This window comes from Erythrolamprus reginae, chromosome 1 (assembly GCF_031021105.1).
Source record: "Erythrolamprus reginae isolate rEryReg1 chromosome 1, rEryReg1.hap1, whole genome shotgun sequence".
Taxonomy (NCBI): domain Eukaryota; kingdom Metazoa; phylum Chordata; class Lepidosauria; order Squamata; family Dipsadidae; genus Erythrolamprus; species Erythrolamprus reginae.
Window position 1 is genome coordinate 402,076,410 of NC_091950.1, and position 72,089 is coordinate 402,148,498.

A 72,089-nucleotide genomic window follows, 5' to 3' on the forward strand; every position below is an offset into this window, starting at 1 on the left:
GCTTGGCAACTGGCAAGAATTTAAAATGTTTGCAGTCTCCCAAAGTCATATGACCTTCTGACAAAGTTCATGGGGAAGCCAGATCCACATAACGTAACTGCAGTGCTTCGCTTAACAACTGTGGCAAGAATGGTCATAAAAACGGGGCAAAATGTTATTCATTGTTTTGCTTAGTGACATAAATTTGGGGTCCCATTGTGGTTATAAGTGCTTCGCTCAGAATTTAGGAAAAGTAAGACTCAGAGTGCATTTTGAACTTCAAAACTGAACTTTACTCAATCAGAAGAGAAGGAAATGAAAGAAGAACAAAGTCTGAAGAAAAAGGCGCAATAGTTGCCCATGTCAAAGTAACCCCAAATGCCCCCCTTGGCAATTTGCCCAATCCCCATTGTCCATCCTCGTCAGATGGACACATCTTCACCGGCATGTCATGCTTTTGGAATGCAAGCCACCAACCCACCCTTTTATCACCCCTTCTCGGGAGAAACGAAACTCTCTTGGCCTTGTCCAGAAGAAACAAAAATTTCTTGGGCTCCTCCAGCAGACTTCCCCACTCCCAAATCCAGGGGTGGGCAGCAGGCAGGATGGTGTGGAACACAGTTCCACCGGCGGAAATGAAGATGAGTTTGCAGCTCCAGCTAATCACTTCCTGGATTGCCGGTCTCGGCTCAGTTCTCCTTTTCCCCTCCGGCTGCTGCTGTGTCTGCGCTCCTTGCTTTTTTCCTCTCTCCTCCTTCCTGGCCTCAGTCGAGCTTCCTTCTCTTCTACCCGGCTCCCCTCCAGCCTCACGCAGCCACCTCCTGCCTGAGGTCCAAGCAGAAGATGTGGGTGAAAACAGCACTGGCAGCATTTATGCTTCTGGCAGCACCCGTTTGCCTAGCTACCCAGCCTGAGGCGGGGGGGGGGGGGAACCCAGGAAGGAGAGTGCGGGAAACCCGAAGCAAATTGTCACCCCAGCGAGCAAAACTGGTAAGGTTGTAAGTCGAGGACTTAACAGTTCACTTGAACGATGATGATTGTTCAAGCCACTCCCACCTGGTCACAGGGCGGGCAAGCCACTCCTACCCAGTGACATGACCATTAAGCCACACCCACAAAATAAGCCACACCCACAGTTTGACAGTAAAAATTTTGACTGCCCATTACTGACTAAATCCCAACACCTATCCCCCACCCACCCCCGTTTCTCATGACAACTGAAGCGCAGTTATTTTTTTTTATTATTATTATTATTATTATTATTATTATTATTATTATTATTATTATTAATTAGATTTGTATGCCGCCCCTCTCCGGAGACTCAGAGTGGCTTACAACAACAATATAATACAAATCTAATGGTTAAAAAAGGACAGTTTAAAACCCTTATTATAAAAAACAGTCAAGCTTCTCAAACAAACCATACATAAAATGAAACGGCCTGGGGGAATCAATTTCCCCATGCCTGATGACAGAGGTGGGTTTTTAGGAGTTTGCGAAAGGCAAGGAGGATGGGGGCAGTTCTTATCTCTGGAGGAAGCTGGTTCCAGAGGGTCGGGGCCACCACAGAGAAGGCTCTTCCCCTGGGCCCCACCAGATGGCATTGTTTCGTCGACGGGACCCGGAGAAGGCGAACTCTGTGGGACCTAATCGGTCGCTGGGATTCGTGCGAAGGATGAAACCCAGCGAAGCTGACAAGCGCCTTCTACTCTGCTCTACCAGAAAAAGAACTGCAGTCTGGATGTAGCACGGATCAGATTTCAGCTTCCACTTTTGCATCAAAATTACCCGAACCATCATAAAAATGAACAATGCCCTAATCATTCAATTCCTGCCTGCGTGGCGGCAAACACGTAATGCTGAATCACACCACCTTTTTCAGGGGCCTTTATTTATTCAAAACAAAAAAACCGGTAAGAAAAAAAAATGACAATATGGAGTATGAACACTGTAGTATATAAAAGCACCTTTTTAACATCCCCCTTCTGCAAAATGACATATACAGCATTACATGGTTGGATGTTGAAACTTTTTCTTTTTACACTAAACACCTGCATTGAAACACTCCATATAATATCCTCTCTCCTCCTTCGCCTCATTTCTACCACCCATCTTGGTAGGTCCGACTGCAGATCTGTCTTCCTCAAGAGTAGTCAAATTCTCTTCGGCGATGACTTTGTTTAGGTCATTGAGTAGTAATTTTAAGTCCTATGTACAATGGAAACGCCGTTTATACGCAAGCTGGCACCTCGGTGGAATTGAATGACTCAGTCCTCTACCCCAGTGTTTCCCAACCTTGGCAACTTGAAGATATTTGGACTTCAACTCCCAGAATTCCCCAGCCAGCATTCGCTGGCTGGGGAATTCTGGGAGTTGAAGTCCAAATATCTTCAAGTTGCCAAGGTTGGGAAACATTGCTCTACCCACATTTAATTGTAAATAAGCCTCAGCACCTCAGGAAGTTCATTTTGGAGGGAAAATAAAACAAAAATGGTTCCAACAGAAGAGGCTGCAGCTCAGGATTGAACTGTGGGGTGTTTGGAGCCCCCTGAATTTGGTTGTTTGCTTGCAGACCTTTCGTTACTTAACTGTCTACCCAGAGATGGGTTCTGCTTTTCTTTGTGGTTTGTTCAGTGGCACACTTTGTATATGCACAGCTTCTGCATCAGTGAAGGGCTGCAATTTTTTTTACTATCATTGTGGGCATGGCTTATTTTGTGGGTGTGGCTTGGTGACCATATGAGTGGGGGAGTGGCTTAAAGGTCATGTGATTGGCTTAAAGGTGGCCAACTTGATCATAGGTCTTCACAGTCTTTCGTAAGGCCAGTAGGGTGGGAGCAGTACAGACATCAAGGGGAGTTGGTTCCATAATAATACCCCAATCAAATTCAGGCTTGACACCCTGTTATTAACAACCGCAGAGATTCACTTAATAAAAGTGCCAAGAAAGGTTGTAAAAGGGACCCAAGCCCATTTAACAAATGTCTCACTTAGCGACAGAACTTTTGGGCTAAATTTTGGTCCCAAGTCAAAGACTTCCTATACGTATGATTGAACGGGTCCAAAGACAGGCTACAAGAATGGTGGAAGGTCTTAAGCATAAAACATATCAGGAAAGACTTAATGAACTCAACCTGTATAGTCTGGAGGACAGAAGGAAAAGGGGGGACATGATTGAAACATTTAAATATGTTAAAGGATTAAATAAGGTTCAGGAAGGAAGTGTTTTTAATAGGAAAGTGAACACAAGAACAAGGGGACACAATCTGAAGTTAGTTGGGGGAAAGATCAAAAGCAACATGAGAAAATATTATTTTACTGAAAGAGTAGTAGATCCTTGGAACAAACTTCCAGCAGACGTGGTTGGTAAATCCACAGTAACTGAATTTAAACATGCCTGGGATAAACATATATCCATTGTAAGATAAAATACAGGAAATAGTATAAGGGCAGACTAGATGGACCATGAGGTCTTTTTCTGCCATCAGTCTTCTATGTTTCTATGTTTCTATGTATGTTGACATTGTTATTTATTATTATTATTTATTAGATTTGTATACCGCCCCTCTCCGTAGACTCGGACATGTTCTCCAGTCCTGATAAAAACCTTATCTTTTGGTGGGTGGGATGTTAAGATTTCATGTATTTAGAGGTATAGGCGATTAAATCTGCAGCTACTTATTTACCAGTACGTCACATGTACAAAGGCCTAAATTATTGCTTTAATATAAATAGAAAAATACCTAAGCAACAAGTAGCCAAGCAACCCGTGTCTCTGCTAGCTCACTTGTTCATTCAGAACTTCTCAGGTTTATCCCTTCTTATTTCCTTCTCTTGAAACCCAGTTAGACTGGACATCCTTTAAAAATGCAAGATGCTAAAAGCCAAATTCTATTCACCTCGGCTTGGCCACTTTTGGCAAGCCAGAAATTTCTTACCCTTGCAAGGGTTTCAAGAGTGTCATGAATAGCCACTTTCACTCCAAAATTTACATTCTTTCCACCTTTTATACAAATTGTTGGGTGGGGTTGGTGTTTATAAAGAAGAAATACAGAGAAAATAACCCCAGTCATCATGCTAACCTGCCTTGTTTCTGCTGATTGTACATCTTGGCTGAAAAAAAAATCTATGCACTGAAACACTGATGGCAAACCTAGTTTTACTTGAGTACCAAAAGGGCACAACCATAATACAATGCCCTCCCCCCTCGCTCATGTGTACACAGGGGTGGCCAGCAGGCAGGACGGGGTGGAACACAGTTCCACCAGCGGAAATGAAGATGCATGCGCAGCTCCAGCTGATCGGTGGCTGTCACTTCCTGGATTTCTGGTCTCGGCTCAGCTCTTTTCCCCCCCCCTGCTCCTGCTGCTGCTGCATCTGCGCTCCTTGCTTTTCCCCTCTTTCCTGCTTCCTGGCCTCGGACGAGATTCCCTCTCTCCTGCCCGGCTCCCCTCCAGCCTCACGTGGCCACCTCCCGCCTGAGGTGCAAGCAGAAGGAATGGGTGGAAGTGATGCTGGCAGCATTTATGCTTCTGGCAGCACCCGTTCGCCTAGCTACCCAGCCTGAGATGGGGGGGGCTACCCAGGAAGGAGAGCGCAGGAAACACGAAGCAAATTGTCACCCCAGCGAGCGACACTGGTAAGGATATAAGTCAAGGACTTAATAGTTCAGTTGAACGATGATGATCGTTCAAGCCACTCCCACCTGGTCACATGGCCAGCAAGCCACTCCTACCCAGTCACATGACCATTAAGCCACACCCAGAAAATAAGCCACACCCAGAGTGTGGCAGTAAAAAGTTTGGCTGCCCATTACTGTGTGTACACAACCCCCTTGCTGCATGTGTGCAGGCCTCACTGAAGCCTCCGGACTTCCAGTAGGTCCATGTGCCATTTTTCACCATCCACAGGCTCCAAAGCAGTATTGGGCTGCAGCTAGAACAGTCAGAGGCGCAGTCCCGATTGGAACAGGCAGGCATGTGCGTCAGTGCAAGCTTAGGCTTCTGCGCATGCACAAAAAGCAAATCTTGCATCAGAATGCTCACGCATGTGAGATTTCGCTGATTTTCTGTGGTTTTTTTGCTTTCACGCATGTGTGGAAACAACAAAATCTCTGATAATCATTGAAATCTCACATGCACGAGCATCCTTGTGTGAGATTAAACTTCTGTGCAGGAAGCCGGATCTCATGCGGATGCGCACATACAACCGCTGCCAGGAGCGCACTGGGAGTGACGGCGACGGGCAGCCCTTCCTTGCTCCAAAGGCTTTCCTGAAGACTGGAGAGGGAGAAGAAACAGCCCAATGGGTCTGCCAGAAGTTTATTTCTGAACTTCCAGTAGGCCCATTGAGTCCATTTTTTGCCATCCACAGGTTCCGGAGGTTTTCTGAAGCCTGAGGAGGCAGAAACAGCCTCCTGCTGCCCTCCAGAAAGCCGAAAATCATCTAGACAGCATGCATGCTGGAGCTGATATAAGGCAATGCCTCATGTGCCGTCAGATATGGCTCCACGTGCCACCTGTGGCCTACGTGTCATAGGTTCACCATCATGGTGCTAGAATATTCCCTCGCAATCTGATTTTGCCTCTTTTGATCGATCAGTTGCATGATTGATTCGATTCTGCAGCATTAAGTCAGACAGACCTTGAGCAGGATGCCTAGCCCTTCCGGTCTCCCAATGACGCATCCACTCATGGTTGTAATCAAGTCCATCCGCCTTATACTGGTTTTCCTCTTCGTCTCTTTCCTCCCCACCTTTCCCACCATTATGGACTTCTCAAGGGAGCTGGGTCTTTGCATAATGGCGCACAAATTTCATTAGGCAGCTGGTGACAAAGGGGAGGGTGCCCTGGAGAGCCTTTTGTTTGTAAGGCATCACATTTTTATCTGGAGCCGAATCACTGCTCAGTAGCACTATGAGAAAAGATAAAGCTACAATATTTGCGCTCTTCAAATGTGAGTACAGTGGTACCTCTACTTACGATTTTACATAGATACCCTGGTCCGGTGCCATGAAGGGCTTTATAAGTGATGACCAACACTATGAATTGTGACCGGAAACTGATCGGCAACCAATGTAGACTGTGGAGTGTTGGTATTACATGGGCATTTTTGGGAAAGCCCATGATTGCTCTCGCAGCTGCATTCTGCACGATCTGAAGTTTCCGAACACTTTTCAAAGGTAGCCCCATGTAGAGAGCATTACAGTAGTTGAGCCTCGAGGTGATGAGGGCATGAGTGACTGTGAGCAGTGACTCCCGGTCCAAATAGGGCCACAACTGGTGCACCAGGCGAACCTGGGCAAACGCCCCCCTCGCCACAGCTGAAAGATGTTTCTCTAATGTGAGCTGTGGATCGAGGAGGATGCCCAAGTTGTGGACCCTCCCCGAGGGGTCAATAATTCCCACCCCCAGGGTGATGGACGGACAGATGGAATTGACCTTGGGAGGCAAAACCCACAGCCACTCCGTCTTATCAGGGTTGAGTTTGAATCTGTTGACACCCATCCAGGCCCCAACAGCCTCCAGACACCGGCACATCACTTCCACTGCTTTGTTGAGAAGAGGCAAAAAAAATTCTTGAACACCTGGTTCTTATCTAGAAAAGTTTGTAAGTAGAGGTGTTATTGGGTAGAGGTACTACTGTATAATGCACACACTCACTGTGGTTCTGATTTTGGCTTCTGGGTATATTGGGCTGCAGCTGCGCACTGTGACCAAGTTTTTAAAAACTGTTTAACATTTTTATACACATTTGATCCTTTGTTCCTGCAAATCCAAAATGTATGTTTAATAAGCTCAACCTCTTACGGCCATTTTTTTCCTCCTCCACCCAGAAAGGTAGACATTGAATATTTCTACATGTCTGGTTCCATTCTTCCAGCTTCACCCAGTATTCTGTTCTGGGAATATGCTCTTTTCCTAACTCTAGCTACCAGTTTACTCTGACCTTTCCACCTATCCGTGGAGCACAAACCAGCCTTACTAAAACTCTGCACACCTGAAACTTATTTTTATCCAGAAGAATGAACAAGACACATTTGTCCTGAGGTGCCACCATAAAAACCAGTACACACCAAAAGAAGAAACCCAACATCCAGGGGGCATAAAAACAATATCAAAACGAGATAATAGAAAATACATCGTATGCTGGGATAAAAGATTTCTGGAGATCTGTCCTGGATCTGCCCAAAGTGTCTTGTGGATGGAATCGCTCTGAAAAACGTACCATTTCTGGTTCATAAACTAACTGTACACTGAGATGGTCCAGCTTTGGATTTAACTTGAAAATGATGCTTGTAGGAATGAGAACACAGCACTTACTGTGTTTCCCCGAAAATAAGACACTGTCTTATATTAATTTTTGCTCCAAAAGTTGTGCGACGTCTTATTTTCAGGGGGTGCCTTATATTTCTCAAATAAGACAAATTCACAGGCACCCCCAAAGAAAGTGTACCGTACAGTACACTGATTACGGTACGGTACCTGTCAGTATGGCACCCACACACACAAATGACGGCACTTATATGGTACAACAGTATAGTCCCGCTATTGCAGCTTCCGGCCACCAGAGGAACTACAGTCTACGCACTGTAGTGGAGACTGTAATGGCGGTGAGACACAGCAGACTGTGTCTGCTGTACTGGACGGTACAAAGCGATGGAAGGGGCCAGCAGAGGACACCACATTATTATGGTACCGCTACGAACAGCTTTGAATGGTACTGTGTTTTTCCACCGTACCGTATGTAAACTTGACTACGCCTTATTTTCGGGGGGTCCCTTATATTTGCAAATTCTGCAAAACCTCTGACATGCCTTACTTTGGGGATACGTCTTATTTTCAGGGAAACGGGGTATCTGTGATCTTTTTAAAGCAGCGATATCTTTTTCCAAGGTCACATGGTAGGCACAAGGAGTAGCCATGATATTCCAGGAAGACACATGAGTGCTTTAAACGGCTGCAGCAGGCAAACGCTATTATCTGTACTCCTGTGTCCTCCGAAACAACTTTTTGGAATTGCATTTAAAGTTCTGCGGAGCCCAGGTAGAAAGAGACGGTATTTGCAGGAGATCACAAGGATGAAAGTCACTGAGAAGACAACATTCCGTAGGAAGATTTTGGACATGCACCGAGGAAGTTCTGTTCCTTACAACTGGTGTAGACCCGGAATTTCAATCTGGAAAACAAAGCAAAATACAGCTCTAAACAGCTTTGGTTGTGATGTATCTAACACTGGTACAACTGAAGAATTTTTTTAAAAAAATATGGGTGCATTACTCATCCCATTAAGCCAGTGGTTCTCAACCTGGGGGTCGGGACCCCTTTGGGGGTTGAACGACCATTTCACAGGGGGTCACCTCAGACCATGGGAAAAGACAAATTTCCCCTGGTGTTAGGAACTAAAGCTTCTATTCTGGCAAGAAGAGATATTCCTATATCTCTTCTTCTATTCTTTCATTGATACGTTCTATTACTATATCTTCTTTTCTATTCTTTCTTAGATATATTTTACTGTGAGTATCTCCTCTATAACCTTCTTCATGTATTTTACTATGTGTATATGGATATACAGTGATCTCTCGGTTAGCGCGGGGGTTACGTTCCAAGACCTCCCGCGCTAACCGATTTCCGCGTTATATTGGATGCGGAAGTAAAACCACCATCTGCGCATGTGCGCCATTTTTTTCATGGCCGCACATGCGCAGATGGTGGAGTTTGCGTGTGGGCGGTGGGGAAGACCAAGGGAAGATTCCTTCAGCCGCCCAACAGCTGATCTGCTCCGCAGCGCGGAAGCAGCGAGGAGCCGAAGATGGGGTAAAGGCAAAGGGGAAACCCCATCTTCGGCTCCTCGCTGCTGCCGCGCTGCGGAGCGGATCAGATGTTGGGCGGCTGAAGGAACCTTCCCTTGGTCTTCCCGCTTGCCGCTTGCCAGTCCACACACGCCCCCCTGGATGAGCCGGCCACAGGGGCGAGGGGTGGGGATGAAGGGGCAGGACTTCCCGGGCGGAAGGCATGCTCGGCTCTGCCGCTCCAGCCCCTTTCGGCCGAGCAGCCAGGGAAGTCGAGCCAGGCGTGGCGGCGGCAGCGCTGCTTCTCCGGTCGCCCGGTCCTCTCCTGCCTCCTGCGCCGATGTTCCCCGCTGCGACGGAAGGCAGTCGCTTGGCTAGGGAGGCTCGGCCGAAAGCGGCTGGAGCGGCAGAGCCGAGCACGCCTTCCGCCCGGGAAGTCCTGCCCCTTCATCCCCACCCCTCGCCCCTGTGGTCGGCGGGGATGAAAGGGCAGGACTCCCTGGGTGGAAGGCGTGCTCGGCTCTGCCGCTCCAGCCGCTTTCGGCCGAGCCTCCCTAGCCAAGCGACTGCCTTCCGTCGCAGCGGGGAACATCGGCGCAGGAGGCAGGAGAGGACCGGGCGAACGGAGAAGCAGCGCTGCCGCCGCCACACCTGGCTCGACTTCTCTGGCTGCTTGGCCGGGGAGGCTCGGCCGAAAGCGGCTGGAGCGGCAGAGCCGAGCACGCCTTCCACCCAGCGATTGTTCCGCTGCCGCCAGCATGGCCTGGCTGGCAGCGGAAAATGTAACGGAGCCCACGGGGGATTCGCCTTCCTCCCACCCGCAGCCGAGACTGATTGTGGGCTCCTTCGCAACCTCGGAGAGCTTCCGGGGCATGAAAGCTCACGAAAACCAGGAAGCTCTCCGAGGTTGCGAAGGAGCCCACGATCAGTCGGCTGCCGGCGGGAGGAAAGCGAATGCCACGGGGCTGGGCTCGGCTCCCCCCTCGGCTCCCCCCCTTACCAGCCCCGCCGCGGAAGGCTCCATTCTGTTCCCTGCCGGCCCGATTGAGTGGCCGGCGGTCTCCATTCAGGGAACAGAATAAAAAAAAAAATTAAAAAAAAAAATTTTTTTTTTTAAATAATATTTTAATATTTTATTTTTTAAATAATATTTTTTGAAAAACCGCGTTGCAGCGTTTCGCGCTAATCGAGAACGCGCAAGTCGAGGGACCACTGTATACCCACTAAACCCCTCATTGTGTATTGGACAAAATAAAAAATAAATAAATAAAATAATAAATACAATAAATAAATAAAACTTGGGACATAGTTTTACAATTTGACCAATCAGGCGTTTACAGTACCCACCCACACCCAGCAACTGGACAGAGAACCCCTTGCTAAAAATTTTGAAGCCCACCCCTGCTTACTTCCTGTATTACACAATGGCAGTGATGGCAAATCTTTTTTCCCTCGGGTACCGAAAGCACATGCACAGGAAGCGAATACACACTCCCACAATTCAATGCCTGGGGAGGGTGAAAATTGCCCCCTCTCCCCCCCTGGAGGCCCTCTAGAGGCCAGAAACAGCCCATTTCCCAACTTCTGGTGAGCCTCGTGTTCTGCCGGCGTGTCCCAACCACCCGTAATTACAGGGTAATTAGTCCAAAAAGACACACACCACATGATAGAAGGAAAACCAAAAGTCTTTATCAACAGAAAAGCAGAAACAGCTCCCTTTTTAAATGTCAAAGGGATTTTCTTGTACACACAAGGCACAGGTTAAATGCAATCCAATTTCTCACCCAGTAACTGGGAAATTGAGTCCAATTCTAAAGTCCATAAAGTCCACACACAGTCTTGAACAGGGAAACAGCAAAAACCATCTTGACGAAACTATGAATCAGATAAACTGCCACGAGGCTAAACCAGCATGCTGCCCTTTTTATTTGTAGCACTAATTACAGCAGCCCCACCCAACCACAGGTGGCCTCACTTATCTCCTGTAATAATCCTTCAGTTGTTCTCTCCTATGCATCACTCGATGCATGCATGGGTCCATCATAAGTTCTTGTTCAGAATCCAGGGATGATAAGGATGATTGATCTACTCCTGGGCTGGCTGCCAAACTCCCCTCTTCCCTGCTACTCACACTTCCTTCGTCAGAGGAGCCTTCATCGGGAGATTCTATCAGGAGCAAAACAGGCCTGTGGCATGTGGATGTTTCCCCCACCTCCACCTCCACATTCCTTGGGGCAGGATCTGGGCCAGAGTCAACCACAACACCCCGTAGGCCGATTTTTCACCCTCCCGGGCTCTAGAGGCTTCCCTGGAGCCTGGAGAGGGCAAAAACATCCTCCTCCATCCTTCCCGGAGGCCCTCTGGAAGCCAAAAATGTCCTCTCATAGTCTCCGTGTGAGCCAAAAATCAGCTGGCCATAGTGCACATGCATGCTGGAGCTGAGCTAGCACAACACTTTGTGTGCCAGCAGATGTGGCTCCGTGTGCCACCGGTGGCACCTGTGCCATAGGATCGCCATCACTGCACTAAGGCATAATGTGCTTTGCTTATGTTAGTGTGTGATGCACTAGCCTCCACAGGAGAAGGAGAGGGGGGGGATTTGCAAGCAGATGGACCTCCATATTTTGATCCCCTTGTAGACCCTCCTGGTGAAATTGAAACCTCCTCATTATAGCTCGACAATAGGTCTGTACCTGTCACAATGGTTCATTCAACGAATTGTGGCTGAAAAGTTTGCTTTGGCTTGGAAATACTGTCTGAATCCAGCCACCCTGGTTAATCAAACTGTCGTTTCAGGTTTTGTGTGACATGGGAAGCCAATCAGTTGAAGCTTAGAGAACAAAGCATGGCTTAATTTATTATGAGAACCCAGCCATTGACTCTGGTGGCTCACAATGTAAGGAAAGCATTGGAAATTCTCCATACTACTTTTGCATCCGCAGTAACTCAGTCATGGGTCATCTGAGCATTGTAATCATTTATTCTGTACATGGAAATATCATTGCTAATTATCATGGTTCCAGTTACCACATGCCAAGAACAGGGCCTGCTGGACTCCTTAAATTTGATGCTCCTCAAAATTATTTATTGATTTATTTATAGATTTTTATGTTGCCCATCTCCCTTGTAATTTTTAAAGGTTTTATCCCCACCCAGCCTCTCAAACGGAGTTTTTGGAGGCTGAAAAAGACTCTGCCCCCCAAAATTTTACCCTTAGATTATCCACGGTTGACCTCTCCAGATTCCTAAGAAGTCAGTAAGGGGCGTGCATAAGTGCACTAGTGTGCCTGTCCTAATGTTTGTTTTGTTTTATTTTATTTTATTTTATTTTATTTTATTTTATTTTATTTTATTTTATTTTATTTTATTTTATTTTATTTTATTTTATTTTATTTTATTTTATTTATTTTATTTATTTTATTATTTTATTTATTTTATTTTATTTTATTTTTTTTGTTTGTTTGTTTGTTTGTTTGTTTGTTTAGTTAGTTAGTTAGTTAGTTAGTTAGTTAGTTAGTTAGTTAGTTAGTTAGTTAGTTAGTTAGTTAGTTAGTTAGTTAGTCCAATACACAATGAGGGTTTTAGTGGGTATATATCTATATACACATAGTAAAATACATGATGAAGGTTATAGAGGAGATACTCATAGTAAAATATATCTAAGAAAGAATAGAAAAGAAGGTATAGTAATAGAACATATCAATGAAAGAATAGAGAAGAGATATAGGAATAGAAGAAAGGTATAGGAGATATAGGAGAGCAATAGGACAGGGGCCGGAAGGGACTCTAGTGCACTTGTACTCGCCCCTTACTGACCTCTTAGGAATCTTATAGTTCTACTAGCTCCATGTATGTGACTCTATTGTTCCCAATGAGTATTTATTCTCGATTATTCCTAATGCCTTTCCTTCTATTCCTCTATTGATGTATTTTACTATGATTATATCCTCTGAAACCTACATTATGTGTTAGACAAAATAAATAAATAAAAGGCTGAAAACAACCTCTAAAATGAAGCTTTGCAATGCTGAAAAAACAGTCTCTTAAATGGAGCTTTGCAAGATTAATATACCTGTTCAAGCTAAGGATGCCAGCCAGGTGGATGCTGGCAGGCAGAATTTTTTTTTTTCTTATTTTCCTCCCCAAAAACTAAGGTGCGTCTTATACTCCAGTGCATCCTATAGTCCAAAAAATGTGGTAGCCACTTTCTGTGAGGTTCATAAACCTCCGGGACCACCTTCTGCCGCACGAATCCCAACGACCAGTTAGGTTCCATAGAGTTGGCCTTCTCCGGGTCCCGTCGACTAAACAATGTTGTATGGTGGGACACAGGGGAAGAGCCTTCTCTGTGGTGGCCCCGACCCTCTGGAACCAACTCCCCCCAGAGATTAGAATTGCCCCCACCCTCCTTGCCTTTTGCAAACTCCTCAAAACCACCTCTGTCGTCAGGCCTGGGGGAATTGAGACATCTCCCCCAGGCCTATATAGTTGATGCATGGTATGTTTGTGCGTATGTTTTGCTTTTTAAATAAGGAGTTTTTTAAAGAGTTTTTAAATATTAGATTTGTTATACATTGTTATCATTGCTGTAAGCCACCCCGAATCTAGGGAGAGGGGTGGCATACAAATCTAATTAATAATAATAATAATAATAATAATAATAATAATAATAATAATAATAAAGAAACAGATGAAACAATCGATCACATACTCAGCTGCTGCAAAAAGATAGCACAGACTGACTACAAGCATAGACATGATGCTGTGGCACAGATGATCCACTGGAACTTGTGCCCGAACTACCATTTCCCAGTGGCAAAGAACTGGTGGGATCATAAGCCCGAAAAAGTGGTCGAAAATGAGCAAGCAAAACTACTGTGGGACTTCCGACTTCAGACTGACCGAATTCTGAAGCATAACACACCAGACATTGTGATCGTGGAGAAAAAGAAAGTATGGATCATCGACATCGCAATCCCAGGAGACAGCAGAATTGAGGAGAAGCAGCTAGAGAAATTAGTGAAATACGAAGATCTAAAAATCGAGCTGCAACGACTTTGGCATAAGCCAGTGAAAGTGGTCCCAGTGGTACTTGGCACGCTGGGCGCAGTGCCAAAGGATCTCAGCGGACATTTGAAAACCATCGGAATTGACAAAATCTCCATCTGTCAATTGCAAAAGGCCGCAAACATAATTCGCCGCTACATCACGCAGTCCTAGGTGCTTGGGAAGCGCCCGACTAGTGATGAAATACGAAATCCAGCATAGTGATCTCGTTTGCTGTGTTGTACTGACATAATAATAATAATAATAATAATAATAATAATAATAATAATAGACAGACTTCTCATCCCTACCTCCAGCACAGCATCAGAGCAGATGGCAGAGGGCCCCAGCGTCTTCCGAGTGGTCGCAGTTGTGCACATTCCAGCGGATATGAGAGCAACGCAGGAGGGACGTTTCGTCTCCTTTGCACTTGAGGTTGTCGAGGAAAATGTATCCTTTGCCCTGGCCGTACTGGGCTTCTCCAAAGGCTGCTAAGGCGCCTCCACAGCCCAGCTGCCGACATACCACTTTCACATCCTTCAGATCCCAGGCGTCGTCACACACCGTCCCCCACTGGGACAGGTAAAACATCTCCACCCGGCCTTCACAGCGATGGCTCCCATTGACCAGTCGCAGAAAACCTAAACATTGAAAGAGGAGGGGGAGAGGGGGGGAGGGGGAGGAGGAGGAGGAAGAGGAAGAGGAGGGGGAGGAGGAGGAAGAGGAGGAGGAGGGGGGAGGAGGAGGGGAGGAGGAGGAAGAGGAGGGGGAGGAGGAGGAAGAGAAAGAGTAGGAGGGGGAGGGGGGGAGGAAGAGGAGGGGGAGGAAGAGGAGGAGGAGGGGGGGAGGAGGAGGGGGAGGAGGAGGAGGAGGAAGAGGAGGGGGAGGAGGAGGAAGAGGAGGAGGGGGAGGGGGAGAGGAAGAGGAGGGGGAGGAAGAGGAGGAGGAGGGGGAGGAGGAGGAGGAGGGGGGGGAGGAGGGGGAGGGGAGGAGGAAGAGGAGGGGGAGGAGGAGGAAGAGGAGGGGGGAGGAGGAGGAGGAGGAGGAAGAGGAGGAGAGTATAGTAGAATAGTGAAGGGCTACAAAAAAGTTTACTACCACACTGTGGGCGTGGCTTATGTAGGATGCTCTGTTCTTTCAACATCTTTCAGTGCAAATTGGGTGTTCTGGGGTGGAGCTCTATTTTCGCTACCCCACTGCATCTCCCCACCCCTCTGGTCCAGACAGTAGTCTACCCCTGAGTAGAATGCAATGCGATGCAATAGCAGACTTGGAAGAGACCTTGCAGGTCATCTAGTCCAGTGATGGCAAACCTTTTTTTCCATCGGGTGCCAAAAGTGTATGCACACACACTATTGCGCCTAGGTGAGGCAAGAACAAAAGCAACATGAGAAAAAATTATTTTACTGAAAGAGTAGTAGATCCTTGGAACAAACTTCCAGCAGGCGTGGTTGGTAAATCCACAGTAACTGAATTTAAACACGCCTGGGATAAACATATATCCATCCTAAGATAAAATACAGAAAATAGTATAAGGGCAGACTAGATGGACCATGAGGTCTTTTTCTGCCGTCAGTCTTCTATGTTTCTATATCATGCTAAGAGCAGATGGGGGGTTACATACCATCTTTGGGAGGAGTGGTGGTTGCAATTGTGGTAGCAAAAGTATCTTCTTGTAAGGAAGTCCCCAATTCTTCTGCACCTGCACTCCAGGGGGGAAAAGGCACAGGCTAGCTAAGTGGAACACAACAAAGCCACATTCAATTAAAACATATTTTTCAGAGTATAAGACGCACCACTCCCCCCCCCCTCCAAAAGAGGGTGAAAATCTGGGTGCATCCCATACTCTGTATGTAGCCCTTCCCAGGCTCTCAAATGGAGGTTTCAGAGGCTGCAAAAAGCCTCTGAAATGGAGCTTCAGAATAAAAGTATCTAAAATGGAGCTTCAGAATAAAAGCTTCTAAAATGGAGCTTCAGAATAAAAGCCTCTGAAATGGAGCTTCAGAATAAAAGTCTCTAAAATGGAGCTTTGAAATAAAGAAACCTTTGAAATGGGGGTTTCAGAGGCAGAAAAAAAAAGCAAGGAGCAGACCTCATAACCAATGATTGGGGGTATTGTTGTGAGCCGCCCCGAGTCTGCGGAGAGGGACAGCATACAAATCTAATAAATAAATAAAATAAAATAAATAAATAAAGTATTCCAGGAAGCCAATCCACCCGCCCAATCAGCTTTTTTCTTACTTTCCTCCCCAAAAACTAAGATGCGTCTTATACCTAGTGTTCTGGATTCTGGTTAAAATTATGTTCTCCTCCGTATTCAAAATGCAGTACAGGCAGTCACATTCCTTCCTCTCTTATCTTTAGCAATTAAAGCACACAAAAGCATTCCTCCAGGCCTCCTCCCTTGTCTTAAGATTTATGTCTATTCAGCGTAGTTCAAAGCACTAAGAACAGCTGTTAAATAGCAGAGAATGAACTAACTTACTTCATAGCCATACCGGCACACGTCCATGATGGATTTACAACATTGAAAACTCCGCCCTTCTTCCCTGCTGGCACCCGGACGTGACGAATAAATCACTTCAGTAATTAACCCCTTCCTCCCCTTAATATCTCTTCCCTAACACTTGTTCCCTGCGCCTTTGGACCCTTCTGAAATTCAGATTTAACCATCTAGTATCTGTCTCTTCTTCACTGGAGTCTGGACTCATAGCAACGTCCTGTGGCTGGCCTCCCACCTGTTCTGACACCTGTAACTCAGGACCGGCCACTAATTCATAAACACTATCTGTAGCAAAGTCATCAAACTCTTTGCCATCCTCCAACTGACCAGGAGTATATACAACACTCAGGTGCGTCTTATAGTCCAAAAAATATGGTAGTCAATCTTGGAATACAGTTCTTTGTTTCTAAGGGAATGTTCCAGCCGAGTCCAAATTAGGGCTGATGTCCAATGCATCTGCAGATGATCTTCTCTGGGATCTCTCACACTCCCACCTTGCCTGGCTTTCATTTTTTAGGATAAACAAACCCCTTTTTAATTCAAAAAATAATAATATTGGAAGCAGACCAAGCAAATCTGTAAACTCCAGCACCGCTCTAGTTTGCAAATTTGCCTCTGATCTCTGCCCAAGCGTCCTAATCTTTCCCTAAAATGTAAGAACAGGGAACGGCTGCAGCCGAGAGCTTTCTTCTATAAGGTTTAGGTTAGGTTTAGGTTTATTGGATTTATATGCCGCCCCTCTCCGCAAACTCGGGGCGGCATATAAATCGGTCCAGAAAAAAATTAATCAAAAGTAAAAGTGAAACAACAGGAAATACTCTCAAGTAAAGGAGCTTCTTGGAGCAACTTAGCAGTTTCGCTTTGGAAAATTTATTCATTTATTTTATTCGACTTCTATGCCATCCAATCCCAAAGGACTCGGGGCGGCTTACAACAATATAAAAATACAAATACAGTAAAAAAAGAAGTCAAATATAAAAAAATCTAAACCTATAACCCCAGAAAACCATTAGCTCAATCAATCCAGGCAACACACATACATACCATTCGATATAATTGGCCATGACAGATGTCAGTTTCATGGCCTTCCGAAAGTAGGGGTGGGAGCATTACGGACAATGGGAAGGAGTTGGTTCCATAGAGCCGGGGTCGCCACAGAGAAGGCCCTTCCCCGCGGCCCCTCCAACCTGCATTTCTTAGTTGATGGAACCTGGAGGAGGCCGACTCTGTGCGATCTTATTGGTCTCTGGGAGGTAAGCGGCAGGAGGCGGGGTCCCGTAGATAGTCTGGTCCTAAGCCATGTAGGGATTTATAGGTAATAACTAACACCTTGAATTGTGACCGGAGGACTAACTGGTAGCCAGTGCATGACTGTTTTTGTACCAGGGGTGGGTTGCTCCTGGTTCGGACTAGTTTTATTTATTTTATTTATTTATTTGTCCAATACACAAAACACATCAAGGGGAATGGGCATGAAGTATTACATACAAGGAAAAGATATGAAAATGGAGGAGAAGATATATGAAAGGGAGGAAAGATATATGACATATGGGATAAGGGGAGACAAATTGGACAGGGGACGAAAGGCACACTGGTGCACATGCACAAACCAGTACTAAAGGGTTTTAGAACCCATTACTGCATAGCACTCAAGAAAACGTTTTGGGAATCAGAGAAACGGAGTTCTCACAATATGGTCTGAAAATGTCACATATGATAGAAGAAGGTCGCGTACCCAGGAACTAAGCATTTGCATTTTTCTGAACAGCAAATTAAAGGAAGAACTAGTGATGGGCTCTTATGGGTACGGCCGGGTACGCAGAACCAGTAGAAAAAATTTCTTTTTTTCCCTTCTGGGCTCTTGGTATGTTTTTCCTATTGTAGTAAATGAGGTTGAATGTCTATAATTTTAGAAGAGCTGTGTGTACATACACATACAGTTTATATACACTGCTCAAAATAAATAAATAAAGGGAACACTTAAACAACACAATATAACTCCAAGTAAATCAAACTTCTGTGAAATCAAACTATCCACTTAGGAAGCAACACTGGTTGACGATCAATTTCACCTGCTGTTGTGCACATTCAACTTTGTACAGAACAAAGTATTCAGTGAGAATATCTCATTCATTCAGATCTAGTATGTGTTATTTGAGTGTTCCCTTTATTTTTTTGAGCAGTATAGTAGATAGTGTATATTTTTGTGTGCCTGGGTGTAATATGTATGTACACATATGGCATGTATGGGGTGTACTGAAGGCCAGTGAAGCTGACTGTAGCTCTGTAGGTCAGCGGTTCAAATCTCATCATCAGCTCAAGGTTGACTCAGACTTCTCTCCTTCCAAGGTGGGTAAAATGAGGACCAGGATTGTGGGGGCAATATGCTGGTTCTGTTATAAAGTGCTATTGCTGACATGTTGTAAGCCGCCCTGAGTCTAAGGAGGAGGGTGGCATAAAAATTGAATGAATGAATGAATGAATGAATGAATGAATGAATGAATGCATGCATGCATACATACATACATAGATACAAGTGCTATTGCTAACATGTTGTAAGCCGCCCTGAGTCTAAGGAGAAGGGCGGCATAAAAATCAAATACATACATACATACATACATACATACATACATACATACATACATACATACATACATAGAATTAAATAGTGTATTTTGGATGTTCAATAATAGTAAATAGATAGGGATATTGTATCTGTTTGAGGTAAGGAAAGGCCAGGCACTCTAACCCTAACCCAAACCCTTGATGTCATGTTGGTCACCATTAACCTAGTCACATGACCTTTAAGCCACCCTCGGTCACATGATTTTCAAGCCACTCCTACCTGGTCACATGGCAGGCAAGCCACACCCACAAAATAAGCCATGCCCACAAATTTTTGCAGCCCTTCACTGGGCAGAACATGCCTTATTTTTCCATCGAGAAAGCCCAAACAGGGTTTGCGACCCACTTATACACACATACTCACAAACACACCCATTTTGCAGGGATTTGAGCAAAGAGTAAAGTGTGCCTGTATACACCCTGAGGTTTCTCTCCTCAAGCAGTAATTGGGGATGTTGTGTCAATCATGACCTTTGACCTTTGCCTCTCTCACCTCTGCAGAGGACGCCAGCATCTTCGTGATGCCCACAGTTATGTTGCCCCCATCCCAGGTTAAAGCAGTCGGTCAGCTCAGTCTCCGTGCCAAGGCAATCCACGTTGTCCAGAAGGATGGGACCGCTGCCGTAGCCAAAGTAACCCAGCACGGTAGCCCCAATGGCCGCACCGCAGCCCAATTGGCGGCACACCACCTGAGCGTTGGGGTAATCCCAGTCGTCGTCACAAACGGTCCCCCAGAGGTCCCCGTAAAGGACTTCGACGCGACCTTGGCAGCTGCTGTTCCCGTTCGCCAGGCGGATGCCGCCACCTGCTGGCCAGAGGGGGAGAAAGAAGAGACGGAACTGACCATCCAAAATGACAATCTTCAAAACTGCAATTAATTTGGAATTTTGCACAGAAGGAAGGGAGGGAGGGAGGAGGGGGGGGGAGGGAATAGAAGACAGAAAGAGAAAGAGAGAGAGAGAGAGAGAGAGAGAGAGAGATGGTAGGAAGGAAGGAAAACACAGAAAAAGAAAGGTGGAGGGAAGTGAAGGGAGGGAAGAAGGAAAGAAAAAGGAATGAATAAAGGAATGAAGGAACAAATGAAGGAAGGAAGGAAGGAGAAGGGAAGGGAAGAAAGGAAGGAAGGAAGGAAGGAGGTAAGGAAGGAAGGGGGAGAGAGAGAGGAAGGAAGGAAGGAAAGAAGGGAAAGAAAGAGGCGGAAGGGAGAGAGGAGGGGAGGAAGGAAGGAAGGAAGGAAGGAAGAAGGGAGGGGGAGGAAGGAAGGAAGAAAGGAGGGAGGGAGGGGGGGAGGGAGGGAGGGTGGAAGGAAGGAAGATCCTGGATTTACTCCGGCGGAAGCTATTTTAGAGAGCTGTTTCACTCACTTGAGGCTCCAGAAATATTTGGTGGACACAAATTTTAATTTGCTGTAGATCCTCCTTGTGGAAGAGCAGACCACTTTGACAAAATTGCAGGCACCTGAATTGCCTCCCCCCCCCCCCTTATTTGAGCCTTTCCCCAGCATCAGCAGAGTTAAACAATTAAACCAAGCTGTAACCTTGACACAACTGGGAGCAGATCAGGGGTTTTTGAAGCTTTAATAGCCCCCATCAGACAGAATCGAGCAGCTAAAGAAAGGAAGAGTTTTTCCTTCAGAAGAAATGGATTGTCCAAAAGAGAGGAATATCAACCCAGCAAGATAAAGGCTAAAATTAAAATAACAACATAACAACATAACATAGCATAGCATAGCATTGCATAGCATCACATCACATAACTTAAAATAAACTCAATATGCAGACCATTAACAAAAAAAGAAGAAATTTAAGGGAGAAGGGACTTAAGATTATTTATGATTTGTACTGCTTGCTGTGAGCCGCCCCGAGTCTTCGGAGAGGGGCGGCATACAAATCCAAATAATAAAATAAATAAATAAATAAGATAGAACGCTGGTGTAGACTAATAGCCATTAATAGAACAGAGTATATAGGTACTTGTAACAGACTAATAGGTAACAGAGTAGTATGGTCGCGTTGATGGATGATCTCTGGCGGGCCCGGGACAGGGGTTTATCCTCTGTCCTGGTGCTTCTTGACCTCTCAGTGGCTTTCGATACCATCGACCATGGTATCCTTCTGCACCGGCTGGAGGGGTTTGGGGTGGGAGGCACTGTTCTCCAGTGGTTCTCCTCCTACCTCTCCGGTCGGTCGCAGTCGGTGTTAGTGGGGGGCCAGAGGTCGACTCTGAGGTCTCTCCCTTGTGGGGTACCTCAGGGGTCGGTCCTCTCCCCCCTGCTATTTAATATCTACATGAAACCGCTGGGTGAGATCATCCAAGGGCATGGGATGAGGTATCATCAATATGCCGATGATACCCAGCTTTACATCTCCACCCCATGCCCAATCAACGAAGCGGTGGAAGTGATGTGCCGGTGTCTGGAGGCTGTTGGGGCCTGGATGGGTGCCAACAGACTCAAACTCAACCCGGATAAGACGGAGTGGCTGTGGGTTTTGCCTCCCAAGGACAATTCCATCTGTCCTTCCATTACCCTGGGGGGGGGAATTATTGACCCCCTCGGAGAGGGTCCACAACTTGGGCGTCCTCCTCGATCCACAGCTCACATTAGAGAACCATCTTTCAGCTGTGGCGAGGGGGGCGTTTTCCCAGGTTCGCCTGGTGCACCAGTTGCGGCCCTATTTGGACCGGGACTCATTACTCACAGTCACTCATGCCCTCATCACCTCGAGGTTCGACTACTGTAATGCTCTCTACATGGGGCTACCTTTGAAAAGTTTTCGGAAACTTCAGATCGTGCAGAATGCAGCTGCGAGAGCAGTCATGGGCTTACCTAGGTATGCCCATGTTTCACCAACACTCCGCAGTCTGCATTGGTTGCCGATCAACTTCCGGTCACAATTCAAAGTGTTGGTTATGACCTTTAAAGCCCTTCATGGCACTGGACCAGAATATCTCTGAGACCGCCTGCTGCCGCACGAATCCCAGCGACCGATTAGGTCCCACAGAGTGGGCCTTCTCCGGGTCCCGTCAACTAAACAATGCCAGCTGGCGGGCCCCAGGGGAAGAGCCTTCTCTGTGGCGGCCCTGGCCCTCTGGAATCAACTCCCCCCGGAGATTAGAACTGCCCCTACTCTTCCTGCCTTCTGTAAACTCCTTAAGACCCACCTCTGTCGTCAGGCATGGGGGAACTGAAACATCTCCCCCGGGCAGATACAATTTATGAATGGTATGTTTGTATGTATGTGTGTTTAGAAAATGGGGTCTTTTAAATATTTTTAAACAGTAATTTAGATTTGTTGTAGATTGTTTTTTCACTTTGTTGTGAGCCGCCCCGAGTCTGCGGAGAGGGGCGGCATACAAATCTAAATAATAAATAAATAAATAAATAAATAACAATATATACTAGTCAATATACAGGTGAAACTCAAAAAAATTGAACATTGTGCATTTCAGTAATAAATGAACAGGCTGTGGAAACTTGCATCTCATTTGGAAACCAAGGACCCAGAGTATGGACGAAGAATGGAGAGGCACACACTGCGAGATGCTTGAAGTCCAGTGTGACGTTTCCACAGTCTGTGCTGATTTGGGGAGCCATGTCGTCTGCTGGTGTTGGTCCACTGTGCTTCATTAAGTCCATGGTCAACACATCCATCAACCAAGAGATTTTGGAGCACTTCATGCTTCCTTCCACAGACGAGCTTTATGGGAATGCTGACTTCATTTTCCAGCATGACTTGGCACCTGCCCACACTGCCAAAATTACCAAAACCTGCTTCAATGACCATGGGATTACTGTGCTTGATTGGCCAGCAAACCTGCCTGACCTAAACCCCATAGAGAATTTATAGGGCATAGCCAAGAGAAAGATGAGAGACATGAGATCGAACAATGCAGAAATGCTGAAGGTCACTATTGAAGCATCCTGGTCTTCCATAACAGCTCAGCAGTGCCACAGGCTAATAGCTTCCATGCCATGCCGCATTGAGACAGTAATTGCTGCAGAAGGGGCTCAAACTAAGTATTTTTCAGAGGTCCAATGTTGTTCTATGTACAATCCTTGTATTATTGATTGCATGTAATATCTAATTTTCTGAGATTACGGATTTGGGGTTTTCATGAGCTGTACCCCATAATCATCACAATTAGGACTTGTTTCTTGGTACAAAGAGTATAAAAACTTACTCTTTTTTTCCAGCAGAAGAAGGGCTGAAGTCATCGCCATCTCCGTTTCAGAGGTGGGCTGGATTTTATCTTCGGTGACTGCAAAAGACATGCAATTGTAAGAGCATTCCCAACCTGATATCAGAGATGAAATCCAGCAGGTTCTGACAGGTTCTGGAGAACCGAGTAGTTCAGAAAACCAGCAAATACCACTTCTGGTTGGCCCCAGAATAGAGTGAAAATGGAGATTTTGTAATATCCTTCCCCCCCAGGAATGGGAAAGGAGTAGAGATTTTGCAGTGTTGTTCCACTGCCACGCACACCAAGCCACGCCCACAGAATCAGTAGTTTTAAAAAATGGAATATCATTACTGCCTGATATCTACGAGGGTCACCCAGAAAGTAATGCACCACATTTTCTTTCTCAGCCTACAGTAATGGTACGAATGGTCCGCGAACTGCACTGGTTGCCGATTGGTTTCCGGACACAATTCAAAGTGTTGGTGATGACCTACAAAGCCCTACATGGCATCGGACCAGATTACTTACGGGATCAGCTTCTGCCGCATAAATCCCAGTGGCCAGTTAGGTCCCACAGAGTTGGCCTTCTCCAAGTCCTGTCAACCAGACAATGTTGTTTGGCGGGGCTTAGGGGAAGAGCCTTCTCTGTGGGGGGGGGCGACCCTCTGGAATCAACCCCCCGCGAAGATTCGTACTGCCCCCACCCCCCTCGCCTTCCACAAGAATCTTAAGACTCGTCTATGTCACCAGGTCTGGTGTAATTAGATCTTGAACCCCTGACCAAGAAATATGTTGTATGGTTATAGTTTAGTTTAGTTATAGTTTATTAGATTTGTATGCCGCCCCTCTCTGAAGACTCGGGGCGGCTCACAACATAACAGTGATACAATACATTACAAATCCAATAGTAGAAAATTAAATCAATTTTAAAAACATTAATAACATAGTAAAAGCCCTAAGTATACAATCATACACATTCAACCATGGTGTGATTGAATTGGTTGAGTGATTAAAATATTGGGTTTTTAACTGTAGTTTTTAAATGTATTAGATTTGTTTGGTATGCTTTGTTTTTTATATTGTACCTTGTGAGCCGCCCCGAGTTTTCGGGGAAGGGTGGCATACAAATCTATATAATCATAATCAATCATAATCATAATCATAGTCATAGTCATAGTCATAGTCATAATCACAATCACAATCACAATCACAACCATAACCATAACCATAAAAATAATAACAACAACAACAACAACAACAATAACAACAACAACGAGAGTTGAGAACCACTGCTCTAAAGTTTCTTCCTCCCCCAGCATGGCAAGATACAAAAGGCACATCGTAAGAGTTTGATTGAACATACATTCCATCCCCTCAAATTTTCCGATTTATGGAGAGTGAAATTATAGACATAGCCCCTCTTACCTGTGAATGTATCGGTGAATGATTCTTTATAGTCCTCTACCACTAACGTAGTGATGGGCATAATGACGGTTGTTGTCCCTAGCCCTGTTGAGACACAATAATAAAAAAAAGTTGGCCATGCCACATCAATGTGCCACCAACAGATTTCCATCTTGTTGTCTGCTAAGGAGTTAACTCCATCAATCAATTTTTGGTGAACTATATTTTGCTCATTAAAATATTATGATGGGCACTTCAATAACTCTAAAAATAAGGGAAAAGGCAAAGAAGGTTGGTGCCCTTCAACCCAACCTCTGGGAATCAGCTAAGCATGCTGAACAAAATTATACAAATTAACTAACCACATTTTAGCCAGCAAGTTGGGTGAATTCAGTTGTGTGATCAATGCCTGGTTCAATATGTCATGTGAATCCAGTAAACTTTTATTTATTTTATTTATTTTTCAAACATGTATAGTATTATAGTACATATTAATATAAGTAGGACATAGTAATAGAAAGGATAATAAGACAGTAGGACAGGGACATTAGGCACATAAATGCACTTATGCACGCCCCTTACAGACCTCTTAGAAAAGGGGAGAGGTCAATTGTAGATAATGTAAGGTTGAAGATTTTGGGGTTGGGGGAAGCAACAACAGAGTCAAGTAATGAGTTCCAGGCGGTGACCACTCTATTGCTGAAATCGTATTTTCTGCAGTCAAGTTTGGAGCGATTTACATTCAGTTTGTATCTATTACGTGCTCTTGTGTTGCTGTTGTTAAAGGTGAAGTAGTCACTGACAGGGAGTACGTTATGATGTATGATTTTATGAACAACAGTTAAATCAGTTCGGAGAGGACGTAGTTGTAAATTTTCTAGATTTAGTATTTGAAGTCTGGAGGGTAATTTGTTACGTGAGGAGGAGTTAAACTGGGTTAATTGAATACACCTTATGGGAAGCTGCCTGCCTTGTCCTAGGTGGTTGAGGTGCCTATTCCAACTTGCTCACCTGAGCAGATGACCCCAGCATCTTCATGGTGACCACAGTTGTGGATGCCCCAACCGAGGCTGAAACAGGCGGAGAGCTGTGGCTCGTTTCCATCGCAATTCACATTATCTAGGAGGATGCGTCCCGTGCCGTAGCCGAAGTAGGCGTTGGTCCTGTAGGCCACTGCGCGACCACAGTCCATCTGCTTACACACCACACTGGCATCGCGCAGCTCCCATTCATCGTCACACACGGTGCCCCAGTTTCCTTTGTAGAATATCTCCACTCGGCCTTGGCAGGCGTTAGCCCCGTTCACCAGCCGGATTCTCCCATCACCTGTGAAAGAGACCACAGGGTCACACGGCTGTCTGCCTTGCTCTGCTTATCACTCTTGAGAGCAAGAATGAATTCTTTCTATGGAAGAGGCAGAGATGGCTACTAAAACAGAAGGAAAACACAAGATCTGGGATGGAGGGAAAACAGTGGTGGGTTTATTTATTTTATTTATCAATCGGACTTTTATGCCGTCCCTCTCCAATGATTCGGGGCGGATCACAACATATAATAAAACAATGCATAATATCCTAAATCCAATTAATTAAATATAAAATCTAAAAAATCTATAAAGACCCCAAAACCATAAAAAACAATCATTCCCATTCGATCAACTTTCTTTCAATCGGCCAGGGGCCAAGGAGATTTCGGAGAGGGGCGGCAAACAAATTTATTAAATTATTATTATTATTATTAATGGCCCCAAGCCTGGCAGCATAAATGAATTTTAAGATTCTCGCAGAAGGCAAAGAGAGTGGAGGGAGTATGAATCTCCGGCAGGAGCTGATTCTAGAGGGCCAGGGACGGGCCCCCCACAGAGAAGGCTCTTCCCCTAGGCCCTGTCAATCAACATTGTCTAGTTGATGGGACCTAGAAAAGGCCAACTTTGTGGGACCTGACCGATCGCTGGGATTCGTGCAGCAGAAGGCGGTCCTGTAGGTATTCTGGCCCAATGCCATGTTGCTACTGGAATGGTAAAGGATGCTACACTGGTAGCAAAAATTGAGCTGCGTGTGTGGCTTTGGGCATCTTGCGGGCACATGCACGCATCCCAGCAAGATTTTACTTCAGTGCATGTGCAGGAAACAAAATCTCGCAAGGGGACACACATGTGAGATTTCGGTGATTTTTTTGCTTCTGTGCATGCATGGTGTTCTGCCTGGCTGCCGATCCACCCAAAATGAGGCAATTATACGAACACACACCCACGCACAAGCTTGGGAAAAAGCAAAACGTTTCTTTATGTATAAAAGGCTGCAAGTCTCAGCGTCTGCAAGAGAAATGCTAGTTTATTAGTCCAGTAGGTCAGAGTTAATCAATCAAGCCAGCAACAGAAGTCTTTCTGGCTTACGTCAGCCAATTTACTCACTGCTTGAGTGTCAGAACATTCAAAGAGATCCAAAGGCAAAACGAAACCACGATGCATCAATGTCTTTCTCCAAAACTGAATGGTAAATTCCCACAACGTCTGCTGCAAGCTCTCCCCTTTTTTAACTCTGCGGCAGCGTCTTTGATTCCTGACAGCTGTGACTTAGAATCTGTTTCTGCGTCTGTGCAGCTGCTCCTGGCATCCCAGCATTCTCTTGACCCGGACATTTAGAATAGGATCATTCATCATTTCCTAGCTGTCTGACTCAGATGAGACTCTGGTTGGAGATCTGACCAGCTCTGCTGCCCTCTCTGTCTCTCCAGCCGCTTCCTCGCCTCTTTCTCCTTCTTGTTCACTGTCTCATGAAGCCAGACAGGTTATCTGTGATCTGACAGCCTCAGCTTCTCTGAGTCAAAATCAGTGGCCAGAGGAGCTGCCCTGGAGCCAACCACAACTCATGGAAGCAAAACAATCACCAAATCTCACATGCGTGCACATCCCCTGCGCATGCGCAGAAGCAAAATCTCACTAACATGCATGCACATCTGCAAGACACCCAAAGCTGTGCGCATAGTGCACCTGTAGCAGTGGTAGGAAGAATCTGCCCAGTGGGAAAACTATTATTGTGGGTCCACTTGAAATGTTACAATGTTTCAGTTTTCTTCTCCACCATGATTGACTTTTTCTAATAAGAAAAAGAAACCAAAACCAAAAAAAGGCAATAGCAGTGAATGGAAGAATGATTACCTGAACTCTCTCCTCCTGTGCTACAAAATTCCATGAACAAGGCAGAAAATTACAATGGCTATTGAATACCTATACAGTGGTACCTCTACTTAAGAACTTAATTCGTTCCGTGACCAGGTTCTTAAGTAGAAAGGTTTGTAAGTAGAAGCTATTTTTCCCGTAGGAATCAATATAAAAGCAAATAATGTGCGTGATTGGGGAAACCACAGGGAGGGTGGAGGCCCTGTTTCCTCCCAGGAGATTCCTAGAGAGGCCCACGGAGGCTTCTCCCTGCCTTTTCTGGCCCTGTTTTCCCCCAGGAGATTCCTAGAGAGGCCCACGGAGGCTTCTCCCTGCCTTTTCCGGCCCTGTTTATTTATTTATTTATTAGATTTGTATGCCGCCCCTCTCCGTAGACTCGGGGCGGCTAACAACAATAATAAGACAATATAAACAAATGTAATATTTAAGTTTAAGTTAAATTTTAAAAAACCTAATTTAAGAAACCAATCATGCATACATAATGCTTTCAAACCTATTAGGAAAGAAATAAAAGCTCGGGATTTGGGTGGGAGGAGGAGGAGGAAGAATAGGAGGAAGACAGTCGCTGCCCAGAGCGAAGGGAGCGTTTCTTTTCTCTGGGCGCTGGCAGAGGTTTATTCCCTCTCCAAGCTCCCAGAGAAAGGAAAATGCTCCATTCGCTCTGAACTGCCAAAGCCTCCTTAAGCGCCACCGAAAGGCTCCTCTGGCAGCCCAAAAAAGCCCGAGATGGCTGAGATTAAAGGGGGAATGGCAGGAAACTGGCCAAGCCTTTGTGCCGCTCATAAATTTCCTGGGAAATTTTTCCAGGCTCGGATCTTAAGTAGAAAACGGTTCTTAAGAAGAGGCAAAAATGTCTTCTGGTTCTTATCTAGAAAAGTTCTGAAGTAGAGGCATTCTTAGAATAGAATAGAATAGAATAGAATAGAATAGAATAGAATAGAATTTTTATTGGCCAAGTGTGATTGGACACACAAGGAATTTGTCTTGGTGCATATGCTCTCAACGTAGAGGTACCGCTGTAGTAAAAAAAGTTATTATATTATTATATTAGAACCACTCTATCCGAGCCTAAGTAAATGACTACTTTCCCCTAGCTTCTATTTTCTTCCCTTTCTGCCCACCATATGCTACTTGTTAGATTATAAGACCCTTGAGACAAATATCCTTTCCTCCCTTTTCCAGACATATGCTTGTAAAAATTCATAAGCGAGGCAGCTAAAGATGATTTCGTAAGTAAATCTCGAAAGCACTTACTTTTCTTATCTTTTAATGGGACTGGAGCTGTTTTATTGGCAGGGTCTTTTGCTGATTGTGTGGGCAGCAGTTCTACAAAGACAGGAAAAAAAAACCAGATGCATGAAAATCAAGAAAATGTTAGAATAATTTAGACCAACACCGGTGGCTGTGTGCCGCGCCTCCATCTCTTCTGTGCATGCAAAGCCCTATAACTTCTATTCTATTTGCTAGCACTGATGGTGTTACCTAGCTTGGTAATGAAATGTCTGCAAAAAACCCCCACCAAACCCAGAGCGCACCATAACGATCCCACAGCTTCTATTTTAAATTATAGTTAGTTAGTTGATTTGATGGATTTTACACAACCTTCCAAAACTTGTGCCCTCCATATATATTTCAAGAACCCAGGGCTGTCTTAATAGGGAAGTGTTCATAATAGGAAAGTGAACACAAGAACAAGGGGACACAATCTGAATTTAGTTGGGGGAAAGATCAAAAGCAACATGAGAAAATATTATTTTACTGCCATCAAACGTCTATGTTTTTAATGTTTCTATGTTAACAGCATTATGGGCCCTGGGCAAAACAGTGTGTTGGAGCCCCTGCAACAAGTACTCACAGGAATAAAAATGTAAGTGGTCGATAAAATGAAACATATATTTGCATGTTAGTATTAATTTAAGAATGAAGTTAAATGTCAACAATATTTGCTGTATTTATATGTATTTATTTATTTATTTGTTTGTGTGTTTGTTTGTTTATTAGATTTCTATGCTGCCCTTATCGAAGCAACTCACGAGTCCATGTTTCAGTCAGCCAGGAAGGACGGCTTCGTGACGTCAAAGCTCTGCCCATGGAATTCCTTATTGGGATTCCCCACCTCAGTTTGAGCCTCCTGACCAGCCGACAGCTCCGTGGCTCTTTTGCAAAGCTGACAGCCGAGCAGCGGGGCTTCTCGGCATCCTCCCGAACCCAAACGCCGAACCCAAACTTTTGCCGAACTTCCGGGTTCAGCGTTCGGGAGAACGCCAAGAAGCCCCCCCCCCAGCTGTTTCAAAAGGCGACAGCCAGGAGGCAGGGCTTCTCGGCGGCCTCCCGAATGCCAAACCCAGAAGTTCGGCAAAAGTTCGGGTTTGGCGTTCGGGTTCGGGAGGACGTCGAGAAGCCCCCCAGCTGTTTCAAAAGGCGACAGCTGGGCGGCGGGGCTTCTCGGCGGCCACCCGAAACCGAACTTTTGCCGAACTTCTGGGTTTGGCGTTCGGGCGGCAGGTTCGTAAGGCGGAAAAAGTTTGTAAGAAGAGGCAAAAAATTTCCAAACTCCGGGTTCGTATCTCGGAAAGTTCGTATGACGAGGGGTTCATATCACAAGGTACTACTGTATCTGCAAATTCTACAAAAAGAAGATAATCCAACAAATTAACATCTTAATGATTGATAAATCTCAACTAATACTTTACTATCCATATACACCGTAAATACCGTATGTGCAACATTGCAAGATCAAAATCATCTCCCGCCCCCCAAAAAACCCTACTATATACCTTAAGGCAATAAGATGGGACCGCATACACCAACTGCATCACTAAATATACGTCGTACTGAGCTGTAGCACCAGCCAAGTTGCTGGTCCTTCTTTACTTATTCTCTATACCCCCTTCCTTGACTCTACTTCCCCCCAACATCTTTTTTCTCTTTTCTCTTTCTATTCTCTTTTCTTTTTTTTCTTAATTCTTCTCTACTTCTTTCCTTACTATTGAAAATTCCTCAAACAATACCTGATGTTTATGGTATAGACTACAAATGTTATGAGATACAATCTAATTATCGTTGACTTACCCTGTTACCTTTTCTTTTTCTATTTTTGTAAAACTCAATAAAGATTATTTTTAAATCTAAAAAGAAATACCCCCAATTTGGTGGAGAGGTGTGAATGTTTGTCTGGCGGTGGGCGCCAATCACTGAGCACTTGCCGTATGTTGTGTGTGTGTTTTATATTCTATATTTTAAAATCAATTTTAAAAACTATTAAAAAAAGAGGGCCCCACGTTGACACCCATCCCTTCCCCCACCGCCACTGCAATCCATCAAGGCCCCAAACCTTTGTACCATTACACACGACGGCCACATCTTCATAGTGGTAGCAGTTGTGGATGCCCCATCCGTGGCTGCTGCACTGACTGAGGGCCGCCTCTCTTCCTTTGCAGTCCACATTGTCCAGAAAAATGGGTCCTTTCCCTCTGCCAAAGGAAAGGGCGGGGGGCATGCCGACGGCATGGCTACAACCGAGTTGGCGACACACCACGTTGGCATCCACAAGGTCCCAGTCGTCGTCACACACTGTGCCCCAGGTGTTGTTGTAAAAGATCTCCACCCGTCCCTGGCACCGGGTGCGTCCATTGACCAGCCGGACCTCTGGAAGGGAGAGGGTAGAGATTAATTTATTTTATACTTTACTTTACTTTACTTTACTTTACTTTACTTTACTTTACTTTACTTTACTTTACTTTACTTTACTTTACTTTACTTTACTTTACTATTTTATTTATTTTATTTTATTTTATTTTATTTCATTTTATTTCATTTCATTTCATTTCATTTCATTTCATTTCATCTGTCTGTCTGTCTGTCTGTCTGTCTGTCTGTCTGTCTGTCTATCTATCTATCTATCTATCTATCTATCTATCTATCTATCTATCTATCTATTTATTTGATTTGTATGCCGCCCCTCTCCGTAGACTCGGGGTGGCTAACAACAACAATGAAACAACATGTAACAAATCTAATACTGTATTTAAAATAATTTTTAAAAACCCTTATTTTAAAAAAACCCAAACATACACGCAAACATACCATGCATAAATTGTATAGGCCTAGTGGAAAGGGAATATCTCAGTTCCCCCATGCCTGACAACAAAGGTGGGTTTTAAGGAGCTTACGAAATGTGAGGAGGGGGGCAATTCTGATCTCTGGGGGGAGTTGGTTCCACAGGGTCGGGGCCGCCACAGAGAAGGCTCTTCCCCTGGGCCCTGCCAAATGACATTCTTTAATCTATGGGATCCGGAGAAGGCCAACTCTGTGGGACCTAACTGGTCGCTGGGCTTCGTGCGGCTATTGTTTCAATTATTTTATTTTATTTTATTTGTACATATTGGTGGTATACAAAGATATAATAATGTTTATATACATGATATTAGTAAATGAGAAACATGAGGACAGGGGACGGAAGGCACGCTGGTGCACTTATGCACGCCCCTTACTGGCCTCTTAGGAATTGGGAGAGGTCAACAGTGGATACTCTAAGGCAGTGATGGCGAACCTTTTTTTCCCTCGGGTGCAGAAAGAGCATGTGTGCGTGCTGTCGTGCATGCACAAGTGCCCACACCCATAATTCAATGCCTCGGGAGGGCAGAAATGGCCTGTTTCCTAACTTCTAGCCCATCACTGACTATAAGACATACAGGCTGAAGCCATCATTTGAGTTAGAGACTTTGGCCTGCCACAATTAGAGTGGTACCGTGGGAATTGGGAGGGGTGAGAATTGCCACAACAAATTCCTTTCTTGAAGATCCAAGTTCATCCTTTGTTCATCACCAGCAGAAGTACAGAGGTGGTCCATGGACGTGCAGACAACTGGACCGGTCCACGTGATGAATTTGTGGGTGTGTGGGGATGAGGGATGAACCCTAACCTGGGTGGGGAACTGTAGGAAAAGTTAGTATCGCTTTAATGTCAGCGTTCCAAATAACATCCGAGAAATAAAACAAGGAACTTGGAACTTTCTTCCGAGTTCCAATTTATTGTCAGAGTCATGTTGGTTACGAACTGTAGACAAACCGGTACTAACTTTTCCTACATGGTATTGATGCTAAATCAGCACAGAAGCCAGATAATGGAAGAGCCTTAAAATCACCATATAAAAATAATAATAATAATAATTTATTAGATTTGTATGCCGCCCCTCTCCGAAAACTCGGCATACAAATCTAACAGAGTCTCACCTGCAATGGTCATCGGTGCAGCCCCAGTGCTGCCAGCTGCAACAATAAAATATATATATATAAGTTCATGCAAATTTAATTATAACCCCATTTCAACCTAAACATCCTTCTCCATCTGCTGATTTTTAGATGTGCTGAGACTCGCAACAGGCTGTATAACCATTTTCTGAAAATTCTTTAGCAAATCCTCCACCAAGCAGTCTTACAAGCTTGTTGTTCCCTTCCAACTCCAGGATTCTAATGACTCACATTCCAGAATCCCTATTCTATAGGACAGTGTTTCCCAACCTTGGTAACTTGAAGTCCAGATATCTCCAAGTTGCCAAGGTTGGGAAACACTGCTATAGGATGACAGAGAATTCAGGGACCGATTAATCCCAACACAGTGGACAGCAACAAGTTTGGGTTGGAACTCCTGGGAGCTGTAATCCGTACATTTATGCATGCATGTATGTACAGTGGTACCTCTACCTACAAACGCCTCTACTTACAAATGTTTCAAGATAAGAACCGGGTGTTCAAGATTTTTTTGCCTCTTCTCAAGAAACATTTTCCACTTACAAACTCGAGCCTCCGAAAACTGTGACCGGTCGGACGTCTTTGTGACGTCAAAGCTCCGCCCATGGAATTCCCTATTGGGATTTCCCACCTCCTTTCCAGCCTCCAGATCGGCCGAAAACGCTGCCGCCGATCGCAAAAAACGGCACTCCGCCGAGTGGCGCCACCCGTCTGTAACCTTCTGAAACAGCCGGGCGCTTCTCGGCGGCCTCCAGAACCAGAACCCGAACCCGAACCTGAACTTCTGGGTTCGGCATTCGGGAGAACGCCGAGAAGCCCCCCGGCTGTTTCAGAAGGTGACAGCCGGGCGGCGGCGCTTCTCGGCGACCTCCCGAACCTAAACCCGAAAAGTTCGGGTTCGGGTTCGGGAGAACGCCGAGAAGCCCAGCGGAGCGCCATTTTGTGATTTTTTTTCTTTTTGCAAGCATTAATCGCTTTTACATTGTTTCCTATGGGAAACAATGTTTTGTCTTACGAACTTTTCGCCTTACGAACATACTTCCGGAACCAATTAAGTTAGTAAGACGAGGTATTACTGTATTTGTTTTTTAATTGATTCCTATGGGAAAAATTGCTTCTTCTTTCTACTTAAGAACCTGGTCATGGAACAAATTAAGTTCATAAGTAGAGGTACCACTGTATGTATATATAGGGGAAAGGATGACCTCGAGAGAACCGTTCTTCGCATTCCAGGCAATACAAAGAACAGTTACAGGAATTGGGTATGCCTAGGTTAATGAAAAGAAAGGTGAAGGGCAACATGATAGCAGTGTTGCAATGTCTCAGGAGTTGCCACAAAGAAGATGGAGGTCAACCTATTCTCCAAAGCATCTGAAGGCAGGACAAGAAGCAATGGGTGGAAAATAATCAAGGAGAGAACCAACCTAGAACTAAGGAGAAATTTCTTGGAAGTTAGAACAATGAATAATTGGAAATAGCTTGCCACCAGAAGTTTGAATGCTCCAACACTGGAAGTTTTTAAAAAGAGACTAGATAACCATTTGTCTGAAATGGTGAGGTTTCCAGCTGAGCAGGGGATTGAGCTTAGAAGGTCCCCTTCCAACTCTGTTATTCTGTCATGCTGTAAACTGCCCTGAGTCCGCTAGGAGAAGGGCAGCCTATAAATTTGATAGATGGATGGATGAATGGATGGATAGATAGATAGATAGATAGATAGATAGATAGATAGATAGATAGATGAAAGAAAGAAAGAAAGAAAGTTAGATAGATAGATAGATAGATAGATAGATAGATAGATAGATAGATAGGGAGATAGATAGATAGATAGATAGATAGATAGATAGATAGATAGATAGATAGATAGATAGATAGATAGATAGATAGATAATCTTTCTAAGTCCTCATGAACTGCCATTAAAGGTACATCAAGCTCCCAGTTCCATGAACAAGCCCCAAACATTTGAGTTCTATGTTGTCTGGGAGAAGAGAATTAGATTTACGATTCTGTGCCTATTCAAGACCATGAAACACAGATTAGATGCTTGAGATTTGCATACACATTTTCACGGTAACTGACTTGCCCCAATTCTAAATTTAGACCTGGCATTTGGGAATTTCATATGAAAGCAGAAATGGAAATCTGTTTTCTAAGCTTGAAAGCAACAAAAAAGAAAGCAAAAAAGCAAGGGGGTGAGAGGATGACCAACAATGTTTTATATGCTTCTTTTTTAATATTAGATTTGTTTTGCTATAAAATTGTTTTTTATTATTGTTGTGAGCCGCCCCGAGTCTTTGGAGAGGGGCGGCATACAAATCTAGATTTTTTTTTAAAAAAATTGAATTTGATTTCTTTTGCACGATCAGGTTTATTGTTTACAAATACAGTGTTCCCTCGATTTTCGGGGGGGGATGTGTTCCGAGACCGCCCGCGAAAGTCGAATTTCCGCGAAGTAGAGATGCGGAAGTAAATACACTATTTTTGGATATGAAGGGTATCCCAAGCCTTCCCTTAACACTTTAAACCTCTAAATTACAATTTCCCATTCCCTTAGCAACCATTTAGATTATTACTCACCATGTTTGTTTATTAAAGTTTATTTAAAAAAATGTTTTTAAAGGCAGACGAAAGTTTGGCAATGGCATATGACGTCATCGGGCAGGAAAAACCATGGTATAGGGTGGGGAAATAGCGAAGTATTTTTTAATTAATATTTTTGAAAAACCGTGGTTTAGACGTTCCGCGAAGTTCAAACCCACGAAAATCGAGGGAACACTGTACTCAGGGGTGGGCTGCTGCCTGGATGGGGAGAACGCAGTGGGGTAACGAAAATGGAGCTCCACCCCAGAGCACCCAGTTTGCTCTGAAAGATGTCGAAAGAAAATGCATAAGCCACACCCACAGTGTGGTAGTAAAATTTTGCTAGCCCTTCACTGCAAATACTGTATAGAAGAGGGGCTTAAATGAAGGAGGACAATCTAAAGCAGTGATGGCGAACCTTTTTTGGTTGGCGTACCAAAAGGTGTGGGTGTGGGTGTGCTAGCATGCGTGCACATGACCACACCACTGCCCCCCCATACGCACAGCCCAGCGCTGACCCCGTACATGCACACAGATCTTTCTGCAGCCTAGTAAGTGAACAAGAAGCTTCAAGAAGCTTCCCTGAACCCTCTGGAGTGCAAAAAACAGTACAACGGGCACAATTTTTTTTGGCCTCCAAGGCAAAAAAAACCCAGAGGGCAAAACAGCCTTTCCCGAGGCCAGAAATCAGCTGCCCAGTGTTTACATGCGCACTGGAGCTAAAACCTGGCAAAGTCTCGTGTGCCCTCCGATATGGCTCCATGTGCCACCTGTGGCATGCGTGCCACAGATTTGCCATCACGGATCTAAAGCTTCAAAAAGATCGCCCCAAAGGTGCTTTTTTCAAGAGGCAACTGGACTTCCTTGGACACCCCAGTAGCCACTCAGACCAATTGTCAGCAGCATCCGCTCAGTCACCTACAACATTGCAAAACATCTAACCACCTTATTGGCTCCTCTAGAAGCAAAAAAATCACTGAAATCTTGTGCATGCACATCTCATGAAATTTTGCTACCTGCGCATGCGCAGAAGCAAAATCTCACTTGGACATGCACATAGAAACATAGAAGATTGACGGCAGAAAAAGACCTCATGGTCCATCTAGTCTGCCCTTACTCTATCTATCTATCTATCTATCTATCTATCTATCTATCTATCTATCTATCTATCTATCTATCTATCTATTGGATTTGTATGCCGCCCCTCTCCGTGGACACGGGGCGGCTAACAACAGTGATAAAAACAATATGTAGCAATCCAATAATAAAACAACCTTATTATAAAAACCAGACATACATACAGACATATCATGCATAAACTGTAAAGGCCCAGGGGGAAAGAATATCTCAGTTCCCCCATGCCTGGCGGCAGAAGGGGGTTTTAAGGACCTTACGAAAGGTGAGATGGGGGGGCAATTCTGATCTCTGGAGGGAGTTGGTTCCAGAGGGCCGGGGCCGTCACAGAGAAGGCTTTTCCCCTGGGTCCTGCCAAAGGACATTGTTTAGTTGACGGGACCTGGAGAAGGCCCACTCTGTGGGACCTAATCAGTCACTGGGATTCGTGCGGCAGAAGGTGGTCCCGTAGATAATCTGGTCCGGTGCCATGAAGGGCTTTATAGGTCATAACCAACACTTTGAATTGTGACCGGATATTATCTTAGGATGGATATAGGTTTATCCCAGGCATGTTTAAATTCAGTTACTGTGGATTTACCAACCACGTCTGCTGGAAGTTTGTTCCAAGCATCTACTACTCTTTCAGCAAAATAATATTTTCTCACGTTACTTCTAATCTTTCCCCCAACTAACCTCAGCACACACCGGAGAGGTAGAGCTATGCACGCAGCTCAATTTTCACTACCAGTGCGATGGCGTCAACCGTACCGGTAGGAACCTGCTACTGGATACCTGCCATGCTGGACCTCAGACTGACCACTACCTATTTTGAATACAATGAAGGTTACAAGAAAGTTCAGTTGCCTCTTGAAAAAAGCACCTTTGGGACAACCATGACCTGGATGACTGAGAATCTCCATAGACGTTTGCTTCAAAAAGATGATTATCATGTGGGGCAGCTGAGAAAAAAGGATATGGATTAAAGGACACGGAGGCCAGGAAGGACTTTTGCATCTGCACTGCTTGGCATGTTCACCCAACTGCCCTGATTTTCTTACCAAGACAAAAAACAGACACAATTCATTTAACAACTACTTTGCTTAGCAATGAACACAACAGAACAGAGTTGGAGGGGACCTAGTTCTCAGTTGCTTCTCTCCTTGATTAGTTTCCACCCATTGCTTCTTGTTCTGCCCCCAGGTGCTTTGGAGAATAGTTTGACTCCCTTTTCTTTGTGGAAACCCCTGAGATATTAGAACACAGCTATCATATCTCCCCTAGTCCTTCTTTTCAACAAACTAAACCAGGGATAGGCAAAGTTGGCTCTTCTATGACTTGTGGACTTCAACTCCCAGAATTCCTAAGCCAATCATGCTAGCTCAGGAATTCTGGGAGTTGAAGTCCATATGTCATAGAAGAAACAACTTTGCCTACCCCTGAACTAGACAAATCGAATTCCAGCAACCGTTCTTTTTATGTTTTAGCCTCCAGTCCCCTAATTACACAGGTCTACAAAAAAAAAATATTTTGTGTAATCATCGCAGTTGACCTTGTACTTTTCTGAATCATTTTTTTGTTCTGATTTCAAAAATGTATATAGTTTTTCTGTAGCAGGCATAGTTTCCACGGAGCAGCATTATAAAGCATAGGAAATAAACTGGCGACATTAAGAAAACCGTAACACAGGTGTACAAAAAATATTTTTTGCAATCATCACAGTTGACTTTGTACTTTTCTGAATCATTTTTTTGTTCTGATTTCAAAAATGTATATAGTTTTTCTGTAGCAGGTATAGTTTTCACAGAGCAGCATCATTATTATAAAGTATAGTAGGAAATATACTGGCGACATTAAGAAAACAGTAATTACCACGTACATTGAAAACATAGAAATAATGTAATAACAAAAATGCTTCTATGTCAAAAACTTTATATGATAGAGAAAAACTAAGCATATTTTTAGAATCAGCACATCAAACTCCATAAAAGAGGCATATCATCTTTGCTGATGATTTTTGTTGTGCTGACCAGTGTTATCTTTGTTGCTCTTTTCTATATTCTTTCTAGAGTCTCAACATCTTTTTTATACAGTGGCGATCAAAAATGGATGCAATGTTCTGTAAATTCTGGTCCCAATCACAGTAATACATCAAGGGCGACTTGCATTCGTCCATTTGTCATCATTTGTATGCTATCTAATTTCATAACTACGGATGGCATAATAAGAAGCAGCTGAGAAGGACAAGGAGGGGATTACTCACCTGTTAGTAAAATGAAGAAGAATGGAGCCAGTGTTGGCAGGGTCAGTAAGGCAGGTGGTACCCAGAGTCCTGGCTTTTGATCTTTCTTCCTGTAACCTGGCCAAGGTCCAAAGTTCATTTCTGCTTCTTGCAGGATTAAGATTTTCGATGTTCTCCCAAGGGACATCTGCCACACCACACCAGGAGGAGAGAAAAGCAGTGCCGGAGCACCCTTCTCTCATCATGTAAAAGACATGAAACTTGGCATGGTAGAGAAATGTATGAAGGTTGTATTTTAATGCAAATTAGCCCAGGTTCATTTCCTTATTCCCAGCCTTCCCCAAACTGGAATTCCCACCTCCCCGCAACCCGGTCTCTTGTCAGTTTCTGAGAATCGCAGGTATAATGGTGATATGATGCGACATTCACTACGGATGGGACTGAATGCACCAATTTTTCTCTATAAAAATAACCTGTTTTTTCTGCAAATCCACAGTTCAAAAAAAGTTATGGAGTGATCTCTGGGACCATAAAAGCTTCCCTGGGGCCATGCAGGAGCTACTCTGTAGGATGTCTGAAGTCCAAACTTGCTTGAGCCCCGTTGGCTGATGTAATCTTCCCAGGCCCCATGTGATGTTGTAATAATAATAATAATAATAATAATAATAATAATAATAATAATAATAATAATAACAACAACAACAACAACAATAATATAATTACAATTACAATTATAATATTATAATTATAATATAATTATATATATATATAATATATATTTTTATAATTATATTTATGATGATGATGATGATGATGATGATTATTATTATTATTATTATTATTATTATTATTATGTCAATACAATACAGCAAACGAGATCACTATGCTGGATTTCGTATTTCATCAGCAGTCGGGCGCTTCCCAAGCACCTAGCACTGCGTGATGTAGCGGCGAATTATGTTTGCCGATCCCAGTAAAGCGGCCTTTTGCAATTGACAGATGGAGATTTTGTCAATTCTGATGGTTTTCAAATGTCCGCTGAGATCCTTTGGCACTGCGCCCAGCGTGCCAAGTACCACTGGGACCACTTTCACGGGCTTATGCCAGAGTCGTTGCAGCTCGATTTTTAGATCTATTTTAGATGATGATGCTGATGATGCTGATGATGATGATGATGATGATGATGATTATTATTATTATTATTATTATTATTATTATTATTATTATTTAGATTTGTATGCCACCCCTCTCCATAGACTCGGGGCGGCTCACAGCAATAGTAAAAACAATATACAGTAACAAATCTAATAATTAAAAAAACTTAAAAAACCCTTATTTAAAAATAAAACATACACACAAACATACCATGCATAAAATATATAGGCCAGGGGAGATGTCTCAATTCCCCCATGCCTGACGGCAAAGGTGGGTCTTAAGAAGTTTACAAAAGGCAAGGAGGGTGGGGGCAATCCTAATCTCCGGGGGGAGCTGGTTCCAAAGGGTCAGGTCCGCCACAGAGAAGGCTCTTCCCCTGGGTCCCGCCAGACAACATTGTTTAGTCGACGAGACCCGGAGAAGGTCAACTCTGTGGGACCTAACTGGCCGCTGGGATTTGTGCAGCAGAAGGCGGTCCCGGAGATAAACATCAGGTCTTCTATAGATAGTGTGGAAAGCCATTAATTTAACATCAACTTCTGTACCGGCTTGACACAGGGACTATTTGGGATAGTGTGAAAGCAAGAATTATATAGAGCGCTGGTGAGACCACATTTGGAATACTGTGTTCAGTTCTGGAGACCTCACCTACAAAAAGATATTGACAAAATTGAACAGGTCCAAAGACGGGCTACAAGAATGGTGGAAGGTCTTAAGCATAAAACGTATCAGGAAAGACTTAATGAACTCAATCTGTATAGTCTGGAGGACAGAAGGAAAAGGGGGGACATGATCGAAATATTTAAATACGTTAAAGGATTAAATAAGGTTCAGGAGGGAAGTGTTTTTAATAGGAAACGAACACAAGAACAAGGGGACACAATCTGAAGTTAGTTGGGGGGAAGATCAAAAGCAACGTGAGAAAATATTATTTCACTGAAAGAGTAGTAGATCCTTGGAACAAACTTCCAGCAGACATGGTTGGTAAATCCACAGTAACTGAATTTAAACATGCCTAGGATAAACATATATCCATTCTAAGATAAAATGCAGAAAATAGTATAAGGGCAGACTAGATGGACCATGAGGTCTTTTTCTGCCGTCAGTCTTCTATGTTTCTATGTTTCTAAGAAATCTCCCCCCATTTCTTGCTACAAATTCTCTCTCTCACACACCCTTTCTCCATTCTTGAATTCTGCACACTGGCAGACAAGCGGCATCTGAGAATGAAAAACAATCTACCTCATGAGTGTTTGAATGCTCTATTCATCCCTCACACGGGTGGACTCTCCTTTGCAAATAATGTCGACTTTTGTCCTTCGGGCCCTTACCTGCCGTTCCCTCTCCTGCTGGCCGCTGAGAAAGGCTGAGAAAGTCTGAGCGATGGCAGATGAGTTTGGCCACGAGCCACCGGCGGGAAGGGTTTTCCTTCACCCGCCTCCTTTCGGAGAATTGCAACAGGAGAAGAAGAATCTCCACCATGCCAATGGCAAGGGAATGGACTGCATGCATAGAAACATAGAAGATTGATGGCAGGAAAAGACCTCGTGGTCCATCTAGTCTGCCCTTATGCTATTTCCGGTATTTTATCTTAGGATGGATCTAGGTTTATCCATTAATGGGCAGCCAAAATTTTTACTGCCACACTGTGGGTGTGGCTTATTTTGTGGGTGTGGCTTGCTGGCCATGTGACTGGGTAGGAGTGGCTTGCTGGCCATGTGACCAGGTGGGAGTGGCTTGAACGATCATCACCCTTCATGGCATCGGACCAGAATATCTCCAGGACCGCCTTCTGCCGCACAAATCCCAACGACCGGTTAGGTCCCACAGAGTTGGCCTTTTCCAGGTCCCGTCGACTAAACAATGTCGTCTGGTGGGTCCCAGGGGAAGAGCCTTCTCTGTGGTGGCCCCGACTCTCTGGAACCAGCTCCCTCCGGAGATTAGAACTGCCCCCACCCTCCTTGCCTTTCGTAAACTCCTTAAAACCCACCTCTGCCGTCAGGCATGGGAAAATTGAGGTACCCCCCACAATTTATGTCTGGTATGTTTGTGTGTATGTCTGTTTTAATAATGGGTTTTTTTAAAGTTTTTAAATTTATTAGATTTGTTATGAATTGTTTCATTGTATGCTGTGAGATGCCCCGAGTCTACGGAGACGGGCAGCATACAAATCTAATAATAAATAAATAAATAAATAATAAAATAAAGTGAACTGTTAAGTCCTCGACTTACAACATCACCAGTATCGCTCTCTGGCGTGACAATTTGCTTTGCGTTTCTCGCGCTCTCCTTTCTGGGTCACTCCCTGCCTCAGGGTGAGTAACTAGGCGAACGGGTTCTGATCAGCTGTTGAGAAAAGATGGAGGAGGAAATGGGCCCCCTGCAACTCCTGCCGGTGCTGGTCTCCGTGCCGCTTTCCGAGGATGAGGATGGGAGGGTGGGATGGTCAGCTGGAGCTGGGCACACAGCTTCATATATGTTGTGAGCCACTCCGAGTCCTCGGAAAGGGGCAGCATACAAATCCATTAAATAAATAAATACATTTCCACTGGTGGAATTGTGTTCCACCATGTCCTGCCTGCTGCCTACGCCTGTGTTTATCCCAGGCATGTTTAAATTCAGTTACTGTGGATTTACCAACCACATCTGCTGGAAGTTTGTTCCAAGGATCTACTACTCTTCCAGTAAAATAATATTTTCTCATGTTGCTTCTGATCTTTCCCCCAACTAACCTCAGATTGTGCCCCCTTTTTCTTGTGTTCACTTTCCTATTAAAAACACTTCCCTCCTGGACCTTATTTAACCCTTTAACATATTTAAATGTTTCGATCATGTCCCCCACTTTCCCCTCTGTCCTCCAGACTATACAGATTGAGTTCATGCATATTTTAACAGTTTTCAAATGGAACGGTTTTTGGATCCTTCAATGTGTACATACTGTTTATAGCAGTGGTGGGACTCAATTTTTTTTACTACCAGTTCTGTGGGCGGGATGGGGCTTGGTGGGCGTGGCTTTGTGGGAAGGGGAAGGATACCGCCCCGAGTCTACGGAGAGGGGTGGCATACAAATCTAATAAATAATAATAATAATAATAATAATAATAATAATAATAATAATAATAATACTGTAAAATCTCCATTCCCACCCCACTCCAGGTTTTTCTGGCAGGCCTGGGGGCTGTGACATCTCTTAAATCTGGCCTAAATAAAATTTGATTGGGATGGCTCAGGAATTCTGGGAGTTGAAGTCCTTCAAGCTTAAAGTTGCCAAAGTTGGAGACCCTTGTTTTAAGGTAAAGGTAATCCTTGACTTAATAGCTTAATAAATATTTACTGTTGTTGGAACTTATAATGGCACAAAAATGTGACTTATGACTGTGCCTGACATTATTGACTATCGCGGCATCCCCACAATTACATGGTCAAAATTCAGGTGCTTGGCAACCAGCATGTATTTATGATCATGGCAGTGTTCCCAGGGTCATATGATAGCCTTTGTGACCTTCCCAGATGGCTTCTGACAGACAAAGTCAATAAAGGGAAGCCAGATTCATTTAACAACTGGATAATTCACTTACATACTTCAGAGATGTGCTTAACCAATTGCAAAAAGGTCTAAAATTTAAGTCATTTAACAACCATCTCGCTTAGCATTCTTGTCCCAGTTGTTGTCATAAGTTGAGGACTCTATGTAGTCAGGTACGCAGAACTGATAGAATTTTTTTTTCTTTTTCCCCCTTCTGGGCTCTGGGTATGTTTCTCCTATCGTAGTAAATGAGATTGAATGTGTATAATTTTAGAAGAGCTCTGTGTGTGTGTGTGTGTGTGTGTGTGTGTACATACACATACAGTTTATATAGTAGATGATGTATATTTTTGTGTGCCTGTGTGTAATATGTATGTACACATATGGTATATATTCATAGAATTAAATAAATAGATAAATAGATAGGGAAATTGTATCTCTTTGAGGCGATGAGAGGCCAGGCACCCTAACCCTAACCCAAACCCTTGACGTGAGTGATGTCAAGTTGGCCACCTTTAAGCCAGTCACATGACCTTTAAGCCACCTCCTGGCCACATGATCGTCAAGCCATTCCTACCTGGACACATGGCCGGCAAGCCACACCCCAAAAATAAGCCACACCCACAGTGTGATAGTAAAAAAATTGTAACCCTTTACTGCCAAGGATGGGCTCCAGCACCTGTGTGAAAGCTCAGAAGATTAAACCTCTGGTCCTGGTGACAACCCAGAATCGATGCTACGATAATAGTTGCAAATAATTTATAGAATTACAAAATTATAGAATTGGAAAGGACCCTACAGATCACGGAGACCGAGGCACTGCAACAAACTGGAAAACCACAAGAACGACAGCAGCAGCATAGTGATATGATAACAAAAACTCCACCTCTTTGTGGCATCTCTGTGTGTGACATCACAACGCACATAAAAAATGGACAAAATTTGCATCACAATGACACCACAACGCTTTCACTGATCTGATTCCTCTTGTTCCCTTGGGAACACCAATGATAATATCTCCGGGACTGTCTTCTGCCGCACGAATCCCAATGACCAGTTAGGTCCCACAGAGTGGGCCTTCTCCGGGTCCCTGACAACAGAGGTGGGTTTTAAGGAGCTTGCGAAAGGCAAGGAGGGTGGGGGCAACTCTGATATCTGGGGGGAGCTGGTTCCAGAGGGTCGGGGCCACCACAGAGAAGGCTCTTCTCCTGGGTCCCGCCAAATGACATTGTTTAGTCGACGGGACCTGGAGAAGGCCAACTCTGTGGGACCTATTCTGGTCCAGTGCCATGAAGGGCTTTATAGGTCATAACCAACACTTTGAATTGTGACCGGAAACTGATTGGCAACCAATGCAGACTGCAGAGTGTTGGAGTAACATGGGCATGCCTTGGGAAGCCCATGATTGCTCTCGCAGCTGCATTCTTCACGATCTGAAGTTTCCGAACACTTTTCAAAGGTAGCCCCATTTAGAGAGCATTACAGTAGTCAAGCCTCGAGATGATGAGGGCATGAGTGACTGTGAGCAGTGAGTCCCGGTCCAGATAGGGCCGCAACTGGTGCACCAGGCGAACCTGGGCAAACGCCCCCCTCGCCACAGCTGAAAGATGTTTCTCTAATGTGAGCTGTGGATCGAGGAGGACGCCCAGGTTGAGGACCCTCTCTGAGGGGGTCAGTAATTCCCCCCCCGGGTTATGGACGGACAGATAGCATTGTCCTTGGGAGGCAGAACCCACAGCCACTCCGTCTTATCCGGGTTGAGCTTGAGTCTGTTGACACCTAGGCTTATAAAATTTATGCATGGCATGTCTGTATGTATGATTGGTTCCTTAAATTGGGTTTTTTAAAATTACTTTTAATATTAGATTTGTGTATATTGTGTTTTTACTGTTGTTAGCCGCCCCGAGTCTGCGGAGAGGGGCGGCATACAAATCTAATAAATAAATAAAATAAATCAATCAATCAATTAAACCATTTTTGAGAGATAGCTGTCTAAATATAACTAAAGCAACCAGAGATTGAGAAGCCACAATTTTTGTATCCCAGTGTTTCTCAACCCCTGCAAGTCTAAGAATGTTTGGACTTCAACAGAATTAGCCAAATTCTCAGGCAAATTAAGTAGAAGAAGCATCTGCCAAAAAATATACAGACCTGAATTATATTTCAGGCATCTGATGCCTTCTCCTTTCTGCCATTCTGTTTTGTGCTATAGCAGAAAGGATAAGAAAAATCTAAAAATCTGAACAAGGTTTCAAACTGCATTACTGTATATCTACCTCGGGGAAGATAAGAATGAAACCTTTAGAAGGCCTGAAGTTTCTGTCCTCTGTGACTGAGATTTAATACTCAGATTCTCTTTATCCACCCTTTAATATTTTCAGGTCGGTGACATGTCCTTTAGCTGGTAAGCCCAACATCTGATCTTTAATAGGGCACGCCAAAGATCTTTTTTTCCAAGTGAAAGATGGGGTGATAAAAATGCTATTGATTCACGCCTCAATGGGGGCCTCAATATCTAAGAACATGTTTCACGTCTATCGAGATTCTCAGTCATCCAGGTCATGGTTATCCCAAAGGTGATTTTTCAAAAGGACTTTGTTATTTTATTTTATTTCTATTTTAAAACAAGGTTCAGTTGCCTTTTGAAAAAGCACCCTTGAGATAAGAACATGTTTTTGTGAAGAGACTCTCTTTGTTGGACTGAATCTTATGCAATGTATTACAATGCTCCAACACTGGAAGTTTTAAGATGTTGGATAACCATCTGTCTGAAGTAGTGTAGGGTTTTGAAAAGTCAGGACTCCGGTAGTTTAATCAGAACTGGTTTATTCATAACGAGGCAAATTACAAGCACTGGAACAGCAGTTTCCCGAATGAGGGCAACGGCTAACCCGTTGCCCTTTTATACTCTCTTAAAACGGCGGGCTTTTCTTTAACTGACAATTATTTAACCTTCGCGGCTATTTTCTGAATAGCCGCGTCTTAACCAATCACAGATTTTCTGTGATTATTTTTAAACGAACACAACACCCCTCCCTCTTTGGATGAGACCATGATTACGTGTTAATCCACGTCACATAGTCCTGTAAGCGGATTGGTGGCTTTACAGATCTCTGGGACCTGCGCAGTTCATTTTGCTGGGAGCTGCTTGCCTGGACGGCCGGCTCCGTTGCTCCGCTAAGGCTAGTCTCTGACGGGCCTGGTTGCGATGATGCATTTTGATCTTCGCCGGCCGCCAGGGGCAACAGGCAGCCATCGCTGGAGTCTCGAAGTGGTTCTGGTAAGTCCTCTATTGGTTTGTCTACAGTAGGCAAAATGTCTGAGTTAGTCTTAATTCTTTTGCGTAGTTGATCGACATGCCGATGCCAACTGCGCCCGTCTGTTAATATTATGATGTATGTTTTTAACCCGGTTTTATCTAATACCGTTCCTTCTTTCCATTTATCATTTGAATCATAGTCTTTAGCGTAAATTAAATCCCCAATGTTAAACTGTCTCTCGCTTTGTAATTTAACTTCTTTTTGGTCACTCTGGTAATTTGGGTGAATTCTGGTCTAATTTAGAGCGGAGGTTTCTGCCCATTAAAAGTTCTGCCGGGCTTTTGTTTGTGGACGCTGATGGCGTAATGTGCTGAATGGTTAGGAATTCATCGATTTGTTGTTGCCAATCTCCTAATGGTGCTTTGTTTAATGCTTCCTTTGTGGTTCTAACCATTCGTTCTGCTTGCCCATTCGCTTGGGGAAAATGAGGTGGGGTGAGCACATGTTTTATGCCCTGGTCTGCAAGAAATAGTTCCATTTGACGGGCTGTTAACTGAGGCCCGTTGTCAGATACCAAAATGTCTGGAATGCCATGTGTGGCAAACATTTTCCTTAGTGCCTTTATAGTTGCGCTAGTAGTTGTAGATGCCATGAGTTCAATTTCCAGCCATTTGGAGTATGCATCTACAACTAGTAAAAAGGATTGGCCCCTGATTGGTCCTGCAAAGTCAATATGTATTCTGGACCAGGGCCCTCTTGGTGTTGGCCACTCTGATGGTGTGGCTTTTGGTGGGTTGGGTCTTGTTCTCTGGCAGGGTACACAACCACCAACCCATGACTCTATGTCCTTATCCAACCCCGGCCACCATAAATGACTTCTGGCAATAGTTTTCATTTTGACTATTCCTGGGTGACCTATATGCAATAACTGCAATGCTTGCTTCTGTAAGGATTTTGGAATAACAACCCTGTCTCCCCATAATATACAATCTTTTAACACATTTAATTCAAGCTGTCTATTCTTAAAGGGTTGAAATTGATTTGATTGCTGTTCATTTGGCCATCCTTTTAATATCCATTGTTTAATATATTTTAAAATTGGGTCTACTTGTGTCTGATTGGCTATTTCTGTCGCTGTTAATAAATTTTGTTTACTAGTTTCAATTAATAAAATGCTTGAGGCAGGGGCAGGATCACTGACCAATTCTGTTTGGGGGCACCTGCTTAATGCATCGGCATTCCCTATATCTTTCCCCCCCCTGTGGATTAACGTATAATTGTAAGCGGCAAGAAAAATAGCCCATCGAGTCATGCGAGGGGAGAGAAAGGCGGGAGTTTGTTTGTTTCCCGCCAAAATGCCTAAAAGCGGTTTATGGTCGGTAATTAAAGTAAAGGGGCGACCACAAAGATAGTAATGAAATCGTTTAACTCCAGCGACAAGGGCTAGCGCCTCCTTGTCGAGTTGGGAATAATTTCTTTCAGCTGAAGAGAGAGTTTTAGAGTAATAGGCTATTGGGGCTTCTGTGCCATCTGGAAAATTATGGCTGAGGACAGCTCCTATGCCGAACGGTGAAGCGTCGCAGGTTAAGGATAAAGGCATAGCTACATTATATTGTACTAAAACACTGTTGGAGGAAAGTAGATTTTTTACTGCGGTAAAAGCGACTTGTTCTTTTGTTCCCCACGTCCAGGCAGAGTCTTTCTTTAGGAGGTTATGTAGCGGTTCTGCCACCGTCGCTTTCTGTTTAAGAAAGACGGAATAAAAGTTAAGGAGTCCTAGGAATGCTTGCAAATCTGTCTTATTTGAGGGGGTGGGAGCATTTCTTATAGCATCAACTTTGTCGTTTGTGGGGTGAATTCCAAATCTATCTATTGTAAAGCCCAAGAATTCTACTTTGGGGACAGCCCAGGAACATTTGTCTGCTTTTAAATGGAGTCCTGTTTCTTTAAATTTAGTTAAAACGCGCCTGATTCTATCCCATAATTCAGATTTAGATGTGGCTGATATTAATACGTCGTCAAAATATGGGACGACCCCTGGAATATTATTTAAAATTCGTTCCATGAGACCCTGAAAGATGCCAGGGGCGGTAGAGACTCCAAACTGGAGCCGGGTGCATTTAAAGGCATCTCTGTGCGTTACAATTGTCTGGGCCTCAGAGGTGTTTTGATCAACGGGAAGCTGTTGATATGCCTGGGCTAGGTCCAACTTCGCGAAGATGGACCCATTTCCTAATGTGTGCAAGAGTTGTTGCACGACTGGGATTGGGTAGGCATTATGCTGTAAGGCTTTATTAATCGTGGCTTTATAGTCTGCGCAAATTCTAATAGATCCATCCGGTTTAACGGGGGTTACGATAGGAGTTTCCCATTTAGCATGATCAGTGGGAATCAAGATGCCCTGAGCTATTAATTTGTCCAATTGTTCATCCACTTTAGGCAAAAGTGGGATGGGAATTCTGCGGGGCTTTAGTCGGATGGGAGAAATATTTGGGTCCAAATTAAATGATATGGGGCTGCCTGTGTATTTACCCAGAGTGCTAGAAAAAACTTCGGGAAATTCTTTCAATAAGTCATTTGAGTCAAAAGAGTCACATACATTGTTAACCCCTGAGATTTCAATGCCTAGGGGTTGTAACCATCTAAGTCCCAATAATGTGTGTTTAGGACCGTCAACCACTAGAAGAGGTAAAAACCCTTGAAATTTTTTAAATGCAACAGGAACATTTAAATATCCTAATACTGGAATCTTATGACCCTGAAAATCACTCAAACCCGGTTCCCAAGGTTCTAAGTCAGTTTCTTTTACACGAGGTAAATATAATTTAAGTTTTCCCCAAGGCATTATGGAATGTCTGGAGCCAGTGTCCAATTCCATTTCGCAGGGACGGCCGTTGAGGAAAAGAGAAACAAATAGCTTGTTTTCCGCAGCGGGAAAATTGCAGTTTACAGAAGAAGGGCAGTTACCTCGTTGGTTTGAAGAGTGAGAGTTGTCAGCCGGGCGGGAAACGTTGCGTGAAAACGGCGGTCGTCGATTCCTTGGTGAAAAGTAGGGTCGTTGGTTTTGCGGATTTGCTGGAGTTGGGTTGGCGGTGCGGCAGACTTCAGCGATGTGGCCGCGGCGCTGGCAACGGCGACAATAGGCGTCCTTGAAATGGCAGCGAAAACTAGGATGATTTCCGTTGCAGCCGGCGCATCTGTCTGCACGGGGTGCTTCTTTGGCGTCATGGTCGGGAGCTCTTCGGATTTGGAGGCAGGTGTCGTCTGGAGTGGTGGAGTCCAAGTGTTTTTCATCGGGAGAGCAGGCGTGCCAAGGTGATTCATCGGGGATGTGATGAACGGTTGAGGTTGCGCGTTTAATCTCGGCAACAGACGTTTCAGATACCTTGGAGGCTTTTGCTGCCTTAAGAATGTCTTGGAGGGAGGCATCCTCATCAACTAAATATTTCTTCTGTAGCGTGATATTGGTTAGACCGAAGATAAGGCGGTCAATCAACTGTTCCTCCGGATCCTTGTATTTGCATTTTGGAAGAAGTGCGCGTAGCCGAGTAATAAAATCGTTGGTAGATTCTCCGTCTGCTTGCCGCATTTGTGCAAATTGGTGGCGGTATACGCGGACAGGAGTTGTCGGCTGGTAATGAGCGGCAAGTTTTGCTTGTAGAGCTGACCATGCGATGGTTTCCAGAGTGTCTGGGTCAACGAGCGTAGAGGCTAGGCTGTAGACTTCTGTGCCGCAATAAGCGAGGAATATAGCTTTCTTCCTGTCATCATCGGCGTCATGTAGATTGCTCGCTTTCAGGAAAAATGTGAATTTGGACATGTATGAGGTCCAAGCTTCCGTCTCGGAGTTGAATACAGGCGGTGGTGGAGCCATGGCCGAGTTCATGGCTGCGTTCGCGGGAGTTCGACCTCCTCGTCGCCACTGAAAAGTCAGGACTCCGGTAGTTTAATCAGAACTGGTTTATTCATAACGAGGCAAATTACAAGCACTGGAACAGCAGTTTCCCGAATGAGGGCAACGGCTAACCCGTTGCCCTTTTATACTCTCTTAAAACGGCGGGCTTTTCTTTAACTGACAATTATTTAACCTTCGCGGCTATTTTCTGAATAGCCGCGTCTTAACCAATCACAGATTTTCTGTGATTATTTTTAAACGAACACAACAGGTTTCCTGCCTAAGCAGGGGGTTGGACTAGAAGACCTCCAAGGTCCCTTTCAACCCTGTTATTGTTATTTGTTATTTAATCTGTAGATCCACATTTTGGTGAATCACAGTTTTTTGTTATTTACAGACAGCTTAGCAAAACTGGCTTTTAGTTTAAGCTATGCAACATGACAGAGGTTTTCTTTGGACCCTGCCCTCCTGAATAATTACAGATAATAATAATAATAATAATAATAATAATAATAATAATAATAATAATACTCAGCTGCTGCAAAAAGATCGCACAGATTGACTACAAGCATAGACATGATGCTGTGGCACAGATGATCCACTGGAACTTGTGCCGGAACTACCATTTACCAGTGGCAAAGAACTGGTGGGATCATAACCCCGAAAAAGTGGTCGAAAACTACTGTGGGACTTCTGACTTCAGACTGACCAAATTCTGAAGCATAACACACCAGACATCCTGATTGTGGAGAAAAAGAAAGTATGGATCATCGACATCGCAATCCCAGGAGACAGCAGAATTGAGGAGAAGCAGCTAGAGGAATTAGTGAAATATGAAAATCTAAAAATCGAGCTGCAACGACTCTGGCATAAGCCAGTGAAAGTGGTCCCAGTGGTACTTGGCACGCTGGGCGCAGTGCCAAAGGATCTCAGCGGACACTTGAAAACCATCGGAATTGACAAAATCTCTATCTGTCAATTGCAAAAGGCCGCTTTACTGGGATCGGCAAACATAATTTGCTGCTACATCACGCAGTCCTAGGTGCTTGGGAAGCACCCGACTGGTGATGAAATACAAAATCCAGCATAGTTATCTCGTTTGCTGTGTTGTATTGACATAATAATAATAATAATAATAATAATAATAATAATAATAATAATAATAATAATTTGTTAGATTTGTATGCCGCCCCTCTCCGAAGACCTGGGGCGGCTCACAACAACATAAACAGTGTACAAATCCAATTTTTAAAAAATACAATTTAAAACCCTTATAATAAAATAATCACACAATCCATGTGTGTCTGTTTTCATACAAGTTGGCTACATAATTATCAGGTAAATGGCATATCTCTAGAATTTCTGGATGAACGTGACTGTTCTGATTTTTAATTCCTTGGTTTCAGACTACATTTTAACTTGCTGTAGTTTGGTTCATGGCAAATGCTACAGTTGTGATAGCACATCATATGATTTCTTTGTTTTTGCCTCCGTGTGTTGCATGGACTTTGCTAAGAGGCTTTGTAATCTGCTAATAAATAATTTAGTTTGTTGTGTGAAAACCCAGTCAACTATGTCTTATTAAGTCAATCTAGGTTTAAAGTGACAGAGTGTGATTCTCTGGGGAATAGTCTATTGGCTGAGGTTTTTTGACCGTTTTGCGTTTTTTAAAACACTCTAAATCACGGGACTCTTCTAAACAGCTTTATGGGGGTTTAGGTCAAAGGTGTTATTCAAGCGGTTCAGACTACTTTGGATGAACTGGTAGCAGAAATTTTAACTGGTTCACCAAACTTGCAAATACAAACTCTGGCAGGCTCCGACCCCACCCGCCCATTCATTACTCATCCCGCCTGCCCTCTTGCCCCTCACCCCACCTGCCCCGCCTGCCTGCTCGCCATTTGTCCCACCCGCCCCACCCATGGGGTATATATTTTGCCTTCGCCACATGGCTCAGTACTTCACCCGCTCTGTTCACCAAAGGTAAGCATGCCGTCTGCTCACCACTCACCTTGGCTGGGTCAGGGAATGCGCCATTTCCTGGCTCCAGCCTTGCCCTGCCTGGAGCCTCTGCCCATTCACCGCTTGCCTTGGACAGGTCAGGGAATGCACCATCCCCCAACTCTGGGCTTCCCCAGGGTCTCCACCAGCATGCCACCCACTTGCCCTCCGCCTTGGTCATCTTCAGTTGTGCCTTGGTGAGACTCGACTGGTGAGCCTCCAGCTGCCGGTAATTTTTATCTGCCTTCTGAGCAGCAGCAGCTCCAGCGCTATCCCTCCAGCACAGCAGACCATTCTTCTGGGTAGGTTTGGCCATGAGTGGCACCGGCAGGCAATAGGGTGCACATACACAACTGGCATGAAGAACAGGGTGGTGACAGCAGCTGTGACGGAACTTCTTAAGGCCTCTTTTTCGGCCTGTAATTTTTGGTTGTTTTCAGCACATGAATGCTCCAGCTGCCGCCACTTCTATTTCGGTGCAGGGAGCCTCCAGCCACAGCTGCCAGTTTAGTTTTGGCTGGCAAAGCGGTGGCAGCAGGAGGCTTCTTGCGACGAAAAAGAGGTGGGAAGTTGCAGGATTCTTACGCTACCAAAAACTACAGGCCGAAAAAGAGGCCTAAAGAAGTCCTGTCATCCCTGTTGCCGCCCCATTCTTCACACCGACCGCACACACGCACCCTATTGCCTGCCAGTGCCACTCACAGCCAGACCCGGCTAGGAGAACAGTCTGCTGTGCCGGAGGGACGGCTTCGGAGCTGAGCTGCTCAGATGGAGGCTGGACTGTGGTGTCCCTTTAAGGTACTTTGACGCAGGGGAAGGAGGGGACCATAAAAGGACAGGACACAGGAACTGCCTTTTCTGCTGGTTCTGTGGGCATGACTTGGTGGACGTGACATCTAGATGGCCACCCCCACTTGACCTTGTTGTGAGTGGTGTTGAGTTGGCCACGCCCACTCAGTCACATGACCACCACCCCCCTAAGCAGTGCACTACTAGCCAGAAGGCTAAATTGGGCTCACCGCCACGGCTCGTAAATGCTTGCGGGGCCAGAGCGATTTTGCTTCTGCACCTGTGGAGGTAGCAAAATTGTGCAGGGAGCCAGAGGTGTGCCCGTGTTTCGGTGAGTATTGTTTGCTTCCGCACATGCCGAAACGCCGGTGCACCTGCGCCTCCGTGTGCAATTATGCTACCTCCACAGGTGCAGAAGTAAAATCGCTCTGGTCCCGCAAGCATTTACGAGCCATGGCGGTGAGCCCAATTTAGCGCTCCGGCTAGTCCCAACAAAGCCAGGCTCACCAAGCCATGCCTACAGAACCAGTAGTAAAAAAACAAAACAAATCCCACCAATCCAATCTTAAATAGATAATTTGAAAGGAGCATGTGTCTGTATATGTGAATGTTTACATCAGTGAAGGGCTGCCTATCACCTGTGCTACCACTGTGCTCCTGGTGACCTGAGCGTGCGCACGCACTGGGCGTGAGATTTTGCTTCTGCGCATGTGCAGGAAGTGAAATCTTGCACGAGGACACTCACGTGCATGAGGTTTCATCAATTGTCGGTGATTTCTTTGCTTCCGCACATGCACAGAATTTAAAAAAGCTGCAAATTGGCAAAATCCAACTTACGGAAGCATCCTTGTGCAATATCTTGCTTCCTGCTCATGCACAGAAGCTCGATCTTGTGCAGGCTTTGCGTGTGCACATGTCGGGGGTGTGGAGATGTGTGCAAATCTCCATTTTTCCAACTGGGACTGCGTACCGGACTGTCCATGCAGCAGCCCACTACTGGTTTACGTATATGTATAGGTACACACATACAGCATACACCCATTTACATAAGGAATTCAAAACCCATCTAGCAGAATCCTTTCTATTGTTTGAAGGTAACGGGGATGGTAAGAATGCTAGCTGTAATGTAGGTAAGCATTTAACCATAATTCACAATTAAGCATTCAATCTTTCTGTTCCACTTCAAAATGCAGGCAGAGGCTTAAATGCTCAATTATCCCTATTAGGGAAGGGAGAAATCCTAGCAATTTAAACAAATAGATTTAGTCTAGGTTACAACTAATCAAATACAAGTGTACATAAAGTTCTAGAGATGATCTCACCTTCAAGATTCATACCAGTAGATCCAGCCCTTCAGTTTTTCTCACTATTTTTGTTACTTTTCTATAGTTAGCTTGTTAAGCCTTCAATGGTTTTAAATATATGAGCATTCAGCACATACCCATTTAAAATTATTAGAAATTGAATTGAGAACCTGGTTCCAAGAATTCCAATAAACATCGCCAAAATATACTGGCTATTCAACTAACTATTGGAAAGTCAGAATTGCTTTGTTGGGAGGATCAAGTGCAGTACAGGATAAATTTTCTTTCATGGCATACCCCTTAAGATTGTCCTGTTAAGTGTCGCCCCCAGTGACAAATTATTTCACAGATGAACAATATTTTCTTACGAGGAAATGTCACTAGTGTATTTTTAATCCTTGTTTATTTGCAAACAATATCTTTAAAAGTTTTAGAAAAGTATGGAAAATTAATACCAATGCTAAATATTGCACATCAGTCCTTTTAATGTCCAATTCTAGTAATAGAAATTTATTTATTTATTTATTTATTAGATTTGTATGCCGCCCCTCTCCGAAGACTCTATTGTACTCCGAAGTACAATAGATTTGTATGCCGCCCCTCTCCGAAGGCTCTATTGTACTCCGAAGTACAATAGAGATACCTTGTACTTACGACATGCAGAGTGGCTACTTTTTCTTATTTTATATAAAGGTGATATTTTCACAAATTTTGTAGATTTCAAAAGAAAAAGAAGTTGTAAAGATCACCTACCTGTTTGCTATTCTGTTTTCCACTGTCGAAACAAAATCAGGGTTACATCCCAAATCATCTATGAAGATTGAAGGGAAAAGGAGCTCATAAAAATATATTCTTTAAAAATTGAAGGGCAATTTGTATGCCAAATAAACCAACCTCTTTTTCTTTGTCCTTTTCCTTGCAAATTCTGAAGAAGCATGGAGGAAAAAGTTTCATCTATTAATCGCTTGGTTCCAGTCTGTCATTGCAGTAACCTTGTTTTATGTGTGTATATCTATCTATATAAATATACTTGGAGCTGGTAAAGCAGGTAATTAAGGCTGAAAATTAAATTGTATGGCAATCATTCTCTTTACGCAGGAAGACATCTTCGTTTAGGTTTTCAAAAGAAGACCATAACCATAAGCAAAGAGGCAGTGATTGGGAAATATTTCAGCCGAGACATCTCTGAAGGTACATAATTCTCTGATGAATGGGTCAAATTTCCAGAGAGGGCAAAAGAAATGCAAGAGGTGTATTCTCAAAAGCTATTGATAGAAAGTGAATACCAGATTAGACATTCTTTGGAGAAAAATATGTTGCTGATGGTTCTGCCGCTGTTTTGGGAGGAGGCGTCTTTTTTAAAACAGGAAGAAAATCTAAATTGGGAGGAAGTTATTAATGATCATTTGGCTACAACCAACTTGGCTGGAATGTCTTGCATACCAATCTCATGCCAGGGAAAAGAGAGAGAGAGAGAGATCTCCCATTTTCATTTGGGGATTTATTTTGTTTCACTTAGCCTGTTTGCCTTTGTGACTGGTAAAATAGAAAGAGACTATGAAATTTGGAGCTGACAAGGATTTAAAAATTGCTATAGTGGCAAATAGAATCTAAACATTTTCTGTAATCTATTTTACTATGTAACTGTTGATTAACCATAGCATTATACATACGCCAATCTTGACTTACAACTAAAATTGGGGCCAGAAATTCTGTTGCTAAGAATTTCTGTTTGGTGATTAAGTGGGTTGAACCCAATTTGATGATCATTTTTGCTATAGTTGTTAAGTGAATCATACTTACGTTGTTAAGCAAATCTGTCAATCCTCATTGACTTTGCTCCTCTGAAGCTAGCTGGGAAAGCACTAAACTACATGGGACCTTAAATTGCAGCTGAAAACCAATTGGGAACCAGTACAGCACCTACAGCACAGGTATAATGTGCAATTGACACGCAGTTTGCTGTACTTTGTACCAATTGCACTAAAATCAGCTGGGAGACCATGCTTAGAACGATTTAATGCCTCGGCGAAATCACATTCACCATCATCAGGCTAAAGTTCCAATCTTTGTGTTGTTGTAAAATGGATATATATATATATATATATTCGTAGATTTTCACGGGTATATGTATGTAGATTGTTCTGAGTTCGGGTTTTGCCTCGTGTAATATTTTGAGTGTCTACGTATACATGGGGCTACCTTTGAAAAGTGTTCGGAAACTTCAGATCGTGCAGAATGCAGCTGCAAGAGCAATCATGGGCTTTCCCAAATATGCCCATGTTACACCAACACTCCGCAGTCTGCATTGGTTGCCGATCGGTTTCCAATCACAATTCAAAGTGTTGGTTATGACCTATAAAGCCCTTCATGGCACCGGACCAGATTATCTCAGGGACCGCCTTCTGCTGCACGAATCCCAGCAACCAGTTAGGTCCCACAGAGTGGATCTTCTCCGGGTCCCATCAACTAAAGAATGTCGCTTGGCAGGACCCAGGGGAAGAGCCTTCTCTGTGGCGGCCCCGGCCCTCTGGAACCAACTCCCCCCAAAGATTAGAATTGCCCCCACCCTCTTTGCCTTTCGTAAGCTGCTTAAAACCCACCTCTGCCGTCAGGCATGGGGGAATTGAGACCCTTTTCCCCCTAGGCCTTTACAATTCTATGCATGGTATGTATGTATGTATGTTTGGTTTTTTATATTAATGGGTTTTTAATTGTTTCTAACATCAGACTACTATTGTACACTGCTTTATTGTTGCTGTTAGCCGCCCCGAGTCTCCGGGGAGGGGCGGCATACAAATTGAATAAATAAATAAATAAATAAATAAATAAATAAATAAATAAATAAATAAATAAATAAATAAATAAATAAATAAATAAATAAATAAATAAATAAATAAATACACAGCGTTCCCTCAATTTTCGCGGGGCGGCATACAAATTGAATAAATAAATAAATAAATAAATAAATAAATAAATAAATAAATAAATAAATACACAGTGTTCCCTCAATTTTCGCGGGGGATGCGTTTCGAGACCACCTGCGAAAATAATTAAAAAAATTATTAAAGGTCATATGACGTCATCGGGCAGGAAAAAACGTGGTATAGGGGGAAAAAACAGCAAAGTATTTTTTAATTAATTTTAATTAATTTTTTAATTAATTAATATTTTTGAAAAACCATGGTATAGGCTTTTCGCGAAGTTCGAACCCGCGAAAATTGAGGGAACACTGTATATATATATATATATATATATATCCCTTAATTTTCAAATTCAGCTTAAACATGTGACATATATATATATATATATATATGTCACATGTTTAAGCTGAATTTGAAAATTAAGGGAGACTAGGATAGATCTATTTCGGCCTTATTTTGGCCTCATCAGCTAGCCATACCCACTGGGACTTGAACCTGCAACCTTTGCCTTGTAAGGCAGAGAATTATCCTCTAGGCTACAGTATCCAATCCCTTCAGCTCTGTACCAGGGAAGGGTTACATATGGTGTCGAATCACCCTGGTATATTGAAGGAACATCACAGCTCCTTTTTTGCCTCTCGGCCCAACCCAGGGCCATTTCCAAGGCAGTTAATTTTATTGATAGCCGACAATTCTATCTGTATGTGTCACATGTTTAAGCTGAATTTGAAAATTAAGGGAGACTAGGATAGATCTATTTCGGCCTTATTTTGGCCTCATCAGCTAGCCATACCCACTGGGACTTGAACCTGCAACCTTTGCCTTGTAAGGCAGAGAATTATCCTCTACGCTACAGTATCCAATCCCTTCAGCTCTGCTGACGGTCTTGGTATATTCGGGTTTCTTCTACACGGGAAGAAACCCGAATATACCAAGACCGTCATGCCTGTACCCATGAAAATGTATGAAAACAAATATATAAACAATATATGTGAGAAGTCTAATTATTTTAAAAGGACATATACAAAATTAATAAAAATCTAAAAACCCCTTATGCAGTCATCCTCATTCACCCCATTCAATCATTCATTGGCCAGGTGACAATCTTGTGGCTCATGATCCCCATGCCCCTGGCAGAGGTAGGTTTTCAGAGCTTACCGAAAGACCAGGAGGTGGGAGGCAGTATGTATCTCCAGAGGGAATTCATTCCAGAGGCCCGGAGCCACCACAGAGAAGGCTCTTCCCCTAGGTCCTGCCAGGCTGACGTGACCTAGAGAAGGCCAAATCTGTGGGAACTAACCGGCCGTTTGGATGCATGAGGCAGAAGACGGTCCTGTAGTATTCAATTGGAGGGTTGGGAAAAATTATAAATTAACAATGCCGCCCTCGTATAAAGAAAATTTATGCAAAATGTTCTATCATTAGCATCTGGCACTTGCAAAATAGGCAAAACTTTATCTGAATCTGAGTCCCAAATGTTGGAAATGTGAGCACGAACCATCATATGTGGTGGTCATGCCCTGAAGCAAGAAAATATTGGAACTGGAGTTGGAGAATTAACAGGTTCCCAAATTGAATTTAAAGCAGAAATGTTTTTATTAGGAATAATTAAAGAAACCTTTGCAAAAGCACTGTAATATATTATAATACATATGCTGATAGAAACATAGAAACATAGAAGACTGATGGCAGAAAAAGACCTCATGATCCATCTACTCTGCCCTTATACTATTTTCTGTATTTTATCTTAGGATGGATATATGTTTATCCCAGGGATATTTAAATTCAGTTACTGTGGATTTATCAACCACATCTGCTGGAAATTTGTTCCAAGGATCTACTACTCTTTCAGTAAAATAATATTTTCTCATGTTGCTTTTGATCTTTCCCCCAACTAACTTCAGATTGTGTCCCCTTGTTCTTGTGTTCACTTTCCTATTAAAAACATTTCCCTCGACCTTATTTAACCCTTTAACATATTTAAATGTTTCGATCATGTTCCCCCTTTTCCTTCTGTCCTCCAGACTATACAGATTGCGTTCATTAAGTCTTTCCTGATACGTTTTATGCTTAAGACCTTCCACCATTCTTGTAGCCCGTCTTTGGACCCGTTCAATTTTGTCAATATCTTTTTGTAGGTGAGGTCTCCAGAACTGAACACAGTACTGTATTCCAAATGTGGTCTCACCAGCACTCTACATAGCGGGATCATAATCTCCCTCTTCCTGCTTGTTATACCTCTAGCTATGCAGCCAAGCATCCTACTTGCTTTCCCTACCGCCTGACTGCACTGTTCACCCATTTTGAGACTGTCAGAAATCACGACCCCTAAATCCTTCTTTTTTGAAGTTTTTGCTAACACAGAACTGCCAATACAATACTCAGATTGAGGATTCCTTTTGAAAACATGATAATCAAGAAAGTAATAGACTGTGCGGAGATGGTTGCATTAACTTTAGAAATGCAGGATAGAGAAGATAAGGAATATTATACAATACGGGGAAAATGGTATTATTGGTTAGAAAGCAGAAACAACAAGTGAGCTTATTATATATAAAAAAGCGAAAACCACTCACGCATTAATCACAAAATCTCCAGAATGATGTTCCCAGCTCTTACCCACTTGCAAGTTCTTTCATTGTTACTCTCTGTGAAGAATGTTTTCTAAGCCCTAAGTCTTTGCAGGGGTTTTTTTTCCTCATTGCTCTAACTTGCTCCAAATATTTCTTTCCAGCCCTAACCAGGTGCTAATGATTTGCCCAGCTCTTACTGGCTTGCAAGCTCTTTCATTGTTACACTCTCAAAATAAGGTTTTTTTAAAGTCCTGACCAAGGGATAAAATAATGTGCTGAAGCTGACCAGACTAAGGACGCTAGCCAGATGAATATCTAGTAAGCAGATTCTTTTCCCTTTTTTCCTACCAAAAACTAAGGTATGTCTTATATTCCAGTGCGTCTTATACTCTGAAAAATACGGTATTTGTCTGTAGCAGTGGCTATCACAATGTCATCAGTGAAGTGGATTAGCATAGAATTAGGCTATTCTAGCCATTCAACTTAATTCTGTCCCAGTTTCGCAACCAGATGAAAAAAATTAAGGAGACACCCTAAATAAAAGCATTATTTCTCAAGAAATACTTCCTGTGGCTCCTGGGTAGGTCAAGTGGCTTTTCTTAACCCAGTGTTTCCCAACCTTGGCAACTTGAAGATATCTGGACTTCAACTCCCAGAATTCCCCAGCCAGCATTTGCTGGCTGGGGAATTCTGGGAGTTGAAGTCCAGATATCTTCAAGTTGCCAAGGTTGGGAAACACTGTCTTAACCAAAATGGATTTCAGGGGGAAGATGATAAAGTTTACTTTCTTTTTGCCTACTCGTGAAATCCTGAATATTTTTTACTGGTTTTGGAATAGCTGCCAGCTACGTGACATTGCAGAAAGCCAAAATCCACTTCTAATTTGTTCATAAGTTCAACCTTTTTCTCTCCCGGTTCTTGTGGCCTTTTCCCCTGCCAAGTGTAGTCTACGTGCAGTTTGTGGTGCTCCTGTAAGGCAAAGTAAAAAATGAAAAAGGATACGTGGAGGCGTTTCAGGAAGAAGAGAAATTGCCTCGCCTCAAGGAAAAGCATAGCTCCATCAAGAGGGCACCATCTGCCCTGATTGCCTAACTACAAGTGGGGTCCACAAAGGGAGGAATGCAAAGGCAAATAGTGAAGGCTATTTTCTTCTGGTGCTTTTATTTCATGATGCTGCATGCATGGATAAAAAGGGTTCAGCTTGCCTTGCAGTGGCACAATGTGACTTTTAATTTATTTTTAAAAATAAAAACCACAACAACACAAGAGCACACAACAGATTCAAGCTTAATATTAACGGCGCCAAACTTGACTGTAAAAAATATGACGTAAGCAATCGAGTTGTCAAAGCGTGGAACTCACTACCGGATTCCGTAGTATCATCCCCTAATCCCTAACACTTTCTTTCTTTCTTTCTTTCTTTCTTTCTTTCTTTCTTTCTTTCTTTCTTTCTTTATTTATTTATTTATTTATTTATTTATTTATTTATTTATTTATTTATTTTGTCCAATACACAATGAGGGTTTTAGTGGGTATATATCTATATACACATAGTAAAATGAATGATGAAGGTTATAGAGGAGATACTCATAGTAAAATATATCTAAGAAATAATAGAAAAGAAGATATAGTAATAGAACATATCAATGAAAGAATAGAAGAAGAGATTTAGGAATAGAAGAAAGGTATAGTAGATATAGGAGAGCAATAGGACAGGGGACGGAAGGCACTCTAGTGTACTTGTACTCGCCCCTTACTGACCTCTTAGGAATCTGGATAGGTCAACTGTAGATAATCTAAGGGTAAAGTGTTGGGGGTTTGGGGATGACATTATGGAGTCCGGTAATGAGTTCCATGCTTCGACAACTCGGTTACTGAAGTCATATTTTTTATAGTCAAGTTTGGAGCAGTTAATATTAAGTTTAAATCTGTTGTGTGCTTTTGTGTTATTGTGGTTGAAGCTGAAGTAGTCGCCGACAGGCAGGACGTTGCAGCATATGATCTTGTGGGCAATACTTAGATCTTGTTTAAGGCGTCTTAGTTCTAAAGTTTCTAGGTCCAGGATTGAAAGTCTAGTCTCACAGGGTATTCTGTTTCAAGTGGAGGACTGAAGGGCTTTTCTGGTGAAGTATCTTTGGACATTTTCAAGGGTGTTGATGTCTGAGATGCGATATGGGTTCCAAACAGATGAGCTGTATTCAAGGATGGGTCTGGCAAAAGTTTTGTAAGCTCTGGTAAGTAGTGTGAGATTGCCAGAGCAGAAGCTACGTAGGATTAGGTTTACAACTCTTGAAGCCTTCTTGGCTATATTGTTGCAGTGGGCTTTGGCACTTAAACCTTTTGTTATTAGTATACAAGATCTTTAACCGAGTGGGGATTATCTGTGATAATTTGATTATTCAGTTTGTATTTGGAGTTCAGATTCTTCTTCCCAATGTGTAGGACAGAGCATTTGCTAGTTGAGATTTGGAGTTTACCCTTAGACTATCTATGGTTGACCTCACCAGGTTCCTAAGAGGTCAGTAAGGGGCATACATAAGTGCACCAGAGTGCCTACCGTCCCCTGTCCTATAGTCTCTCCTATATCTCCTATATCTTCTCTTCTATCTCTTCAACTCCCAGAATTCTTCAGCCAGGTTTGGGGATCCTTGCACTAAATGATATCAACACTACAGGGTGGTCTTGGAAGAAATAAAAATCACCTCAAACTACTTCCACAACTTGCCAAGAAAAGTAAAGTATAAGGTGATACCTCCATGAAATCACTAGGAGGCGACTTGGTTTGAAAGCATCTTATAAACTCCTTGTTTAAGTGTCTTGTAACACTTTTCTTAGGCTTGACTTCTTTAGGAATTATTATCCTTCATCCCAATATACAGTGGAACCCCGACATAAGAGCTGCTCGACTTAAGAGCTACTCGAGATAAGAGCTGGGAGAGAAGAGACATTTTTTTATTTTATTTTATTTATTACTTGGATTTGTATGCCGCCCCTCTCCGCGATACGAGCCGAGAAGAGCCGGGCTGGCTTACTTTCCTTCCTTCCCGCGCTGATGCAGAGCCACTCGAACAAAGCGTCGCGCCCCTCTGATGCTTTCGGCGGCTTCCGAAGCGACGCTGGGCTCTTTTGCCGCCAAAAGCGTCAGGGGGGCGTGACGCTTTGTTCGAGTGGCTCTGCATCAGCGCGGGAAGGAAGGAAAGTAAGCCAGCCCGGCTCTTCTCGGCTCGTATCCCGGCACTTGGTGAGTGGAGAGGCGGTTGCCTCCCCTGCCGCCCCACTCTGGGGGTCCTTGGCTTCTGCTGGGGGTGGGGGGATCCGAACGCTGTTTTGAATTTCACATTCCGAGTGGCCCAAACGCCAAAGGTGAACTTCCGCACCTCAGGAGTTAGCTCGCAAACGGCGCGGCTGTTTTAAAACATCGCTGCCGGCCTGGGGGGGGAGAAGGAAAGGGGGGAGAGGGGGGAGAGAAAGAGAGAGGGAGAGAGAGAAAGAGAGAGGGAAAGGGGGGGAGAGGGGGGAGAGAAAGAGAGAGGGATAGAAAGAGAGAGAGAGTGAGAGATGCTCAGTGAGCCTTTCTTTGAAGTTGCCTTTCTTTCTTTCTTTCTTTCTCTCTCTCTTTCTTTTTCTCTCTTGCTCTCTTGCTCTTTCATTCTTTTTTCTTTCTCTTTCTTTCTTTCTCTTTCTTTCTTTCTCTTTCTTTCTTTCTTTCTCTTGCTTTCTCTCCTTCCTTCCCTCCTTCCATTTCTTTCATTCTCCCTCTCTATTTTTATTTCTCTTTCGTTTTCTTTCTTTCTCTCTTGCTTGCTTTCTTTCTTGCTCTTTTTCTTTCTCTCTTTTACCTTCCCTTCCTCTATTTCTTGCTTTCCTTTTCCTTCCTCCCTTCTTTCCTCCCTCTACAGGATTGAGTGGCAGTGAAGTTACTCTCCCCTTTCATAAGTTTCCTTGCTTCCTTCCTCTGTTCCTGTCCCTTCACCCTTTCTTTCTTTCTTCCTTTCTTTCTTTCTTCCTTCCTTTCTTTCCTTCCTTCCTTTCCTCCCTCCATTTCTTGCTTTCCTTTTCCTTCCTCCCTTCTTTCCTCCCTCTACAGGATTGGGTGGCAGTGAAGTTGAATAAATAACTACAGTTTAATGAATAAAAATAAAAGTTTGCCATGTTGATTGTTTTGGGTAAAAAGAGGAAGGGAAGGGAAGCTCTCAGCTTATCATCTTATTAATAAGTAAAGTTACATTTATTCTTGCAATGTCTTTTTGCATAATTTAGACTAACTTTGTGAGTTTTTTGAGGGCTGGAACCAATTAAAATTATTTACATTAATTCCTATGGGGATAAGTCGTTCGAGATAAGAGCTGCTCGACTTAAGAGCGCAGGTCCAGAACGAATTAAACTCGTATCTCGAGGTACCACTGTACTTCCAAATAAAATTATTTTAATTGATTTCCTGATTGATGTAGATAGCAAAATTGAGGCACAGAACTGCAGAAAAGAGGTCTGTTCGAATATAGAACGTATATACTTATTTATTTTATTTTATTTATTATTTAGATTTGTATGCCGCCCCTCTCCGCAGACTCGGGGCGGCTCACAGCACAACATAACAATTCATAACAAATCCAAATATAATTTAAAATATTTAAAAAAGGAACCCCATTTTGCTAACAAACACACACTCAAACATACTATACATAAAATGTACATGCCCGGGGGAGGTGTTTCAGTTCCCCCATGCCTGACAACAAAGGTCAATTGTTAAATTATAACTTGTATTTTTCAGTTACTATACTTGATTAATTTATAAATACAAGTGCATGCAACTAGCATTATTCATTTGGCTTTGATTTTATTCTGTTTGGGTGAGCATAAGGAATCTTATGTAAGATGTAATTGTCAGATTATTTAGTTTCTAATATAGTTCAGTGATTCCATGTATTTAATGGGTTAATAGAATGGATTATTGAAGTTCACTATAATAATTTTTTATTTAAAAATAGAACAGAACAGAATAGACTAGAATTCTTTATTGGCCAAGTGCGACTGGACACACAAGGAATTTGTGTTTGGTGCATATGCTCTCAGAGTACATAAAAGAAAAGATACATTTGTCAAGAATCATGAGGTACAACACTTAAGGATTGTCAGAGGGGTCAAATAAGCAATGAAGAAACAATCAATATTAATAAAAATCTTAAGGATACAAGCAACAAGTTACAATCACACGGCCATAAGTGGGAGGAGATGGGTGATAGGAATGATGAGAAAAAAACTAGTTTTAAATAGGAGGGGGGGGAGAGTCCAACTCCCAACTCTATCACGTCGTTGCCCAGGATGCACCGCGGCAAGAAGAACCGCCCCGACTTCGAGGAGGGTAAAACAGTTTTCAAAGACTACATTTCCCGCGAAGCTCCGCGCCAACGCCCCCCCAAGCATGGGCGTCGAAACAGGAAGGGGGAAGGAACAAGGCCGACGCGTGCGCATTTCCGTCACCCGGAGGAGGCGATGCGGGGTTTGTTGGTGGAGCTGTCGCTTTCCCCCTTTCGGGAGTGGTTTTCCGGTAGCCGCTTCAGGTGAGGCCTCGGCTGGTGGGCGGAGGGTGTGTGTGTGGTGGTGGGAGGTTGGTAGCGGATTTCTCTCCAAGGAGGAGGAGGGTAGAATAAGTTTCCGAAGAAGGATCTTGAAGGAGGCTTTTTTCCACCACCCTTTACAATGGAGGTGCAAGGAAGGGGGGCTGCTTGGTCTCGTATAAGAGGTAAGAGTAAGAGGGTTGGAAGGGACCTTGGAGGTCATCTAGTCCAGCCCATAGGAGACCTGTACTAGGGATTCGAACCGCCAAACTGCCAACCTTCCTGGTCGGCAAGCTCAGTTTCTAAGCCACCGAGCCACCTAATCAGGTCTATGTTGTCTTACTTCCAAAAAACGGGAGAAAAAGGGGGTTCCCCGATTCTTTGCCCCCTCTTCTCTTTCTCGTATTTTTGACACTCCTCCCCGTAGTTGCTTCAAGTCAGCGTTTTCTTAACTGTAACAAACTTGGAGACGAGGGGACTTCAATTCCCAGAATTCCCCAGCCAGCAGGATTGAAAAGACTGAAAAGTGGGGGCGACTTGTCACGTTGGGGTGTTGTTTTTCGTGATGGAGAGGGAGTTTACATGGAGCATTGAAATCAGCCTGTCCTCAGCATGTAAAGAAACGTGTCCACTTTTGTACACCACAGCCTTTCTGGACAAATTATAAGACAGTAGGGTAGGGGTCTCCAATCTTGGCTACTTTTTTGGTATTAATAATAATAATAATAATAATAATAATAATAATAATAATAATAATAATAATAATAATAATAATAATAAACAACAAACAAGAGTTGGAAGAAAACTTGGAAGTCTTCCAGTCCAACCCCCTGCTTAGGCAGGAAACCCTGCACTACTTCAGACGACAAATAATAATAATAATAATAATAATTATTATTATTATTAATTAGATTTGTATGCCGCCCCTCTCCACAGACTGAGCGGCTCACACCAATAATAAACAATGTACAATGACAAATCCAATATATTTTAAAAATATCTAAAACCCCTTATTTAAAAATGAAACTTACACACAAACATACCATACATAAATTATATAGGCCTGGGGAAGATGTTTCAATTCCCCCATGCCTGACGGCAGAGGTGAGTTCAACATCTTCTTAAAAACTTCTAGTGTTGGAGCATTCACAACTTCCGGAGGCAAGCTGTTCCACTGGTTAATTGTTCTAACAATCAGGAAATTTCTCCTTAGTTCAAAGTTACTTCTCTCCTTGTTTAATTTCCACCCATGGCTTCTTGTCCTACCCTCAGGTGCTTTGGAGAACAGCCTGACGTCTTCTTTGTGGCAATCCCTGAGATATTGGAACACTGCTAGCATGTCTCCCCTAGTCCTTCTTTTTATTAAACTAGCCATGCCCAGTTCCTGCAACCATTCTTCATATGTAAAGTAGACCATAATCTACTACTAGATAAAGTAGAAAAATGTGGAGTGGACAGCAACACCACCAGATGGGTTCAAAACTGGCTAACCAACCGCACTCAACGTGTAGTGCTCAATGGAACTGCATCTTGATTTTTCTATTTTTCACATCTTACTATTTCTAAGCAGATCCACATCCATATATATACATTGATCAGGGGCGGATTCCTCCTATTGCTGCTACCGGTGAGCTGCAGGCGCAGCTTTGGGTCTGTTGCGTATGCATCCCAGCGAGATTTTGCTTCTGTGCATGCGCAGGAAGCAAAATCTCACGAGTGTGTGCGCGAGATTGCAACGATGTTTTTGCTCCCGCGTATGTGCAAAGCAAAAAACCACCCAAATCTCTCGCTTGCACATCCGCTCACAAGATTTTGCTGCATGCGCAGAAGCAAAATCTCGCTGAAACATGCACATGAACAACACACCCGAACTGCACGCAGCTTAATTTTTACTACCAGTGCAATGTCCTTTACCATTCCGGTAGCAACCCGCTACTGACATTGGTATATAATACTTATATACTTTATACATTTTACATTGCTTTCCCTTGTTGTCAGTTTTTATGTTCCCATCCCACATTGCCTGGTCATCTTTCTTTTCTTTGTCCATTCGTACCACTTAATCCATATTTTATGGTATTCAGAGTTCTTTTGTCCATTTAACTCCATTGTTAGCCTATCCATCTCAGCACAGTCATATTTTTAAAAATAATTTCTTTCTCTAGAAATGTCTGAGAATCTTTCAATTGTTGCACATATATGATCCCTGCCTCTGTCCCAATGTGTAATATTAGGTGTTTAATGCTTTTAAGGGTATTGCTTCCTAGTGATTCTTAGTAAGAAGAATTTGGGTGTAACCTCTTGCATTTATTTATGTATTTTCTTCCGGTACCGTTTAGTTTCAGAACATAACCACCACGTATGGAAGAAGGTGCCTTGCTCTATTTTACATTTCCAGCAGGTCAGATTAGAATTTAGTGGCTAAGGTTGTATATTATTGAGTATTGTCTTTGTCATACTCAGTAATATACAACCCTGGCCACTTTAAGACTTGTGGGCTTCAGCAAAGCTGGCGGAGGAATTCTAGGAGTTGAAGTCCACAAGTGGTAAAGTGGCCAAGGTTGGAGACCCCTGCCAGTAGGGTATTGGCTCTTCTTTTTTTCTTTTATCCCTGGTCTCTGCGATAATCTAGGCTGAGCATGATACCAGGAAGCATAGTTTAGGAACAAAGAAACTTAGCTCTACATTTCCCTATAGTGAAAACGTATATAGCTGGATCAGGTTTCCTAGTTGCCAGTCATCACATTCATTATTATTATTTTTTATTTATTTTTTTATTTATTTTTTCCAATACATAATACACATTGAAGAGAATAGATATGTAGTAATATATATTACGAAAAGGAAAGAAGAAAAGATATAAAAGTATAGGGTATCATATATGATAGGAAGAAAAGATAAATGAGATAAGGAGAGGCAATTGGAAAGGGGAGGGAAGGCACCCTGGTGCACTTATGTATGCCCCTTACTGACCTCTTAGGAACCTGGGGAGGTCAATCATGGATAGTCTAAGGGAAAAATGTTGGGGGTTAGGGGTTGACACTACTGAGTCAGGTAACGAGTTCCACGCTTCGACAACACGGTTGCTGAAGTCATATTTTTTACAGTCTAGTTTGGAGCAGTTAATATTAAGTTTGAATCTGTTGCGTGCTCCTGTGTTGTTGCGGTTGAAGCTGAAGTAGTCATTGACAGGTAGAACGTTGCAGCATATGATCTTGTGGGCAATACTTAGATCGTGTTTTAGGCGTCGTAGTTCTAAGCTTTCTAGACCTAGGATTGATAGTCTGCTTTCGTAGGGTATTCTGTTTCGAGTGGAGGAGTGAAGGGCTCTTCTGGTGAAATATCTTTGGACATTTTCAAGGGTGTTGATGTCCGAGATGTGGTATGGGTTCCAGACAGATGAACTGTATTCAAGGATGGGTCTGGCAAAAGTTTTGTAGGCTCTGGTGAGCAGTGTGAGATATTATTTATTAGATTTGTATGCCGCCCCTCTCCGCAGACTCGGGGCAGCATACTGTTATCCTTGGCCAAAAGAGGGGTGGCATGATGGTGATGATTGCATTTTCATTCTATCCACCTATCTACAGTTACCACGCATCCTTTATTATAAAGAACAGCCCTTTATTATGTCCTTTAAGTTAATTACAATACTTATTGTCTTGGGTTTTGCTCTTGAATTTTCCTTTGTAAATTAAAGTCATAAAACAATTTTGTCTTTAGGCCCCTGTTTTAAATTTGCCCCCTTTTTATATTTGCCCTTTATTTTTTCAATAAACTGTGGTCACTCTGCATGCACATTGTGCGGGAATGTATGTGAACTCAAGGCAGAAGACATAGTTAATATTCCTACCTCCTGTTTTCCCCCCCCAAAAAATCCATGAAGTGGGTTGGACAGTTTGTTGGGAGAGTTCTGCGCATGTGGAAGTTATCCCACCAAGTAGCCACAGTTAACCACTATCTGTAATTGAAGTCTTCAATGAAAAACACTGCAGCAGACTTTCTTGTAAAAGTATATTTTGCTTTTCTTATCAAACTGCTTCTCTAAATAACTACCCTGTTTCCCCGAAAATAAGACGTACCCTGAAAGTAAGGCATGTCAGAGGTTTTGCAGAATTTGCTAATATAAGGCACCCCCAAAAAATAAGGCGTAGTCAAGTTTACATACGGTACGGTGGAAAAACATACGGTACCATTCAAAGCTGTTCATAGCGGTACTGTAATAATGTGGCGTCCAATGCTGGCCCCTTCCATCGCTTTGTACCGTCCAGTACAGCAGACACAGTCTGCTGCTGTCTCACCGCCATTACAGTCTCCACTACAGTGCGTAGACTGTAGTTCCTCTGGTGGCCGGAAGCTGCAATAGCGGGAGTATACTGTTGTACCATATAAGTGCCGTCATTTGTGTGTGTGTGTGTGTGCCATACTGACAGGTACCGTACTGTAATCAGTGTACCGTACGGTACACTTTCTTAGGGGGTGTCAGCTTTTCTGCCTGTGAATTTGTCTTATTTGAGAAATGTAAGGCACCCCCCAAAAATAAGACGTAGCACAACTTTTGGAGCAAAAATTAATATAAGAAAGGAAGCACGGTACCACCTTTACATTTAACCACTACAATGAACTATCCATAATACTATCAAATAACTCTTATTATACCCACCACTGCAACCACTAACCACAAACCACCCAGTACAAAACCACTCTATAACAAACCAGAAACTATAACAAACCACACCCATGCAAGGGTGTTCCTCCTTATATAGGTTACAGCCAATCAGGTTGTAGCACAATTAGCAAACCCATGATTATATGCTAATTATGGCTTACACCAGCCTTCACTGTGGTTACAAACCATTTACTTGCATTGCATTGCAGTATTACCTCCAGAAATCTGACACAGTTGTTTTGCTGTCTCTTAAGCCAAAAGGAACTACTGTAGTTTTGGTCATTTGACCTCTTTTGAAATCAGATTTGTTGAAGGCTAAACCGTTTTCCTTCTCAGGAAGGAAGCTGTTTTTGTGTAAGAATGGATATCTTTTTGGTTTAATGAAAGATGATTAAGCTTTTGGTCATAATAACAAGCACATGGCATCTTGTCAGATAACCTAAGTTATATTCTTTGGTCATTTTCTATAAATTATTACAAGACCATCAGATTTTATTTAAACATACAAGTGGGTAATTATTTGGTAATTAAAATAAGTATGTTTGTCAGATTTCCTCTCCTAAGTGTGTATCTATGTAGGAGATAACCTCAATGCTAGAGGTTTTATTTTCTGATATTTGCTGTTGAAGATTATGAATTTGCCATCATTAGGGTGGTTCAAATCTGATGGTAATTGTTTTACCATCAACTTTTTAGCACAGGTAATGCCTCCAGTACCGTTTTAGCTTCAGGACATAACCACCACATAAGGAAGAAGGTGCCTTGCTCTGTTTTACATTTAGAATTTAGTGGCCCAGGTTGTATATTACTGAGTATTGTCTTTGTCATACTCAGTAATATACAACCCTGGCCACTTTAAGACTTGTGGACTTCAACTCCCAGAATTCCTCAGCCAGCAATTTATTTTATTTATTTATTTATTTATTGGATTTGTATGCCGCCCCTCTCTGTAGACTGGGTGCGGCTAACAACAGTAATAAAAACAGCATATAACCAGTGTTCCCTCTAATTTTTTGGGGGGGTGGGCGGAAAAGTATAGTGTCTGAGCAGCAGTCCCTTTGGGACTGGGCGGCACAGAAATAATAAATAAATAAATAAATAAACAAACAAACAAATAAAAAACCCACCCTGTTTTGCCTCAGAGAATTTCAAAATAAAATGCTGTACTGTGTGTCTATAACAGTGAGCTCATAATAGGACAACTCTATCAATATCAAAATGCCACTTAAATAGTTGAGCTAGTTTCAAACTAGATTTTGATTTTCTTTCTCTCTTCCTTACTCCCATTCTTTTTCTTTCTCTTTTTCTTCCTCTCTTTTTTCTATCTGTTTCTCTCTCTTCCTCTCTTCCTCTCTCTCTCCTTCCCTCTCGGCTTCTGGGCAGGTTTGGAAAACTCTTGAGTTGATGATGATTTTTAAGTGAGCGATTGCTCACTGCTCAGCTTAGAGGGAACTATGCATATAACAATCCAATACTAAGAGGGGGAATTCTCTTCATTCCCCTGTTTATGTTCATATAAAATGGTAGACCTTTAGATATCCC

The 72,089-nt window shown here is 43.3% G+C and overlaps 2 protein-coding genes across 2 annotated transcripts in view; one reads left to right on the forward strand and one right to left on the reverse strand.

Moving 5' to 3' along the window:
• Positions 1-6,649: 6,649 nt before the first annotated feature.
• SSC4D (scavenger receptor cysteine rich family member with 4 domains) lies at positions 6,650-39,035 on the reverse strand. The gene is made up of 11 exons (XM_070742376.1): positions 38,918-39,035; positions 32,946-32,981; positions 31,054-31,359; positions 28,966-29,037; positions 25,542-25,856; positions 24,552-24,635; positions 23,127-23,204; positions 19,438-19,752; positions 15,441-15,518; positions 14,128-14,457; positions 6,650-8,157 (listed from the first exon to the last, which is right to left on the reverse strand). Exons 1-10 carry the CDS (start codon positions 39,033-39,035, stop codon positions 14,141-14,143), a joined length of 1,719 nt encoding a protein of 572 aa, XP_070598477.1. The 3' UTR covers positions 6,650-8,157; positions 14,128-14,140.
• A 26,745-nt stretch (positions 39,036-65,780) lies between these two features.
• Positions 65,781-72,089, forward strand: part of DTX2 (deltex E3 ubiquitin ligase 2) — a 30,052-nt gene continuing 23,743 nt past the window's right edge. The window contains 1 exon segment of the mRNA XM_070730462.1: positions 65,781-65,884. The gene's annotated coding sequence lies outside the window, so the exon portion shown is untranslated.

What these genes read in the sequence shown, in the direction of transcription:
- SSC4D (XM_070742376.1), bottom strand. Translation starts at nt 39,035, where the DNA reads ATGAACTTTGGACCTTGGCCAGGTTACAGGAAGAAAGATCAAAAGCCA. An exon ending in ATTCACCGATACATTCACAG is followed by an intron (nt 23,205 to 24,551) that starts GTAAGAGGGGCT and finishes TGTCTTTTGCAG; the next exon opens with TCACCGAAGATAAAATCCAG. An exon ending in TGCTGGCGTCCTCTGCAGAG is followed by an intron (nt 15,519 to 19,437) that starts GTGAGAGAGGCA and finishes CCTGGAGTGCAG; the next exon opens with GTGCAGAAGAATTGGGGACT.